General features: G+C 37.7%; 1 protein-coding gene across 1 annotated transcript; it reads left to right on the forward strand.

Annotated features, from left to right (window-relative positions):
• Positions 1 to 3,855: 3,855 nt before the first annotated feature.
• Positions 3,856 to 38,615, forward strand: GC (GC vitamin D binding protein). The gene is made up of 14 exons (XM_042984775.1): positions 3,856 to 3,864; positions 7,431 to 7,611; positions 19,894 to 19,963; positions 20,527 to 20,659; positions 22,923 to 23,134; positions 24,251 to 24,383; positions 24,675 to 24,769; positions 27,866 to 27,995; positions 29,079 to 29,281; positions 30,009 to 30,138; positions 30,589 to 30,686; positions 32,454 to 32,586; positions 36,142 to 36,196; positions 38,446 to 38,615. Exons 1-13 carry the CDS (start codon positions 3,856 to 3,858, stop codon positions 36,169 to 36,171), a joined length of 1,557 nt encoding a protein of 518 aa, XP_042840709.1. The 3' UTR covers positions 36,172 to 36,196; positions 38,446 to 38,615.
• The last annotated feature ends 33,474 nt before the right edge of the window (positions 38,616 to 72,089 follow it).

Genomic DNA, 72,089 nt, shown 5'->3' on the forward strand with positions numbered 1-72,089 from the left:
GGCACATCAATCTGTACTGTTCACAATGGCCATTTGATTATAAATGGGCTAATTTTCCCATTATTTTCTTTCATCTTATTTTTCTCCTCCTGGTCTCATTTTCTCATTATCAACCCCTGCCTCTTCTACACTACCATTCAAAGTTCTCCAGAAAGTAATTGCACAGTTTTAGTAATTAAGCCTGTTTTCACAAATTACTTGGCTCCACTATTGGAAAATAGTTGAGCAGGAAGTCACTGTAAAGTGGTTTCTTCTTTATTAACTGAACCTAGACATCATTTTTTCTTAGGAATTCTTAGCTGGCACTTCACTAGTTAGGACTATCACTGTAGCAGTGGTGACCACAGAAATCCTCATTCCATTGAGCAACAGAGTCAAACAGTTGTAACTCCTTGTCTAAGGTTGAGGCAATCTGCTATGAAACTTGTTCCTGAGACTTTTAAATTCCTTTTTCTTTACTCTTTCAAGCAGAAGACCTTTTTTTTCTTGCTTCTAGTCTGAATAAGCATTTCTCTTAAACATCTGGTGTTCTCTTTAGTGATATTTCATGAACATATTCTTGGGAAAGTTATTATTTGCCAACTTATCATAGAAGACTTCTTAGACTACTTGTAGCCTTAGTAAAACCATGGTAGAATTTATCTCTAATTTCCAAATTTTCCTTTTAAAATAAATGAAGCCATCTTGCTTAATAAACCCGTATATATTTGTGAGATTTTCTAACTCCTTGTACTCTGTTGAATATATTTATATAATAGCCTCTTGTTTAAAATACAGAGGAGTCATTTGCAGATTCACATGAAAGTGCAAGTAAAATTTAAAATGAATTGACTCATTCACATTTTACCTGAATTTCAAGGAGTAAAAACAAATTATAGACTTTTATTGTATTCTTTAATTTTAAACACAGGGTTGACAAACTCACCAGATATTTAAATTCCTCCATTAAACTGATTATTATTGAGGATTTATAACATTGAGTTTCTGTACTAGCTGTTGGGAACACTTAGATGAACAAATCTCAGCTAGAGTAAGAACACTGTGGGTAAAGAGAGCACAGTGCAGAAAGACTCAGTGCAGCCTAGAAATTCGGGTCTCTTCTGTACTCCAGAATAGTATATCCATGTGCCTACTCAGCGTTCCTCCTAACACATCTTCCCCAAACGCTCTCCTTTAGTATGTTCTATAACAGAAAATGGCATTAATAATCACCAACTTGCTTAAACCAGAAACCTGGGGGTTCACCCCTGACTTTTTCTCCCTTTCAACATTGGTCAGTCACCACTGATTCTCTCTCCTAAACAGTCTCCTCATCCCATTGCCAGAACCACAGGCCAAGCTACTGTCAACCCTGGTCTGGACTCCTGAAGCAGCATTCAAACCAGCCTCTCTGCATCTACTCTCATCTCCTCTGCATTCTCTACATACTTACCACTCAGCACTTTGCAATTTTGTTTACATTATCTGCCTTCCTAACTAGATTAGAAGGTCCATGAGGACTATGGAGGTCTGCAGGTAATGGTAATACCACCAAGTTTTCATGATACCTTCCAAAAAGTGGTGTGAATTAAATATATGTATATATAAATATACATGTTTATATGTATATTTATATGTATATGTATATATATATGTACCTGCATATGTATATATGCAGGTAATGGTAATACCAAGTTTTCATGATACCTTCCAAAAAGTGGTGTGAATTAAATATATGTATATATAAATATACATATGTATATTATATGTATATATAATATATATAATATATATATAATATATATATGTATATATAAATAAATATATGAAAAAATAAAAAATTGAAAGTTTCAAGAGCAGACACAAAGGAAAGTAAGGGCTCTTCCAATGAAAACAAAGGGAACAAAGACCTTTGGAGACCCAGCAATGCAATGTGCTCAGTAAACCACAAGCAGTTCAGCTGTACTAAATTTTAATATGCAAGGCAAAGAGTATCTTACAGAGGTGCATAGAATGTAGTCATGAACTTTAAACAGAGGCATTCAACTAAAGGTTATAATTAGGCAATAATATGGTCTCATTTGCTTTTTAGATAAATAATAGCAACAGAGGGAGGATTGATCTAAAGATCAGTTAGAGAGCCTTGAATTGCAGATGACCGGAACTGCAGCTTGAGTCAACTTAAATAAAAAGGGAGATTGGATATTGGAATTTCTCATGGGAGTCAAGAACAGGAAAATTGTTTGGCTATGAAGACTACCCTGTATGAAAAACAGGGCTTTCCCCATAAGGTTAGAAACAGGACCAGGATCACCACTCTTACAACTTTATTCAACATAGTACTGGAAGTCCTAGCCACAGCAATCAGACAACAAAAAGAAAAGGCATCCAAATTGGCAAGGAGGAAATTAAACTCTATTTGTAGAGGACATCATACTATATATAGAAAACCCAGAATAATCCACATACACACACACACACACACACACACACACACACACACACACACACCCCTACTAGAACTGATAAATTTAGTAAAATCGCAAGATACAAAATCAATGTACAGAAATATGTTGTATTCCTATACACCAATAGTGAAGCAGCAGAGATAGAAATTAAGAAAACAATCCCAGGGGTACTAGGGTGACTCGCTTGGTTAAGTGTCAGACTCTTAAATTCAGCTCAAGTCATGATTACAGGGTTGTGGGATTGAGCCTCGTGTCAGGGTCTGCACTGACTTTGGAGCCTGCTAAAGATTCTCTTTCTCTACTGCTCCCCACCATCCCCACTTACAGCGCTCTCAAGGAAAAGAAAAAAAAAAAAAAAAAAAGATCAATCCCACTTACAATTACACTGAAAATATTAAGATACCTAGGAATAAACTTAACCAAAGAGGTGAAAGATCTATACCCTGAAAACTATAAAATACTGATGAAAGAAATTGAAGAGGACACAAGGAAATGGAGACAATCCATACTCATGGATTGGAAGAAAAAAATTGTCAAACTGTATATACTACCCCAGAATACTATACGGTTTTGTAATCCCTATCAAAATACCAGCAGCATTTTTCACAGAGCTAGAAAAATGCTCAAGTTTGTATGGAACCCAAACAGCTAAAGTAACTTTTACAAAGAAAAGCCAAGCTGGTAGTGTCAATTCTAGACTTCAAGTTACATTACAAAGCTGCAGTGATCAACACAGTATGGTGCTGACACATACATAGGCACATAGATCAAAGTAGAAAGAGTAGAAAACCCACAACTAAGTCCACAGTTACTTGGTCAATTAATCTTTGACAAAACAGGAAAGAACGTCCAATGAGGGGAAAAAAAAACCGAAAACAAGCAGTGTCTTCAACAAATGATATTGGGAAAACTGGTCAGCTACATGCAAAAGAATGAAACTGGACCACTTTCTTATACCACACACAAAAATAAACTCAAAAAGGAAGACAGACCTAAATATAAGACCTAAAATCATAAAAATCCTAGAAGAGAGCACAGAAAGAATGGTCTCTGACATCAGCCAGAGCAAAGGGTTTTAGATAGGTCTCCTGAGACAAGGGAAATCAAAGCAAAAATAAACTATTGGGAGTACATCAAAACAAAAAGCTTTTGCACAAAAGAATCAACAAAACTAAAAGGCAACCTGCTGAATGGGAGAAAATATTTGCAAATGACCTATCTGAAAAAGGGTTAGTATACAAAAAACCTACAAAACTCAATTAAAAAATGAGCAGAAGACATGAACAGACATTTCTCCAAAGACAACATACAGATGGCCAATAGATGTATGGAAAGATGCTCAACATCACTCGTCATCAGGGAAAGGCAAATCAAAAGTACCATGAGATGTCACCTCACACCTGTCGGAATGGCTAAAGTAAAAAATACAAGAAGCCACAAGGTTTTGGCAAGGATGTAGACAAAGGGGAACCCTCTTGCACTGTTGGTAGGAATGCAAACTTGTATAACCACTCTGGAGAACAGTACGGAGGTTCCTCAAAAAGTTAAAAACAGAACTACCCTATAATCCAGTAATCGTGCTACTAGATATTTGTCCCCCAAAATGCCAAAACACGAATTCAAAGGAATACATGTATTCCTATGTTTATAGCAGCATTATTTACAACAGATAAATTATGGAAGCAGCCCAGATATCCATCAATAGATAAACGGATAAAGAAGATGTAGTACATGTACACAAAAGGATATTACTCAGACATGGAAAAAAAAAATGAAATCATGCCATTTCCTACAATATGGGTGGAGGTAGAGAATATCATGATAAGCAAAATAAGTTAGAGAAATACAAATACCATATGATTTCACTCATACGTGGAAGTTGAAAAACAAATGAACAAAGGGGGAAAAAAGAGACAAGCCAAGAAACAGACTCTTAACTACAGGGAACAAATTGATGGTTACCAGAAGGGAGGTGGGTGGAGGGATGGGTAAAATAGGTGATGAAGATTAAGGAGTACACTTCTGGTGATGGGCACTGGGTGATATATTGAATTGTTGGATCACTATATTGAACACCTGAAACTACTATAATACTGTATTTATACTGAAATTAAAGAGCTTAATAAAAAAAAAATACCCTGCAATCTAGGTTGTGTTCAATTCCTACTCTGCACATCAACTTTAAGGATAATTACATACTTTATGCTACTAACATCCATCTCATCAGGTCATTCATCAGGGCAAGATACTGATAATGCACTTTATACTATTAAAGAGAATCTAAATGAAAAGAACACTCTGGGAAATGAAATCATTCTGAAGAAGGTCATTTGTACTATCATACTATAATGGGACAATTTCTAAACAGCCTGTAGGATCATAAAAATGTTCAAGATACTGCTCTGGTAAAGAGTATATGGTCTAAGAGTTAGTAAAAGAGCATAATAGGTAAAGAAGCAAAGATGGGCTTTGTTTCACAATTTTGCCTAGAACTATTTTTTTTGTGTGAAAAACCTACATTCCTTCCAAATCCAGTGACAAGATAAAAAAAGAAGTAGTGTTTAAGATTTTAAGTAGTTTCTATACCCAATGTAGGGTTCAAACTTATGACCCTGAAATCAAAAGTCACATGCTCTACCAGCTGAGCCAGTCAAGTGTCCCAACCACTTCTTTATAGGCAAGACAACTACTGTAAAATTCTACTTAAATATTTAATAAATCTGTTTAAAAATATATTTCAATAATAAATTTAAGTGGCCATAACTGCTACTATAATACAGTAGCAGATTTCAGTTGGCTGTTTTCACCTTTTGTCCCCATCTGACTTACTAGTAGTCATTGCGACATGAGACTTCTCATTTAAGCCAATTATGATTATTTCTTCCCAGTTTTAGAATAGTTATAAGCAATGAACACTTGAAAGATTAAAGAGTGATACACAAATAATACTGAGCAAAGGCTCATATATTTAGCTATTAGCAGGTGAGAGCTAATTTTCAGTTAGAAAAAGAAACTCAACCAAGAGAATGCTTTTGGCAGCTTGTGTAGAGATTACTCAAGAGGACTCCTAAATGAGATGTTGCAATTCTTGTTACATGTAGTTTGTCATTAAACAGAAGTGATAGAGGTTATTGCAAAAGCAGAGATAAAGTTATTTTTTAAGTGAAAGAACAGGCTGATCTTAAACTCTGTGGCAAATTTAATAGGAAACAATATAGTCTATCTTTGAATGAATCAAAAGAGGACTGAAATACTGTTAAGTAAACTAAGAACGTATGTTGTGTTATCTTAATGGAACTTATCAGTTATTCTCAAGTCTGGGCTTCTCAGTTATTTTTAAACTCTTTGGCCCTAATTTAGAGTGGATTTCCAAATAATTCACAGTAAGACTAAAACATTTTTTAATTAACTTACAAAATAAACCAGTAGTTTAGCCAAAGGAAAAGTTTAGAAGATTTTGAGGCGGCAGAAAATTCATCTTTCAACACTATAGAGTTGGTTCTTGAAGTGCAAGACTATCTTCCCATATGGTCTCTAGCAAGGTTTGTAGTATCTTTTAATCTCCTTTACCACATAGATGTCCATTGGCCTTACAGCAGTAACTAAACAAGATCAAAGCAGAGATCTTTTTCCAACTAACAGGACTCCATTTTCTGAACCTAAAACCCTACTATTTTCAATATAGATGGTGGATCAGACTAAAAATGTAACTGTTTAGTGCAGTTTACCAAGATTTGGAAGGAATCTGCCCATGTAATTAATCCTTTGCTACTAAATCATTACTGAAATTCTAAATTACTTGTCTGTGATGGTCCTAAAGCCAAGATACAGTGTTGGCTTTAAAATATTCTGCTGAGTTCCAGTGATCTTCTCAGTTTGGAGAGCTCTGCCAGCAAAGAAATTGGACAACAGCTAAAATAAGAGTAATAGCTAATGTAAACAACAGTAATAGAGAACATTAATGTTATTATGGGTTTGATGTCATGGTAAACTCTGTACATGGATTATCTTCATTAAGCTCACAACAATCTTGTGACAAAGGTACTAAGAGTTATCACTACTTTGTATAGGAGAAAAAAATCAGGCTTAAACAAAACTTCCCAAGGCTATAGGGTCAATAGGAGCTGAGGGAGGATTTGATTTCATAGCTTATGTACCCAACCCTTACCTGACTCAGTTTCCTGAAAAGAGGGCTACTCCAAGACCCAGGGACTGACCTGATTCCAACGATGGGATGAATGATAACTATGCCTTTCTGGGTAATTTACAAAACCTATCTGGGGCTTGGTTCCCTCTTCTGCATTCTACAAGGCCACTATGAACTCTCAAGTTATACTATTCCCAAACATATTAATTGTAGAGTGTTTGTAGAAAGAACTTTAAATGAGCTCCAGGGAGTCCAACATTTGCCACTAACTTTTGGGATTTGGGGCATTTACCACCACCACCTCCATCACCCCTAGTTATTTGCCCTTCAAGAGTTATTTTTAATATGTAGGTCAGTGCTTTAAAAAGTGTAATATAGGACATGAAGTACTATCCCACTGTATTCAATAAAATTTTAAAACATTAAAATTATGGAATGGGTGATAAGTTGGCTTCTCATTCTCTCCCTGCCCCCTTAGGACTTAAAAACAACTAGTCTGTGATATTTTAAAGATAATCCTTACTTGTTGTACATTTAAAGAAAGGCAGACCAATAGAGAGAAACCTCCAAGTTTCCATTTATACATGAGAAGGGTAGAGACAGTCCCAAGATGCTTAACTCACAGGGCAGGTGGGAAATGTGCCCATTAATACATTAAGTACATTTTAGTAAAAAGCAGCAGTGGGGGGAAAAATTCTATATATACCCTGACTCTTGCAGTTTGACAAAGTTAATGATTAAAATCTTCTACATTTTCCCCCAGGGTGTCTATTTGTCTTGATTGATATTATTTTATCTCTTATGGTCCAAGGATGACTGCCCTTGCTTCTGTGTAGAGATTAATAATTGATTGGTTCATAGTCAGGAAACTTAGTAAAAGGGAATTGGTTACTTTGGGCTGTCACTTTTACTGGGTGACATACAGGAGACGGGGTGCTGCAGAACTCACCAGCAGAAAAATGAAGAGAATCCTGGTTCTTCTGCTTGCTGTAGCATTTGTGCATGCTCTAGAAAGAGGTAAGACTTCCATTGGTGTGATCATTTATAAAAACTCTTAGTAGTCTGATTTTCCATTACCCTTTTGAAAAGTTATACAAAAATTAGAGAACAGAGAGTTGGTATATAAGAACAGAGTTGGTAAACATGTTGAGAAAGGATAGAATCAAAAAGGCACTAATGTGAGCTCAAATGTGGCATATAGCATTTAATTGGAATAGACAAGAAATCAAGAATCTCAGAAAAGAAAATTGAGAAGATTATTGTCCTTCTTTGATTTTTTTGAGAGCCAAGATTTGGAGAGAATCGCTTGAAATTAGAAATTCAGTTGTTAGAAGATAATGCAAATGGAAGCTGTGGTCAATCAATGAGCACTTTTCCCCCTAGACTTCAAAGATTGATGGTCTTTGAGAGCATAATACATTCTATCAATGATGCGTGAAGTCAGCAAAGATCCTAGATCCTCTTTAAGGAATTCTGTGTATGTTTAATATTTGAAAGTGCATTATAGTTTCTAAAACATCCACATGAAAGAATATAGCTTAATTATCTTGATAACCATGTTTTAGATTTTTCATTAATATTCTTTAAATGGGAGAGGCACCTAGATGGCTCAGTCAGTTAAACGTCTGACTCTTGGTATAGGCAAGGGTCATGATTCATGATTTGTGAGATCCAGGCCTGCATTGGGCTCTGCACAGAGATTCTCCCTCTCTCCCACTCTCTCTCTCTGCCCCTCCCCCAATTGCTGGCTCACTCTCAAAATAAACGTTAAAAATTTTTTTAAATATTCTCCAAATGGCATCTCGTCTTTGAGCAACGTTTAAAAATGTTTTTAAATGATAGAAGCTGAAATAGAAGCATGCGACTTCATGAAAAGTTTCCAAGCTTCAAATTCATAATCCTTTCCAATTTCCTTCTCTGGTTGATTCTTTAGTGCTTCTAAGGAAATCTGCATTCATCTTGGAGAAGTGAAACTTACATTTAGTGCTATCTGTGAGCAGCCTCACTCAAGTCATGTGGTAGTATTCATATTAACAACATATCTAACCAATAGAACAAGATGTATAACCCAGAAATTACCAGTTACTGTGACATGAATAACTTTATTCCTCTTCTCTGTACATTCACTTTTGCTTGATCTTTTATCCAAGTTATTTTACATTTTAAGTTCTATATATATATATATATATTTTTTTTTTTTTGATGTTTATTTTTGAGAGTGGGATAGGAGCAAAGAGAGAGAGGGAAACACAGAATCTGAAACAGGCTCCAGGATCTGAGCTGTCAGCATAGAGCCCCACGTGGGACTTGAACCCACAAGCCATGGGATCATGACCTGAGCTGAAGTTGGATGCTTAACCAACTGAGCCACCCAGGCACACCTCATTTATAGATTTTTAAGTAAGCTACAGATCCTATGCTCGACTACAAAGTCTGAGATCTCATGGGGTATAAATTGTGTCCTTTACAAGAGCTCTAAATAGGCCACGTCCCAGGAAACCCTGAAAGCTTACTCCTTTGCCTATGGTTTCCCTGGGGCATATACGAACCTGAGAAATCCTACTGAAATACGTTCACATCAAGATCTTCAAAACACAGAAGATCTAGTAATGGCTAGGTCCTGGGATTGTATGTGGATGCCCAGCATAGGGCAGGGGTCATCATTTTTGGACTGCTGACTCTGTAAGTGCATATTGGCTTCCCAAAGGATCACAAACGTCCCCTGGAAAACAGTATTCTGCAACCTCTATTTTGACATTCAGCACTCCCTCAGGCTCTAATGAAATGGATCCTGAGAACTTCAATTAAGTTCAGACCTTAAAGGAAGCTTAACAATGAACTTCAGATTACTTAGATTCCAAAGGTCAGATGATAATCCCCAAGACATAAAATACATTTATAAGTAATAAATGTCCAATATTTGGAAATAGTACTCCTGACCCACCAGTCCTGAGCATGACCCAAATGACGAAGTCAATGATTTATTAGGGAGCTAGGTAGGCTCTCTTCTAGCAGAAAGTTACTATATTTTATATATATATATATATATATATATATATATATATATATATATATATATATACACACACACACACGTATATATATGTATGTATATAAAATAAATGGAGTTGAGAGGAGGCTTGGATGGTAGACAATAGGTATGTGTTGCAGTTCGATTATAGTTCTAGAGAGCTGATCAACAATCCACAAAATGTATCTAGAAGACCTTTTTCCAAAGTATATTTCATTCAAGACTCATGTTAGGAAAAGTTTTATGGCCAAACACATATAAGAAATAAGCCATACATTAGTCTCTCTTGGTTGGTTTACAATCCATGTCTTTGTTAAGGTTCCAAGAAGTCATACAAGAAAGAAACCTTACTTCACCCAGTTTCCCAAACACACGGGCTCTTTCCTGAAGTGTCCAGACACCATGGAAGTATTCTTTGGGAAACCTCAGGTTTAAGATGGATACTGCTGCAGCTCAACATGAATAGCGGCTCCAGTCAGGCCAATCCTGTCCTATCAAATGGCCCTGGAGACTTAGTGCACAAGCCCTTGGGTACATCTTGGGAGAAAAGGGCTTACCAAGTATGCCAAATCCGGATGGAGTCATAAAAATACCTCCACATTAGCTACCCCATGAGAGGCAAGAAGTCTGTGTATGCCAATCACCTCTCCACTCAAGTTTCTTTCCTCAGGACTGAAATCTAAAATCTATCTCTCCCTCTCCCCAAGAAAGCAGCAGGAAGGCTGACACAGCTACACAATTACTAAGGAAATAATGCTACGGGAAATAAGCCTCTGCATTTTATAGGAGCTGTTGGCAAGAGCAGGATCGATTATTACAAACATTTTCCTTTTTGCTTGAAGTATCTCATTCTCAACATATGTACTGTTACTAGATGGGGTATCAAATAGCAAGAAGAAAGTAAGGAAGAAAGTAAGTTCTTTGAGTTGTGGGGGAGCTGCAGTTATCCTTCTCCCGCTTGCCTGTCAGAACAGCCCTAGACAATGTGGGTTATCCCAATCTCCCAAATCACCACTGAATCACCACTTCTCTTTTCCACAAGCTCCACCTTCATCAGCAGCCATGTTAAAAATAAGTTGCTCTAAGCTTGATTCAAGAGGATCGCTGCGCAGAATGTCAGAGAAGTAATTTAGGATACGTAGAGATCTTCTCTGTTTTCTTAGATAGGTCTTTGTATCCTCTCTCCAAAACCTACATAAATGGTTATTGAGGGGGTGACCCAGGATAGGAGGTCTACATGATGAAAAGGAGACAGCCATGAAAAGATCTAGAAGTGTGTTTCAAGGTGAAGGAACAGAGGTATAAAAGTCTTAGAACAAGTATGGCCTGAATCAAGTTCACAAAGCAGCCAGAGAAAAGGCACAAAAGAGGCTTAGCTCCTTTTGAGGGAAAAGGAGGAGCAGCTGAAGTCAGAGAGGTAGCTAACTTTATCACAAAGGCACTGTTAACTTCCCTGGAAATTAATAGCAAAGTTACACTCCACTGTTAGGTAACAAAGCCAGGTACACACTTACCACCATATGGCTAGTATAGGGAGAAGTATGTATGCTTTAAGCAGACATGAGGTTAACCTAGGAGGAAGAGATGAAGATTTTTTTTTTAATGTTTACTCATTTTTGAGAGAGAAAGCATGAGCAAGGTAGGGACACCAGATGGCAGAGGGGGATGGTGGCAGAGGATCCAAAGTGGTCTCTGAGAGGGCACCAGCGAGCCCAATGAGGGGCTTGAACTCACGAACCTAACCATGAGATCATGACCTTGGCCAAATTTGGACGCTCAGCCAATTGAGCCACTCAGGTGCCCCAAGAGATGAACAATCCTTAATAGGTGTCTATTACCCTTCTCCCTAGGTGTCTATGGCCACTTAACCTGTTTTTTTCTGCCCACCACTACCCTGCTCTGTCCCCTCCCCACTTCCAGTTCACTCTGCTAAAGTCACACTGACCTCCACACTATCCCACACACTATGTGCTCTGCACCTAAGGAGCTTGTGCTAGCTCCCCCCGTCCTCTTAGAACACTGATCCACCTGATATCCACATGGCTCCCCTCCTCACCTCCTTTCAAGTGTCTGCTCCAAGTTCATATACATAAGAGGCTTCCCTGACCAACCTATCTCAAATAGCACTGACTATTCCATTTTTCCTTATCCCTTTAACCTTGATTTTTCTTTTTAGTACTCCTCACCTTATCTGATCACCAGCTGTGTATTATAATAAATATAAAATGTAGAATACAACCTCCAGGAAATCAAGGAGTTTATTTTTGTTCCTTGCTTAATTCCAAGTTTTAGAAGACTACTTGACATGTAATATGTGTTCAACAGATTTTTTGCGTAAAATCAGAAAGTTAGGATTGTTAGGTAGTTTTGATTATTTAAGGAAAATTAAACATCAACTAGGACATATAATAGATATCCTGGAAGTAGTATACTCTAAAATTATAAAATAAGATTTATAAAGTATCCAATGTGAAACATTAGAGTCTATGCACTAACTATAGCCAATATTCATAATGTGTCAGCATGTTCAAAATCTTTTGAATAAATTTCATCTTTACAACACCCTGATCAACTCAGTACTATTATCCCCACTTTGAAAGTGAGAGAAATTATCCAAGGAAAATAAGCTAATAAGTGGCAGAATCAGAATTTTACCTAGATTAGTTAGGTTTACAAAGATAATGCTTGAAATCATGGTTTTGCCGCCTCTCATGGGACAGATATCTGAACAATCTCTCACTAACCTAAGGACAAAAGAGAAAAACAGTTCATTAGCACCTGTTTAGGGGAATTAAGTCAAGTTCACTCTGCCTACTATGGTCATCCAGAACTGATCCAAACTCTAGTTCATACTCCATAGGACTGGCTCTGTCTTCTAACTTCCCTGTTTTCCCAGTACCATAACCTTGGAATTGCTTGATGTCCAATCCTGCAGAGACTTCCTGAGTTTTGTTGTTTTCATTTTTGTTATCTATATTCAATCATGTCCATATTCTACCGATTTCAGCCCTGAAGTAAATCAGCCTTATACAGAGCATTCCACTATAGGAACCTCCTCCGTATTCCCTTTTGCCTCTCTCCTTTACCTCCTATGTGTATTTAAGCTCAAACCCTGTGAACACTACCTCTCATATCTACATTTCCATATACGGTCTTTGTCCAGGCCCTTGTTCCCCCTTTGCATGGTTATTGTAATGGCTTCCGACCAAATCCCTACCTCTTATCTCTTCCCCACTTGGTTCATATTAGAATACAATACACAACCTGACAATCTGGTAACTGGAGTCCAAAAGATGAATTACATAAAAGTCAGGATCACTACTGAGAGATTAATGAAATGATCAATTTGAGCTTGTACAGCCAGCTGGTAGGATTTCAGGGATCAGGCTATCTAATACAAATCCACCCCAATTCTAGTCTGTTTAAAGCCACCTAATGGTAAGTACAACTTCAGGCTGAAATAGGAATGAGCAAATGGTAGGCAGAATGGAGCCCTCTAAAAATGTCTAGATCCTAAGGTCCAGAACCTGTGAGTAAATAGGTAGGTTACATCACAAAAGGGAATTAAGGTTGCAGATGGAAAAAAGATTGCTAATCAGCTGACCTTCAAATAGAAAAATAATGCTGGATTACCCGGTGGGGTCAATGCAATCACAAGGTGCTTATGGTGGAAGAAAAGCAGAAGAGTCAGAGGAAGGGGTGACTAAGGAAAAAAGATGCAAAATTCTAGCTTTGAAGATGGAGAGGATGGCCTGGTCCCAAGAAATGTTTACTGCCTCTAGAAGCTGGAATAGAAAAGGAAACAGATGATCTCCTTAAACCTCCAGGAAGAACATAGTCCTATTGGCACTTTGATTTTAGCCCAAGGAGACCTTGGCCAGACTACCCAACAGAACTATAAGGCAGTAAGTTTGTGTTGATTAAACCACTAAATTTGTGGTAATTTGTTACAGTAGCAATAGAAGTCTCATACAGTAGGTTTCTGGGCCCTGTGACAAGTTGAGACTTCCCAGAGAAAAGGAGAAGTGAGGCAAGGCATCTCACGGTTGATGAGCTACCATTTTATTTGTCAGATCCAGTGAAAGCTGGCCAGGAGATGACTGGGGTGCACATTGACTCATTTCGCTGATTTCTTAGAGTTTCTATTTTTATCTTCTCTTTCATATTCCTCTTACCAGAAAGTAACTTAACCTATCTCCTGCAAGGAGGACTGGAACAAATCACAGAATATCTATATCACCAGAGTAGAGAATATCTGATAATATATACCATAATTGGATTTTGCTATGAAAAGTTGAATTTTGCTATAAAAAGTTTTTAACACATTAGGCAGGAGAGGTGTTAAGCATTTTTACATAGATTAATGTAGAAGAACCTTATGAAAAAGATACTATTGATTACCTTAAGCCCAAGATTACTCTTTCTTGAATTCCCCTACAGGAATAGATTTCAATGGATACCCCATACCTTAAAATTAAAACTTTGACTATTAAGTCTGTGTTTAAGTCTCATACTTCAGTTCTCTTATTGGACTATTCATTTTCCAAGTAGGATTTATGATTTTCTAACTTAAGACAGCTCTTCAAGTTGTACCCTCCACACAAATACTTCTCCCAATTCATTTACTCCTGTTAAAATCCTGCCTATTATTCATGATTCACTTCAGGTAATAGTTCCTTTCTTGAGGGTTTCTAAAAGCTCTCCCTTCCATTCTGAAGTTTCATAATGCTTTGTTTCAATCTCTTCTTGGGCAATGATCACTACTGGTATGACATGCTTATCTCTACCACCAGACTTCAGTTCCTTAAGTATCGGGGTCTTCTGAGTTTTGGCATAGCACCTTTTTATTCCTGTAGGCTATACAATGCATTCCAAATTTCCACATCAAGATGTAGAACATATCGCCCTCAAGTATCCCAAAAGTGGGAATATGAAACTTGCTCCCTGATCTTCACCCCTGCAAAAGCATTTGTAGATGACAAGTTACCCAACTTATAAAGGGAAGGGGCAGTGCAAGAAGATGTAGAAAGAATGCCCTCCTTTGAGACTTTGGTGAGACCACTACAGTAGACCCACGGACGTTGAATTTGAGTGAAGTCCACGAGGCCACTCTCTACCACAACTGTCGTTTCTAGAGAACTGACTCACTGACCCCGTATCTCCTACCGTTTAATTTTCAAAATATAAAATGAAGCTTTATTTGTTCTTCTGATGGCATCCTAAGAAGGACATTTCATTTCCTCTAAATTGTTTAATCTATAGAGGTCATGTAGAGTTCTAGGTTTAGTATTAGAAGGATTGAATTTCTTTCTATGGACTCAAACCCAGAAAACTGCACACTGGCCTATAATCATTATCAATGTGAAAGACCAGATCAGTGTTTTACTATTAAAAAAAAAAAACAATAGAAATGAGAACCAAAAGAGCCTGAAAAAATGAAATCAAGTTTTAATTCGCCACTGCTTCATTAACAGGGATTCTAGCAATAAATCAGTAGTTTTATCTCCAATAACTAGGGAAGCTTCCTAAACCAGTCCAGCAAGGCTCAATTTCTCAAGTAAAATCACTATTCTGAAATCAATATATAGTCTGCTTAGTTTAAATAAATGCTACAAATCATATTTCTAAGTTCACACTCACACACCTCCCCCCCCAAATATATGGACATTTTCTGACACCAATGAGTCTGTCAGTGCATGATGGAAATGAAAATGCCAAAGGAATAAAATTAAAACAATATATAATGCTCCATGGAGCTCTGAAAACCTATGATTCTCCAAAACAAAAAAGGAAAATAGCAACATTAATACGGTTTCTAGCATCCTACATAAGCATTTATTCAATTCAATGTTATTTAGGGTACAGCCATTGCTCCTGGTATATAAATGGCTTTTATAGGGGACCAGAATTTGTTTTAGATAAATACTGTAGCAGTAGTTCAAGCATTCAAAATACATTTTTTTTAGCAAAGTTTGTACCAGGACAGTAGTACCTTATGGTCTATTTTCAACTAGATTGAAAATTCCATGAGGGCAGAAGGAGTGTTTTGCTCTCCATTGTATATTCACTACTGAATCCAACCACCTAGTACAGAGTAGGTCTTCAAAACCTATCTGTTTCATTTATTAATACTATTAGCTCTGTTGAGAGAGAGGAGGTACATAAAGCAATACCAATTTCCTAAAAATAAATCAAGTTTTCAAAAGTCTAGATAGAATTAGACACAACTTACCAGAATATTTCACAATATAGAAAGAAATGGGACAGGCTATTGCAAAAGCAAAAATTCCATTAATTTGTAAACATTTAGTGCTTAGGGGTCACTTGATGTCAAAGTGATTTCACCAGAGTCACTGAGATTATGCCAATATTTACTGGGGCTGTATCAAAGTCCAGATTGCCTTCTTTATAACCACATGGAACATTCAAGAACAGACTGTGTCATTTATCATTCATTCTAGATAGTATTTAATTACATGAATCAAAGTGGGTTCAACTGGTATGAAAACATTTAGCAGCACTCCCTGGAGTAAGGAATCAATTTGTAATAATCATATTGCAAATTAACTTCAGTATTTGTTTTTTCAACCATTAGATAATGATTAACATCTGCTTAGGCTTATAAGATATAGGTATTCTCTGGATAAATAAGTGAACAATTTTTTTTTTTAATCAGAAACATATTTTGAGTAGTCTATCTGTAAGATACATGGTACAACAGCTTCCTCTACAGGTTATTTGAGAGCTTTTTACCCTTAATTCTAAACTTTCTCAGTTGACTCTTTTGAGCTGCCTTCCTTGCTTCTATCAAGCCCAAGGTTGACTTTCTAGAAAAAATGGTTCCAAAACCATTTTAAATCTTATGTAGTTGATCTAATTTCCCTCCTTTTTGCATCGTTATTTTGAATTTTTTTTAATTTTTAAGTTTTATTCAAATCCAAGTTACTTAACATATAGTGTAGCATTGGTTTCACGAGAATTTAGTGATCCATCACTTGCATATAACACCCAGTGTTCATCCCAACAAGTGTCCTCCTTAATGCCCATCACCGATTTAGCCCATCCCCCACCCAACACTCCTCCAGCAACCTCAGTTTGTTCTCTGTATTTAAGAGTCTCTTATGGTTTGCCTCCCTTTTATTTTTCCTTCCCTTATGCTCATCTGTTTTGTTTCTTAAATTCCTCCTATGAGTGAAATCATATGATATTTATCTTTATTTCACTTAGTACCTAACACCTGTGGATTCTCATGCATTTCAGTACAAACACCAGTTGATTTAATTAAAGCTACTTAACAGGGGCTAATCTGTAGTGTCTGCTTATATCACATGTACTCACATTCCCATAATGCACTGAGTGAAACTTTTTTGGATGAAGTGAGAAATCTGAATCTGGAAGGCCAGAAAAAATATTTCTTTAAATGTTCATCAGAGGTATTCCCTTTGAATATAGGCTCTCACTTTGCATGTTATTGAGTGTTCAGCAATATCAACAAAAATTGACTTCTGTATTTTTATAGGGAACATTAAACAAAATTAGCTCTTATGCATTAAACAGAAAAGTTCTTATTGGAGTTATTTTTTGTGGTTAAAAACACGGTAAGTTCTGGGGGGCAAGGGGAAGATTCCATTTAATTTCTTAATATTTCTAAAAGGAATTATTTTGTAATCCCTTGTATGTGATCTTATTGATATGAGGATATAATCTTGTACTAAATTTAGGAATTTAATACATATGTTTATTTAAATTCCATTTGATTATTTCCAGGAAAAACTCACCTCCTCAAAAAGGTATTCATCATTTCAGTTATTAGTCATGGCTATAATAAAGTTCTCACACATTGAACTAAAACCTACCACCAGTTTTTCTTAGCTCTACCTTAGGAACAACATAAAACAACTGTGGACATCCTAATGTTATATCCTTCATTATAGGAGGGCAGCTCTCCCCTAGATTCTTTCCCCCACGCCCTAGTGGTCAGTCTCATTGAATATCATTAATGATTAATGGAAGCTTTCAGCCCTTTGAAATGGTGACAATATCTGACCTTGCAAACTTGTCAATACATTTCAGAAAATGTACTAAATGTGAAGGTTCTCAGCTGTAACAAGTTCACTGCAAGTGGCTTTTTATACTCCATTGACTGTTAACTTTATCAATCCTACTGTCTTGTCCTGGTTTCCAAGAGGATGTGAGATTTGAACATGTAGTTTCTTTCCCACTCTGATTTTGATGGTATTTGTAATAAGGGGGCAACTCAAAGTACTGCTTAGGAATGTCTGTCCCCCAGTTCTGACTCTTCCCATTGCAGTAATATACTTTGAACAGTCCACCTGAAAGATATAGGGGGCAACAGCTTCTTCTGCAGGAGGTATTTGCCATTAAATCTAAAATCCTAAAGAGAACTTTTCAAAAGAAAAAATTTTCCCTAGTCTACATCCATGCACCACCACCTCCACAGCAAACCATAGAAGACCAATTTCTACCCTGGATTCCTTATGTTCGTGCTTTCAAAGCCCCAACTGAGAGGCAAGGGCATGTGGGAGGGTAAATGCATGACAGAAGTTGCCATTGTATCACCTGAGATGGTTTTCTCAATATTTACAGTCCAGGAGAAGTTGCTAACCCTTAACACACTTAGAAACTCGGCAGTTTATATACTTCCTACATTTCTTTCCAAAAGATGTATCATTAAATGTTGAAGGTTTCCTAGACTTACTTGCATAAATGAGTCAGGGAAGGACACCATGGACCACTTCCACACATCTATCCTATTGTGTTATGTAGTAGGGATGTTGAGCAAGTATGTCTTAATCTGTAAAGAACTCTTCTCCTGTGGGAACGAGCTCTTCCCAGCCACTTGAATGGACCTGAGAGTGGGTTCATTTGATTTTTCTGTTCCCTTAAAGAGGTCCCTCTGATCCTTTTGAACCTCAAAACAATTACCTCATAAAAGTCATGGGAAAGGCTGGTTTGTTTAATGGTCAAATATTTGTAAGTTCTTTTGAAGTTGAAACTACTCCCCCCCAGATCGGGACTGTTTCAGTCCTTTTGCCTGTGGTGGCAACAAGAGACATGTACAGTTTCTTCTCTGCTTATTCTCTTCTCCTTCCTCATGCTCACTTAACTGCTTTTACCTCTTCCAAGGTTAACATAAAAGGGACAAGCTAGCAGGAGAAGCAAGCAGCAGGAACATTAATTCAATGGACAGTTTTGTGAGCTAGTGTTTCCACTAGTTATGGGAAATATTCAAAGTTGACACTTTATGGTTCGTTGGAAAGCTCTTTGCAACATTTCTGGAATCTCTGACATCCAGCTGGCACCTTAAAACTTCCCCTTGGGCCTCTGACTTTCAAGTTGTCGGACTCCACACAGAGATGTCCCACTGTTGGCAGCACACTGCCCTCTCGACAGGCCACCCCTTCCTCCCCCCAAATTAAGACAACTCCAGGTCAGATTGCTCTCCTGCTTGATCTATATAAGGTCCACAGACCACAACACAGCTTCCCACTCAAAGCCCTCACCTTTGCTGCCCCAGGCCACTTCACTAGCCCCTCCCACCCTCTAATATTCTCTAGTCTGAATCAGACACCTGCCATTGTACCCCAAACCCCAGGGGTCACCTATCAAGGTCTGAGTGTTTTCCTTTAAGCCTCTCTCAGTGCTTGAAGCAAGGGAAGTGCTTTCCACCATTTCTCCAAACCCACCTCACAGGCTATTTTTTGGGGGGGAGAAAGTTGCCAAATTTCCATTTTCCCCCCTAAGCTGAATTCCTAGCCTTCCTGATAGAATTTGAAGTGGGTAATGGAGTTATGGTGGCAACACCAAGCCACAAATCTCCTTTAAAGTCCTGCATTAGAGGGGCTAGCTCTTCACTAAGTGTGTATGGGCATATACTCGCCATTTATGTTTTGTTCCTGTTTCTTTCAAGACCGTAGTTTAATGGAGACAAATAAGGGAAGGATTAAAAGTTACATTTTTAGCATTATTATAAAGAAGTGACTTAAGAGACTGCCCTATCAGTAAGTTCTGACATTTGACTTCTCTGCTTTCAGTATTAGGGAGTTTGTTCTGCTGTTCATTACAATGCATAGCAGGCCATAAAATTAATCTGTAGGAACCCAGCTAGAAAGGCACCCCAAAATGAAATTGTATATAGATATTGAGAAAATGCTACCTTCACCATAGATGCATCATGTGGAAGACCTATACATATAACGTTTCATTAGAAAGGAAAAGATACCAATTTTTCTATTTCTGGTTCCTAGGCCGAGATTATGAGAAGGATAAAGTTTGCAAGGAACTTGCCAATCTAGGAAAAGATGACTTCACATCTTTGTAAGTACGAGGTATTCACTCACTCTCTTGGTTACTTGACCTTGAATGAAACCACATGTGAGAGAACTTCAATTCAGCAGGGAGGGCTGAACCACTCTCTGCACATTGTGAGAACCCAAGACCAATGTGGGCACAGGTGTTAGGCCAGTGGAGGACATCCAAAGAATCCAGTTGGATTATTGTTACTAGAGTCTAAGAATTTGTTAGCAGTAAGGTTATTAATAGAGTTAAGAGAACAAGCACAGTTTAAGATAAAATAAAATGCAAAGAGTATATACAAGGGCTGTGGCAAACAAAAACAAGACATAGAACAGGATTACTGGGGAGGCTTGAGAAAGGAAAGAATAGAAGACTTCTTGGATAAAACCCCCAAATCCAACTTCCATTTTACAAGGAACATTTGCCTAGAACAAAAACTATTTTTTAAAAGTGAACCTCAGGTTCTTTTCACTAATCAATGTATGCAATATTCTGGTTAAAGACTGAACAAATTTCATGTTTTAATATGTACAAATGTGAAGTTTCTTAAAATTCTAAATATATCAACCTACTGTTTTCCTCAGATCAATGGTCTCATACAGCAGAAAGTTTCCCAGTAGCACATTTGAACAGATCAGTCACCTTGTGAATGAAGTTGTCTCCTTGACAGAAGCCTGCTGTGCTGAAGGGGCTGACCCGGACTGCTATGACCTCAGGGTAGGTTCATGTGCCTGCCCATGTCCTTACGGAGTCACAGAAAGAAGCCAAGATAGGCCTTTATGCTGATCTTGGGGAAATCTTAGACATCAACTCTACCTACTCCAAGTTTGAGAGAATTACCCCCAGCCCAGACCTATTCTAGTATAATGAATCAGTTTTGCCCATTAGTCCTACAAGGTTCGGATGAAAAGACTGGGATATCTATTAGTTCATGAACCCCTTGAAATAATGCATTCTGTGTACCTTAAAAGCCTACCCATACTTATACATTTATCATGTTAAGACAGGTACAACTGTCCCAGAATAGTTTAGTGTTGGCCTCAAGTTATTTTGGGTTTCAAAAATTGCCTTATATACATACACTAGGTTCTGGGTTTTCTCCCTTTAAGTATAAATGCAGAGGTTAAAATGCTGAACTGACAGGATTCGAAGTGTAGACAGGACCTGAAAAAGGTAAAACTACAGGTGTTTCTAGCAGTTTACTAACACAGTTATCAGGCTTCATGCAAAGGACATTTAGATGCATCTTGATAGAGGCTTCTACCGACCAAGCTCTCTTTGTTCAAGCCTGCAGAAATCATGCTCCAAAGATCTGATTTGAATATATCCTACACAGGGGTGCCTGGGAGGCACAGATGCTTCGTGGGTTCTAGCCCCACATTGGGCTCTATGCTGACAGCTCAGAGCCTGGAGCCTACTTAAGATTCTGGGTCTCTCCTTCGCTCTCCTCTCCCCAACTCATGCTCTGCCTCTCTCCGTTTACTTTCAAAAGTAAACAAACATGAAAAAAAAATTTTTTTTAATCCTACACAATGATTAGTCTTACCTATTAATTGCTTCATCGGGCCCTTGTATATGTTCTAAGAATTTTAAATCATTTTCCCCCCCACCATCAATTCCATAAATACCTATCATTTCAACCAGACCTTCTATACCACTGTAAAATAAACTACCAACCATGATCAATAACAGAACGTGTTTTTATCTTATTTACATTTTATTTCATGCATTAGTTAACTGACCCCTTGACCTGAGATAAGCCCCAGGATTATAGAGACAGATCACATGAAACAGAGATGGCATTGCCTTTGTCAGGGGTGGGAAGCATTTTTAAAACCATGTTGATACTTTCTTTACAAACTTTTTTTGGAAAGAAGAAAAAAAAAAAAAAAAGGACAATTGCCAGGGAAAGAAATGGAAAGGGAAAAAAAAATTCACCAACAAGAGATAAGGATGAAAAGGAGTTTCTAAGAATTCCTAAGTTCTGAGAGTCTGAGGAGGAGATGAGGAGGAGAGGTTTACTTTTGGCTTATGTAATTAATTCATCATGTTGCTTGCCTTCATTTACAGGAAATGATCTTTAGAAGTTTTTAAAAAGATGACCAACATGAATTAAGTGTAGGGATGTCTAGGCAGTTTTCCCTAGTAAATCCCCAGAAAGTTTTTCCCATGGGGACTCTATTTTACATTTATTCCAAGTATCAAATTCTTTCCAAAAAGAACATTTTGCTGCTGCAATTGGTTTAGTGGTGCCCTTACTATGGGCTTAGTCTGCCCACGTTATCAGTGCACAGTGTTGAGGCAGTAAATTAAGTTGCACCAGTGGTGCTCAATCTGTACTGCAGAGGAGAATAAATATTGGGGCTTTAGGAAACAGATCCTCAGGCTGCCTCTTTGAATTAATGAATCAGTTTCTGCCTTGTAAAACCCAGGCATCTGGGCTCTGATCCTGATGCAAAAGCAGGCTCCAGCACCAGCAGGTAAGAGAATGCAAACAAATGCAGAAGACTAAAACAGTCAAGAAGAGTCTGCTCATTTAATAGAAGGATGTGACCCTTCTCCCTGGGGTATTTGCAGCAGAAAGCAGGTGGGAGATCATAGCAGAATCACCAGCGAAGTTTTTCAAATGACCTCACTTACCCCAGAGATATGTTAATATTTACGTATAGAAACATTGCGCTAAAAACAAAAAAAAAACAAAAACAAAAACAAAAAACCCACCTCTAACAGCTGCAAACACAGTCCACTTGTTAATGAAGGTTCTATTTTCATTAATGAGTAATTAACATAAGACCCTGTATTTACCTGTAACTATGTAAATTGTCATGTTGATAAGTCATCCAGTAGAGTTTTTGGCATGGACAGTTTGTTACCGATGAGAATTTTTAGATTTAAAGACTAATATGTCATACTCCATGGAGAATTACAAGCCTCGAAACTTCCATATAGAAATTGACTTGTTTTTCTTTTCTCATTCTAGACCTCAGCATTGTCTGCTAAGTCCTGTGAAACTGACTCTCCATTCCCAGTGCACCCGGGAACTGCTGAGTGCTGTACCAAAGAGGGCCTTGAACAGAAACTCTGTATGGCTGCCCTGAAGCACCAGCCACAAGAATTTCCTACCTACGTAGAGCCATCAAATGATGAAATCTGTGAGGCATTCAGGAAAGATCCCAAAGACTTTGCTGAGCAGTAAGCTGCTTTCATAAGTAAAACTTCAGGGCATAAAATCTTCAGAAGTGTGTCAAATCTAACCCCCTAGTCTATATAAACGCCTCTTCTACAGCAACCAGGAAATTTCCATTAAGAACTTGACTCTTCCCTAAGACTTCTCATTTCAGTCAGTGCTGATTATTATAAATGCCTTTCTCAGACAGAGATAAAGTCAACTTTCTAAAACTTCCAAACTTAGTTCTATCACCTGAAGCAGAATCACTTGGATCCCCTGTCTATGTGACATTTTCAAATATTGGACAGCTACCATGATTCCCCTTATGCTAGGGATCCTTGCATACTCAGATAGATTTTTTTCTTTCCATTTATATTAATTTTTGTGATCTTCCAAGACTAATAGAAGAATCAATATATCATCTGGCTCCTCATGAATGTTAATCAAGGAGATCATCAAATTACATGTTCACTTATGTGGTAGAACACATCATGCTCGCAACTGTTTCTAGGGATATGAGAATAAAAAAAAACATGCTTTTCTGAAAATTAAACATTTAAAGTGTACACAGCTATACAATTCTATTTAGGATAATGGCAAAATACATGTCCAAGAGTCAAATGCAACGTGGCTCAGATTGGCCTTAGAATTGAAATTAAGGTCATGATTTTATAAAAATTGGTTGGCTTTCTCATCCCTGTAAATAATGAGGATTTTGCCCAAGATTTCAGAGTCTCATATAGACCCTTATGGCTTATACTCCTAACAATTAAAAAACATTTCAAGAAATAAGCCTACAAATAGCAATTGTGGAGAATAAGTCAACTGGGATAGATGATGAAAGGTAAAGGTGTTTCATTTTAGTTTGTTCAATATTAATAAGCAACTATCATGGGCCATGCACTTAGTAGACACTAAACGATAAAGAGACAAATGGCCCCTCCTCTCAATCCACTTGGAAATTTAAGAAACTACTAAAAATACTGATTAAAAGGGACTAGTATCCTATCTCTAAGTCCTTAGTGAGCCTTAGATATTGAAATTGAACTAATGTAACACATCCTTTTTCCACCAAACTAATGAAAAAGTAGATTCTGCTTCCCACAAATGTTGACCAATACTATTTTCCCCTCCCACAGATTTATGTATGAATATTCCATTAATTATGGACAAGCTCCTCTACCACTCTTAGTCGGTTATACTAAGAGTTATCTCTCTATGGTAGGGTCCTGCTGTACCTCACCAAGCCCAACAGTATGCTTTTTGAAAGAGGTAGGTATCATTTTATTATGTAGTTATGTTCTATTTTTTTCCTCTATTAATGTCATTCAATTCAATTAATAGTAGTTCAGATTCTGGAAGGAGAAACTTTCTAAAATGGCTCCTTTGCATTTCATTCATTGGAAAAAATATAACCACCTCTAGGAAAGAAATATCAGTAAGTTCCTTTGGTCAGAATTCAGTTTTATAGTCATAAAAGATAGCAGTTTCTTTTTGCCATTTCTGAAAACTGCTTTCAATGGATCTTGACCATCTAATAAGGTTCTCTCACTTATTTCCTAGAGACTCCAGATGAAACATTTATCACTTCTTACCACTATGTCAAACAGAGTCTGTTCACAATACGCTGCTTATGGGAAGGAGAAATCAAGGCTCAGGTAAAGATTAAGCACTAACAGTATGTTTAGCTGTTTGTGTCTACACGATCTAGAATATTAGAATTCTCTAAGAAAATATTTGTGATAGAATATATAGACTATAGTCTTATGTTCCTGTAATTCTCAAAATATAGTCCGGTTCTTTTTCTCTACATGAAATATGAATCAAGAACAAGTATACATTGTCAAATATGACATTTACTTTTAATCAACCTTTTCCATATACTTATGGGAAAACTGGTAGACCACTAGAAATGGTTTCTTCAGTATTCATATTAGCATATATTAAAAACACAAAAACTCTTTACTCATCACCTGTTATTTCCTTGACCTATTTTTTTCTTGGGATGAGACTTCCTGAATTCTTATTATATGAAGCTTTGTCCTATATATCATGCATATCTCTTAAGCTTAATGAATATATTCTAATTAGTTAGCTACTTTATTTATAACCTTCACTTTGATTTTTGTGTGGCTACTGTTAACACTATATTTTAATTCTGACAGTTTCTAGGTTAACACTTTTCTCATCTCCCCAGACTTCTGGACTTTGCTGGTTTATCTTTTCAGTATTTACAGTCTATAATTCACAAGACTTTTTTCTCTAATGGTAATGAAAAAGCCTATTTTGTGTTGGCATCAGATCCTAAGGTTCTCTAATGGTAATAGAAACTACTTTCATGAGTCCTTTAAAAAGAATCTTCCAATAGAAATACTCAAATACTAAATGGCATTTTCTCTACACCTTCCCTTTAGTTTTCCTTTTGCATTAAGGTAATATATTTAGGAAGTAGAACATAAGGATTTATAATATAAAACCACCTATAGTATATATTATATATATAATATATATGTATTAGATCTTAATCATTAGTTTATACTTGCATTTGTGTCTAGAATTTATCCCACAGAAATAGCACTGAACATGAACAAAGATTTAGTAGATATGTTGCTGCAACATTTCTTTTTAAATATGAATAGATTAGAAGCTTCCAAAATTTCCCTAAAATAGAGAATACTTATATCAATTGTGGTATATCCATAGAAGAATGCCATAGTTTGGATTAAATATCTTATTACAATATAATTAAAACAAACTATAGATTACTAGTAAAAGATATTGAAGATACAAATAAATAGAAAGATATTCCATGATCATTAATGTAAGAATATGGTTAAAATGCTCATACTATTCAAAACAATCTACAGATATAATGCAATCCCTATCGATACCCCAGTGACATTTTTGACAGCAGCAGAAAAAAAAAAGGCATCCTAAAATTCATAATTCATATAGAATGCCAAGGGACTCTGTACAGGCCTAACAATCTTAAAGAAAAACAAAGTTGGAGGCCTCACACTTTATAATTTCAAAACACACTAATAGCAATAATGATCAGGATGCCATGGTACTGGCATAAATACATATATATAAATGTATAAATATATAAATTTATAAATGTATAAATTTATATATATGTAGGTAGATCAATGGAACAGATCCAAATTGGCCAAATTGTTTTCAACAAAGGTGCTGGGACTACACAATGGGGAAAGGATGCTCTCAAATAGTGCTGAAAATATTGGATATCCACATGCTAAGGAATTAAATTGAACTCTTACAACAGATTTGAATATTCAATATGGATTAAACATAAGGCCTAAGACTATAAAACTCTTAGAAGACAAAAGGAAAAGCTTCAGAACACTGAATTTGACAAGGATTTTTTGGAAATGACCAAGAATAGAAAACAAAAGCAAAAATAGATAAATGGAACTACAAACTTAAGCTTCTGTTTAACTATTTAACTATTTAACTCAACAATAACAAAGTATTCAATTCTGTCTAATCAAGTTATTTAAACAGTTCTCCAAGAGATATAGAAATGGCCAACAAGCACATGAAGAGATTTTCAATATCACTAATCAGAAGAGAAATGCAAACCAAAACCACAATAAGAGATCATCTCATACCCTTTAGGATGGCCACTTTCTAAATGAGTGTTGGCAAGAATGTGGAGAAATTGAAATCCTTGTGCACTATTAATGGGAATGCAAAATGGTGTAGCCATTATGAAATACAATATGGAGTTCTCAAAAATTTTAAATTAGAATCGTATGATCCAGCAATCCCACTTTCGCATTCAAAGTAGAATCTCAAGGAGATATTTGCACACCCACGTTCATTGCAGTATTCACAATTGCCAAGAGGTAGAAGAAACCTAAATGTCTTATGCTAAGCAAAATAATCAGTCACAAGAGGACAAATACTGTGTGATTCCACTTTGTAGTATCTAAAGCAGTGAAAAATCATAGAAACAAAAGGAAAAATGTGGTTGCCACAAGATTGGCGTGGAGGCAATTTTCAATGGGTACAGAGCTTCAATTTAGCAAGGTGAAAAGATTCTGAGGTCTGCTGTATTTACAGATATTTACTTACAGTAAATATACTTAACATTACTGAATTATATGCTCAAATAGTTAAGATGCAAATGCTATTATGTGTTTTTGCCAAAATTTTAAAAGAATACTTGTCAATCAGGAATGTTTTCTGTATCATTAAGTGAAAAAGGCAAATATATAAATAGTGTAGCAGAGCAGAATCCTTTATGAAATACTTGGTAAACCTGATGAAATGCTTCAGGGTTATATACCAAAATACCAGCATTTGTTAATTCTGTGATCTAGGGCTATAAGTCTTCATATTCCTTTTATCTGTAGTTTCTAAGAGAATTTATAAACCATCTTTAAAAGTACAATGAGGGGCCACAAAAATAGGCTATTGGTCTTATGAATAGGGACTTAGTGCTTTATTGCTGTCGTAGATCTAACATTTTAAAGGCGTGCTTCGAGTAGGTGGATGGGACAAGAAGAAAAGCTGTGTATCAGTACTAAAAATACAAAATGATTTATTTAGGATGACTGAATTTTGAGTAGCGGCTCTAGCACATAGGAAGCATTGCATAGCAGATGTGTTCCACGCAGCTATCAAGGACAAAGGGTTGAAACTATGGTAATTTTCCTCCAGACTGTATGGTCATAGGGAAAAAGAGAACAGAATATGGGTAACCTAACAATCCATTTTTAACCATTTAGCCATCTCGTAAAATTAGCCCAGAAAGTGCCTACTGCTGATCTGGAGGATGTTTTGCCACTAGCTGAAGAGATCACCACAATCCTCTCCAAGTGCTGTGAGTCTACCTCTGAGGACTGTATGGCCAAGGAGGTAAGAGAATCATCATCATGTACCATGTACTGTGAGGCAGGCACTCTAAATTGCTGGTTACATACATCAACTCAGTGAATCCTCATGAAATTTAAGTGTGTCATTAACTCCGTTTTACAGATGAGTAATGATTAACAGGGATGAATAACTTGAAGTCTTGCAAATAGTAAATGGCAAAGTCCACACACAAGGACAAGATTATCTAATTCCTAAGAATTCCTTACTCTTCCTGCACAACCCAATGCAGTTTAATTATCATTAAACTTCACTTATTTAACTTAATTTTAATGTCTTAAATAATATTTAGACTTGAGTTCAATACACTAGCCACATAAGAAAAAACATTTTTTTAACAAAGTTTACTTAATCTATATACCCAACATGGGGCTCCAACTCATGACCCTGAGATCAAGAGCCACATACTCTACTGAGCCAACCAGGCACCCTACTAGCCACATTTTAAATGTACAATAGCATAAGACAGCATAGATACAGATCATTTCATCAAAGTTCTACTGAACAATACTGCAACAATTATTCAAAGCTGCTCATGTTTATACCTGTTATAACTTGATGGTCAATTTTTTTCCATCATTTTTCATTTACATAATCCTTTAGATAGGAATTTGAACTGGTGCTTTAGATAAGGGTTACTCCAAGTCTGGACAGCTTTAGAAATAATAGTGGGGAAAAAAAACAGATGATAACAACCTAAGAAAACAGGTCTCCGTTAATAGGTGTTTTTCTATAACCTGACTTATAACTTTTCATCTATACCATGCCAAGGTTTGTAAGCCTACATAAGACTTCCTCTTTTTTTTTTTTTAATATTTGTTTTTGAAAGAGAGACAGACAGAGCATAAGCAGGGGAGGGGCAGAGAAAGAGGGAGATCTAGAATCTGATGCAGGCTCCAGGCTCTGAGCTATCAGCACCGAGCCCAACACAGGACTTGAACTTGTGAACTGCGACATCATGACCTGAACCAAAGTCCGACTGAGCCACCCAGGCACCCAAGCCTTCCTTGTTTTTAATTAGGCCAACCAAGAAACTAACAATGCACAAACTCACAATTGCTTTTGCAGCTGCCTGAATACACAGTAAAGATCTGTGACAACTTAGCCACAAAGAATTCTAAGTTTAAGGACTGTTGTCAAGAAAAAACGCCCATGGACGTTTTCATGTGCGCTTACTTCATGCCTGCTGCCCCAACACCAGAGCTGCCAGCTGTTGAGCTGCCCACAGGTCAAGACGTATGTGATAAAGGAAACACCAAAGCCATAGATCAGTGAGTTAACTGGAGTAACTTTCTTTCTTGACAGTATGGATATTCACTAGCATTAAGTGACAAAGAAATTAAATGGAAGAAAGGGTAAACCTTTATCTGTTTTGATCCAACAAAAACTAAAAATACACCCTTGCTGCATATACCCTAAGTTGCATAAGCTACAAGTATATGCATATTCATTGCATAGAAATATTTCACAAATAGGTTGTATTAACAGGTCAGAAAGTTATCAATATTAGAGAGCAGAATGGAGACTAACTTTAGGCTGGAAGTCTGTATTTGTCCAAGTACGATTTTTATAAATGCATAGATAACAATGGAATAAAACAATGGAAGAATTTATAGAAATCTGTTTTCATAGAAAAGCCAATTAAGGCTTTTACTTGATGCTTTATGTGAGATTCATGGTGTTATAGCTGCACAAAAGCTAGTTCCATGTTATTTTGAAATAGATAGGTTTCTATAGAACATATACATATGCATATATAGTACACACAGCTTTAATTCATTATGAACTAGTCAGAATAGTTACAAAGCAACTGCTAATAATTTGCATTTCAATGAGAATATTAATCCAAAATCTGTCAATTTGGAGTCACATTTACTTAAATCTTTTATTTTTAGTTAAGATGCAGAAGTCAGGTGATCTGCCTTTTTATAATACAGAGAACATTTACACAAATCTACACATGTTAAAGAACATTCTCTCCTTTCTCTCTCATACCAGATATATATTTGAACTAAGTAGGAGAACTCCTCTTCCAGAAGTATTCCTCAGTAAAATCCTTGAGCCAACCCTGAAAAGCCTTGCTGAATGTTGTGAGTCTGAGGACTCTGCTGCCTGCATTAATACACAGGTACTATATGCTCTATTTTCTTCAGCAACCTTGGTTTAGGTCGAGTTGGAAAACTGTAGCTCATGGGCCAAATCTGACCCCATATCTGTGTTCACATGACCCATGAGCCAAGAACGGTCTTCTAATTTTTTTAATTTTATGACACATTAAAATGTGAAACTCAAAATTCAGGATTCATAGTGTTTCATTAGAACACAGCCTCACTCCTTGTTTACATATTGTTTATAGCTGCTTTTGTGTTCTATTGGCAGAGTTGAATAATTATAAAAGAGACTATATGGTTTACAAAACCTAAAATATCTACTATCTGGTTTTATGTAGAAAATGTTTGCCAATGTCTGGTGTAGATAATAAACACACATAATAACACATTACACGGAATTCTGATTAATGCCTCATAGAACAGTGCTTCAAGACAAATAATTTTGTTATGTAATTGTTTTCTTACAGGGCCCTCAACTGAAAAAGGAATTATCTTCTTTCATTGACAAGGGACAAAAACTATGTGCAGATTATTCAGAAAACACTTTCACAGAGTTTAAGAAGAAGTAAGGAAATTTTCGGTTTCCTCCACATTTATCAAAAATATTAGCATGGTATGATTTGAAAGTATAGTTGAAGACTTGAGACTTTAAAAAGTAGAATCTGATATTTATATGGAGTTCTATCTAAATGGAGTTCTTTTTGGAGGGGAAAAATGGTCATGTGTATCAGGTGAGATATCAATTAGAACACAGCCACAAAAGTATATTTATAAGACCTATAGGAACTTCATAAAAAAAACAAAAACAGATTAGCCCACAGTTCATCAACATTCTTGCCCTAAAGCCACATGTAGATATTGCTATCAATAACTGAGGAACTGTAAAACTACTGAAGTTATCTAACTTCATGGCAGATGGTCTGACAAACAACCCAAACTTTCAATCAAGTGTAGTACCACCCATGACCAGCATGTATTCTCTATAAATTGAAGATACAAACGTTAATTAATCATCAATAATGTTGTACAATAGTCAGTAGTCCTATTTCTCAAGAACGGCCATAAAAGTGAAAGAAATTTTGCTGGGTTCCTAAAGACCCATTGCATTCCTAGTTTCATTAAGTAGATTGCTCACATCCATTTCAAATCATCTTGCTCAACATAGGCCTAAAGCAAGCACAAATAGAACTCCACAAAAAGACCAAAGAATCCCCAAAAGTAGCACCCCAATGAAGTCTACTTTAGCAAAGTTCTAAAATGAAAAACTGTGAAAGCCTGAAGTTCAAAATATTCCCCAATTATAAAAAAATAGTATAGAATAACATTAAACAGATAATCCAAGTTTTGTACTCCAGGGTCGCATGGGACAATTACTGATATTTTTAACATACTGAGATTATAGAAATTATCAATGTAGTGGAATTGACATGTAGGGTTATAAAATCACAAGACAGACTAGAGTCTAGGTATTTGAAACACTGCACCAGGGTACGCGCACACACACACTTTCTCCATCCTCTGAGTTCCTCCTGGTCTGACTTGCCTCCCCTTCCAGCTGGGACCAACTCATTTCAGTAATGCTTTTATAAGCAAACCAGCCCCCCTCATCCTCCTGTGCTTTCCCAGGATCCACCTTACCCCAACTAGATAAATTCGGGTTTCTACTACCTCCCATTGCCCACAACTGGGCTGGCAAACAGTTCCTGGAGGTCAGAAAACCAGACTGAATTGCCCATTATAACAATAGAGAGATACCAAGATTATAGACCATTCAAATTGGGAGAGAATCTAGAGAACTCAAGTCCTAGCACCATCTTGAAAGTGAGGTGGAGACATAATGGATAGTAGAGCTAAAAACAAGAGCCCGTTTCTGACCTTCTTTGTGTTTTCCAACATAGCCAGTTGGAAAGTAGGCGCGCTGAGGGGGAAGTTGTATAAAGTGAGTAAAGAGAAAAAAGATTAAGGTGGCATAAAGTCCTGACAGGGAAAGGCTTTTTAAGGAACTTGAAATGTAGTACAGGAGAGAAGATAGAACATCAGCAAGAATAGGAGAGGAAGTCTTCTATGTTGATATAATGGAGCAAATGAAGGGGGAAGCCTGGAGTTCAAATCTAGCAGCAATTTGTAAATTTACTTTTAGGATCTGAGAAGAGCTGGAGATTTCATTTTCTAACCTCAAATTGAGTCGCTAAGAATCACTCCACAGACCCGTAATTTAAGAACAACTATTTCCATCTTTGTATTGTAAAAGACCAGAAGTGGGTTATCATTTTGTATGAGAAAGATTTATAAAATACAAGTATGGAAACCTTACATAAATATGGTTTTTCAGACTAGCAGAACGATTAAGAGCAAAATTGCCTGACGTCAGTGCCCTGGAACTCCAAGGGCTGATTGACAAGCGTTCAGACTTTGCCTCCAAGTGCTGTTCCATAAACTCACCTCCTCTCTACTGTGATTTAGAGGTAAGAAAATTTAACCCCCTCCTTATCACCCAACAGCATTTTAAGAACTTGTGTACTCAGATTTACTCATTCCTTTGTTATTGAAATGCCCGTATGTGGCAGACTTTTCCTGATATTTTCATTGTAAAGACAAAAGTTGTTTCCTGATTATGCCAATTTAAAAGCAAATGAGGCAGTTAAACTTTTTTAACAAAAGGTTTGTGAATACAACAAAGTACAGGGCAGGGTTTTTCCCAACTGTAGGTAGTAACATATTAACAGCTTTTTAATGTTTATTTTTGAGAGGGAGAGGGGGAGGGGGGGGGGGTGCTGGTGATACAACAGCTGCATTAGGTTGCCTTATCCCAGGAAAATAAAGTTACCTTACCTAGGAGTTGTTATCAGATTTTGCTCTGACAGTCTCATTCAATTTTAAGAAATATTTTTCTTTTACATTCTGTCAAAAAATAGCAATTCTACAACCCTTTCCTAGTCCCTTTTATCTGCTTATCCAATTACACTTTCCTTTTTGACATCATCAAAAGACAAACTGAACTGCACACAACACAGGCTTCCTTCAAGTCTCTTGCTTTTCATTTGACTTGCTTTTCCATTACTTTCTATAACATATTGCCATTTAAAACCTTTGTATTTTCAATTACAATGATGAAAAGGCAGGTTCGTAACTATTTTCTTGCTTTATAACCAGTAAGTGTGGAGCAGTGCTGCTGAGCAACCAGTCTTTCAGTAATTGCTAGCAAAGAGGGAGATAAATGGAGTTGAGGCACTTGCGCATATTTGATGGTCTGGAGCACTCAGAAGAGACCTCTGCTATTTGTATGAGCCTTTTAGATGGTCTTTCCACACTCATCTCACAGCTGGGTAACCAAGCTGCCTCTGCTTTCTGACTTCAGCTTACAACAGCATGTTCTTTGATTCTCAATGCTTGGTATGCATATTTGTCCTGTGACTCTGTAATATTTGGGGTATAATTTATTAAATCCCCTTGTCCTATATTTGACAAATTTTTTCCTGAAAATTAATGCCTATCTACTACACTGACTCCAAAGTCATTTATATCCAGGGATCTGCCTCTATCTGCCATTCTAAATATACTTGGCACAGCCACTAGAAGAACGGCCAAGGGGCTTCTGAACCAGACTAAATTAACATTAGGAGTTGACCTATCCCTACCCCTCACCCTGATCTTGAAATGACCAGCAAATAGCCACCAGTGTAATTTTCTTTTAGCTTCACCATGGTACCCTCAGAACTAGTTCTATTATATTATTATTATTATCCCATAGAAGCTCATTAGCTGCAGAAACAGTTGTAAAATTAGACTGTAATTTTTTTCCTCTCCACCCATCATTCAGTCCAGGCACTACCATGGATTCTTCTGCGAACTCATTACTATGCTCCTCTAAGATCCCAACAGAGTGCTAGGGGCATTAAATATGGTTTCAGAAAGTTTCAGAAAGTCTCTGTTACATGCTGGAGTTGGTCATTACAATTTTGACAACAAAGACAACCACAAATGGCCAAGTGGGAGCCAGGCAAGGAGGAGACAGACTCTCTCCTCCCCCTTTCTTTCACCCATACTACAGGGGAGACTGGCATATCCACTACAGCTTATCCTAGCTCTTAGAAGTAGCTTTTATGATCCTCAACATCATAGCCAGCATTTATTAAGCCATTATTAAATGTGAAGGATAATAGCCTTACGTGCATGTATTTATAAAATTATCTAAAACCTTTCTAAGTGAAAGGTACGATTTTTAATTTCCCTTTTACAGATGGGTCTAAGGAAATATGCAAAGATTACCAGATGTTAGGAAAATCATGTTTATTCCTTTGCAGTCCATTACTCTCACTCCAGGCATGGTCATAGACTTCAGCCCCAACTTAGCTAATGATGATAAAAAAATCAAAGTATAGATACCAAAAGACTTAATTATTGACTGAAATCCAAAATTATTTCTGAAGTTGAACAAAAATTGTGCTGGGTCAGCTTTGTCCATCTGAATGCCACCCATCCCACTACCTTGCTCTTCTTCCATTAGTTATACTTATTTTGCTTCAACAATCCTTTTTTACTGGCTTCATCCAATTTAAAGTTACTTCTCTCCTGACCTTGAATAAGACATTCTAGACACTACTCCCTCATTATTTTTCTTTTCTCCTCCCCTTACAGCCAAGATTTTTGAAATAGTATGTTCTCTTTCCTCACACCTGTTAATTCTTTAGTTCTTCACAGAACTTCTGATGGTACCATAACAATAACATTACACTGACCATCTCCTTCTTGCTAAATCTAACCAACGTTTTTCAGTCCTTTTCTTACCAGCCTTCTCTGCAAAAACACTTGACACCCACAACTATTCCTTCCTTCTTGAAACAATTTCTTTGGCCTCTGTATCATCATTTTCTACCTTTTGTCCTTCTAGTTTTCCCTTCTCATGCTGTTTTATACGGTCCTCTTCTAGCCATCCTTTACCTCCTTTCCAGAGTTTTCTTCCTTGATCTTTATAGTACATTTTCCTTGAGCATTCTCATCCAAAGACATGCCTTTAATATCCAAATCCCTACCTTCAGGCCAAGATCTCTTCCTTCAGCACTGAGCATTTTATCCAACTTTATGGGGCTCTCTTGTTCCAGAAGAAATTCAAATTCAACGTGACCCAAATCTTCCCCTTAAAAACCTCCTCTTGTATTTCCTAAACTTATGAATATCACAATTCACCCACTGTCTAAGATAACAAATACTCCTGTATTTCACCTGTTTTGCATATTCGTCCAAATTCCAAATCCTACTGATTCTAGGATTCTAACACCTCAGTATCTTGGTCTCCCTATCTACTTCTAAGTTACTGGTACTTAAATTGAGGCAATCCTTTGCCTGGATTACAACATCCCGATTGGTTGTATCCCCCCCCTTCCTTTTCTTACACCTAACCTCATCTCTATACAGAGATCAGAATAATCTTTGTAAACTACCAAATAGTTAATACATTCCTATAATTGCTCTCCATTGCATCTAAAGTTTTGTTTTGTTTTTAAATAGAGTTTGGACCTTTGCCCCTTCAGTCAGATCTACCATTACTTCTTGTTCTTCCTCCTTTGACTCTCCTGAACTATTTGCAAGTTTTCAATTACCTTAAGCTTGCTCTTACCTCAAGGATTTTGCACATTATGACTCATCCCCTATTGCCTAATCCTTCTACTTCATCCTGACTAAATTTTTCAAGTTTCAGGATACAATTTGAACCTCACCTCCTCTGGGAGTCCTTCCCTGACACTCAAGCTCTTCTGTTTTCTCTTTGTCCTCTGTGCACACCCAATAATTAGATCTTATTAACTATTGACTTTTTTTCTGGTCTGTTTTTCCTGGGACACTGTAAATTTAAGAGCAGAGACAGTATAAAACCCAATGTGAATGATGGCCAATAAATAATTTAATATGAAACGACATTTTGACAAGAATCTTTTCCCCAAGCAAGTTTCACATTTTTGTATACCATCTGCAACAGTCTACAAAATACTTTATGACTTAGAAGACTTTTTTTTTCATTGCAGATTGAGGCTGAAATGAAAAATACCCTATAGTCCTGATGCATGTGTATTGTCTTAGGTAAGTATAGTTTTTGAAGGCAGCAAAGAATGTAGATTTATACAATGTATTTTAAACATCAGCATTTGAATAGTCTCCTTTCTGTTAGCTATTCAAACTGATTTTACAGATGAAAATATTAAGTATGTGAAAAAGTTAAAGAGCTTATACAAGCATACACAACCAACTTCTGACCTGTCTAGGACTAGAAAACAGGTCTCCAGCTTGATATGTACCTATTACAACCTCACATCTAAGGTAATGACAGCACAGAGATCATTTCAGGGATTTTGATGAATTAAAAGTTTAAAGATTTAAAGACCGAGTCCATCAAGTCTTAAAGACCACAGGGCTCTTAGGAGGAGAAAGGCATTTTTCAAATTAAAGCATGTTTGAAATATTCTCACTCGCTTATTTTAAGTATTACATTTTTACCCATTAAAAAATACATGAAGAGGCTAAGAACAGAAGCTAGAACCCCATACTTTAAACTGAAGGTGACCTCAACTCTGCAAATTAACAAAATTATTCTCTCCAGATTTAATTATATTCATTTTAAAGAGATTACTTCTGAGATTTAAAGTGATGAAAACAATCATTTGGGTTTATCTCAGACCTTACTTGAACTGAGGCTTTTCACCACTGTAAGATTTTTATTTTGCTAATTTACTGACAACATTCCTAAGAATGATGTGGAAGCAAAAACCATTGACTAAGGAAATTAAATTCTTCTACCACATTCAGCCTTTCAATATAAACTATTTGCATCTGAAACAGTAAAAAAGAAAATTAACACTCAGAGGCAGTACAATGGAGGGGGTGGTGGTCACAGAAATTTGGGGAATTGCCCAGTCTACATTAGAATCTCCACTCCAACTATCCATCTCTATGAGCAAGTTATCTATACCCCCTAAAGCTCGGTTACCTTTTTTGTAAAAAGAAAATTACAACTGCTCCTCCCAGCATGGTTGTAACGATGAAGGTGAGGTGACGTGTATAAAATGCCAAGAAATACTATTAGCAAAGTTGCTACAGTTGCTTCTATTACAGATGTAAATCTAAACTAAAACAAGTTTCCCCCAGAGAGTCTTTTCAGATTTTAAATTGCTCTAGAATAGATCCATTTTCTTTTGATTTTTCTCTTACTAGAACACATCAGCTCTCCAATGACAGAAGTGGCACATATTTTTTAGTAGGAAGCAGTTCCTACAACTGTTAAACCAACTGGCTAGCACTGCCTGCCTTCTCAGTGAAAGCCTTCATCTCGTCAGAGATTTGGCCTTGGAGAAGCAGAAGCCTTTGTCTCAAGGTGTTCTCATCCTCAAGGACACCTATGATTCAGGTCTTCCAGTCACCAGTGTGATGCTATTTGATTAACTAAAACCATTGTAAACCTGAGTTGTCATCTGGACAGTTACTGGTCCCCTTGATCATTTTCTTTCTTCAAGCCCCAAAATTGATGGATTGTGGCCACATTTGTAGGTCTCACTGGAGAATTATGGTCTCTTAATAAATCCCATAAATCTAGTTATCTTTTTTCTTCAGCTTTGGAAATAGTGTTCCCCGAGTTGTCAACAGATAAAGGATTTGGTCCACATTGAAGATTCAAGTTGGGTAGAAAGCACTACCAGAATTACACTCAGCAGGTGCTTACATGAGAGAAACCTAAGAACTCAGCATAGCCAGGTGCTTACACTTTGAAAGAAACAAGTGAGGAAAACACGGGTGTGTCTGTCTCATCCTCAGACATAACCTCACACAGGACAATGAAAGGTAGAATTTCTTGCACGGTGCAAATAGAACTATGGTATAACTGCTGTAGTATCTTGGGGGGGGTGGGAATCAAAACGGAGACACATTTGGCTCATTACAATGTAGAAGGGGATTTGATAAGAACTTACACTAAGTGTTTTACTAAAATAAAAAAGTATCATCTCAATCCCATGACTAAGAAGCCTCATGGTTGCTGTGTTTTTTGCTATGGCAGAGAACATTCTCAGAGCACAAAGCTACATACATCCTTAGTTCAAAGAAGAAAAGCTATGATATACCTTGGCATAACAACAGTGATGGCCTTAGGTACAGGTTTTGGGAATTTCTTACATTTTTATTCTGGACCCATCAGGTGGGTCACAGTGGATATATGGGTCATGCTAGACAGGTTTCTCTTAAAACATAAAAATAACCTGATCTTATAAACTTCTGCTGAGCAATATTATGATTGTGCCCATTAGCTGTTTGTCTAACATTTATTTGCCTTGTTCTCCTAGATCTAGTGCTGGAACCACCCTGGGAACAACATCTGATGGCCTTACCCAAGCAAAACCAGAGCTCCTGGGGAGACCAGTAGAATACTTCCTGCTTTTTATTAACTACAGTATCTTTATACAATGAGAAGTATGATAATTTGCTATAAAATAAAAACAATGCAGATCATAAATGTCACCAAGGATGTCACCACGTTGATCTTCAGCGCTGTCCCTGTGATTTTCACAAAAATGCTGAGATAGGCAGCCCCCACCTTACAAGCACCTGTTTTCTATCTATTTCTAGAAGATTCACAACGTTAAGTATCCACTTTCAAATTCCCAGTACACGAAGTTCCATTCCTTAATTGCTCCTCAGGCCTAATAGGTACCATTAAGGAAAAGTTAGCCAGGCTTCTATCATAAATAGCCTGGGATTACTCACTTCCTTAAGAACCATCACCACCACCTTCTGGAGAAAACCTTGCTCCCAGGTGCAGGTTGTATGGGATTAAGTAACATCTACCTTGCAAAAAGAAAATCTCTGTGGCCTGAACAAGTTTTTGTTAAAGATGACTCCTCAGAGCAATTTATTGGGTCAAAATTCTAAAAACCTGATTTCAGCTTAATCCAATTTATCATGTGTACACTGCAGAGAATATTTCTATGTGCTTTCTCTGCTCAGGGAAAGTGAAGGTGTTCTAACTCAACATATTTAGTTTTGAAAAAAAGATCATACCTTTCAAATAAATACATCTCAAACCAATACAAGCCAAGGAAAACTTCTATATTTATAATTAATTACCTGAAGGACTTTACATTTATCTCATGGTAGATATAGAGTTCTATGGTAGAGATATAGATTTTATAGCAAATGTAACTGGAGTCACATTAACCAAAGTCATCCCTGGTCACTCCTCAAGATTCTAAGTCCCAGTAGGGAGAATTTCATTAACTAAGTCAAGGTCAAATGCTCAAGACTTTAGCTGCCAGTATCTGGGAAGTAAAATGCCTGTCCCTTTGCAGTGTCGGTAGAAGGTTGAGTCCTACCTTACACAAATATTCCCTAATGTTAGGAAATTAACCTCAAATGAGTTCTTCAGATACAATGAAGAAAAAAAAAAAAGAGGCAACCAACTATACGCTACATACTTAGGCAGTATTTTAGATTTCTTAAAGTTCTTTATCATTTCTGAAAGTACCTTGCTGAAGTTTCAATTCTGATATGTAAACATCACGGATAAAAATGAGAGAATGAAACTTCAAAAGGCAAATGAATGGCCCAATGCAACAATAAAGAAGAAGAGACTTCGTTTTCAAGGTCCAGTATGCCATGCAAGATTAATGGGCATACTTGAAGAATGTATTCCTTAACTAAACTACTTCTGGAAACAATCTAGGTTAGCTCCCTTGGAGAGTCACAATTTACTGTGTACAATTCAGTTTTCCCTAAATTTAACCACAGACCCCCTTTTTCTTTGGATGTCACCCAGAATTATCTCTCTGTAAATTTAATCTTGGAAAATTCTACTGTTCTTATTTGAGAAATTACATTCACAAAATGTTCATTAATCACTACAAACAAGTCAATTTTCGTCAAGCATTTTTATGCCTGACCAAGCAGCACCGGGTGTTTTTTTACCACTAAGTATTCAGTAAGTATTACATGATGGGCTGAAGTAGTGTTTTCAGGGCTCCTGTGGATAGATTTTCCAGCCAATTCCGAACACCTTTCATTATTTTTTTATATTAAGCATATCTGACCCAAATACACCATCGTTCTAATGCAAGAATTTTAATTTTAGACTTTATATGCATAATTATGCCTGTATTTGTTCCACTTTATGGGAAGCAGAGGTCTTTTGAGAAGATATTGCCAAAACTTACACTTACTTCCTAAGTGCTTCTCATCGTTAAAGACATGCTTTTGAATTTCCATATACTGTCAACCATAGCTGAATTTACTTGTGTCTATTAAATAATCCTCAGTTTTTTATGCATTGCCTATCACCTTCTTCCAGAAACCAAATACTCACCATGATAAAACAAATAAAACTGTGTATTTCTAAAAATGGCACTTACACACTATATCGATAAGGGTTCTCCAAGAAAATAGAACTAAGAGGAGATAGAGAAATAAAGAGATTTTATAGAATTGGCTTACATAGTCATGGAGCCAGCAAGCCTGAAGTCCACAAGGCAGGCCAACAGTGTGGAAACCACAAAGGATTTGTTTCCGTGCTGCAGCTTTGAGGTAAAAGTCTCCTCTGGAAAGTCTCAGTTTTTCCCTTTAAAGCCTTTGACTGATTGGATGAGGCATTTGCATATCATCAAGAGTAATCTCCTTTACTTCATGTCAGCTGATGGTAGATGTCAATCACATCTGCAAAATACATTTACAGAAATGTCTAGACTAACATTTGACTAAACAAATGGCCCCCATAACCTAGCCAAACTGACACAAAAAAGGGTGGCCATCACACAAAACTTCTTTTATTTGCACTGTCCTTTATCAGGCTTACTGTCTTTCAAATTGTAGTACTAACCCCCTGTGCTTTTCTAGATGCCTAAGTCACTTCACAGGTGATTCTCAGAACTGTCACCTGAGAACCATCACCTTAATTGGTCTACGCCATCAATACCTTTTCCCTGAAATCCTTCAACAAAAACAAAGCTCTTTTTTTATGGAGATTTTAATTTAAAAACATAGCAAAGGCATTGTGTCTATGATGTCATTTAATTCAACAGCAATAAACTCTCATGAAACAAGAATTCCATCAACTTGACAGTGTACCCAATTTCCAAATAGCTAAAAATAAATCTGAAGGCTTAGAAGCTTGTGTTTTTATGACTCTGATCTTCCCACCACGAAAGCCTCACCTTCACCCAAATGAGAGACCAACAATTCCCAGAGACACAGATTTAACTAGTCTTTTTTTTTCTTTTCTTTTCAAATTTTTATTTAAATTCTAGTTAGTTAACACATAGTGTAATATTGGTTTCAGGAGTAGAATTCAGTGATTCATCAAAAAGACAAATACCATATGATTTCACTCATGTGGAATTTAAGAAACAAAACAGATGAACCTAAGGAGGATTGGTGGCGGGAGAGAGCAAGGAAAATAAGCCACAGGACTCTTAAAGATAGAGAACAAACTGGGGATTGATGGAGGGAGGTGGGTGGGAGAGGGGCTAGATGGGTAATCAGTCTTGAGTGGAACCTGAAGTGCAAAAGCCTCCAAATCACTGCCTTAGAAGCTTGACACCCTCACCCACATTAGGAAAAGGGAGACATCTGAAATTAACTAGTTAAGGACCTTTAGGCTAAGGGTAAATTTATTTGTTTTTTAAGTTTATTTTAGAGAGAGAGAGAGAGCAGCGGAGGGGCAGAGAGAGAGGGAGAGAGAGAGAATCCCAGCCAGGCTCAGCACTGTGACTATAGAGCCCTACTCGGGGCTTGAACTCACTAACTGTGAAATCATGACCTGAGCCGAAATCAAGAGTCAGATGCTTAGCCAACTGAGCCACCCAGGTACCTGGGGCAAGGGTAAATTTCTAACATCATTTTCTCTCGGTCTGCCATTGCATTAGGAAAATATTGTCAATTATACAACGCGGGGCGCCTTAGTGGCTCAGTCTGTTAAGCGGCTGACTTTAACTCAGGTCATGATCTCACTGTTCCCGGGCTTAGGCCCTGCATTGGGCTCAGTGCTGATAGTGGGGACACTGGACCCTGCTTCGGAATCTGTGTCTCCCTCTCTCTCTCTCTGCCCCTTCCCCTGCTCACTCTCTCTCTCTCTTTCTCAAAAGTAAATAAACATTTTTTTTAATTATTCAGTGAAATTTTTGTCTCCCATTAAAGAAACCCAGTCATAGGGGAGGATTCTTGGTTTCTGCTCAGGTCATGATCTCACAGTTCGTGAGTTTGAGCCCTGCGTGGGGCTCGGCACTGTCAGTGCAGATCCTGCTTGGGATTCTCTCTCTATTCCCTCTTTTCTGGCCCCTCACGGTTTGTGCTGTCATGTGTTCTCTCTCTTTCTCAAAATAAATAAATAAACTTGAAAGAAAGAAAGAAAGAAAGAAAGAAAGAAAGAAAGAAAGAAAGAAAGAAACCTAGTCATAGATAATCAAGTCAAAAGATGCCCCTTTCCAGAAGCTATTCCATCCTTATCCATTTCTTCCAGGATCTGAGCTTTTTTTTCCCCTTAGGCCAAGAAAAGTACCTAATTATTCCTTGCACTGCACCCACCACCACAAATCTTCCTGTTGTATAACTAATGCTTTTCAGCAAATTCTAGTTTGCAATTAACAATAGTACCTACTTACCTATCCACAGATGAGCGGTTTAGAAGTCCTGTATTGTTTCTATCCCAGTAAGAAAGTTTCCAACAATGAACTAGTGTCTCTTCCCACGCTTCAATATCAGAAATATGGATCTTTGTCACATTGTGTGCTGCACCATGAAAAGCCTCTGGAAGGCGTGCCTGTTTCAAATAAAAATCTTTGCCTCCACCTTGTGGTTGACAGGCCTAAAGACAGATGGCCGTGCAGAAATCTATTCTGAAATCAGATTTTCATAAAACGGACAGTACTAATCACCTGGAATATGCTTACTTTGTGCTACAGCTCTATTTAGAACAACATGAAAAGCCAAGTTAACAAGATACAGAAGTTTCAACTTTTCTAGGAGATTTTAACAACTGTGTCAATTTGGCAACTTTGTACACAACACAACCGAATGATCAGTCTAATTTTTTCATTTAGTTCCTGAGAATGTTTAAAATTTTGAGAAAAAAAAATTAAGCCATTTTTCTCTCTTTAAATATAGCATAAGTGATGGAGTAAGAATTAGGTAAGAACCTGTAAAAGACTAGGTAAGAACATGTAAAAAAAAAAAAAAAAAAAAAAAACTAGTATGATACTTCACTTTTTACACACTGTATCGTTGTCTATAACTGACCTGTGTGCTTCGGGGCCAAAATATAACTCGAAAACAGAGTTTGGGATAAAGAGGAACAAGAGGTGTATTGCTTAGTGGGGCAAGGAAGCTGAAGCAGGCTAAGGTCTTCAGAAACTGCAAGCCTACCCAGAGGAAGGGGCTTGACGATGCGGTGGGGTGGGTAGGGAAATACAGGACCTAGTCGGTTTCTACACGAATTGTGTGTGTGTGCCAGCCTCCTTAGTGGTTTTTCAGGCTGTGTGGTTCCTGAAACAAAAGACCAAAAGAGGAGGAGAGGTTTGGGGAAGAGAGGAAAAAGGTTACTTTAAAATCAAGCTCCTCTGAAGAATAGTGCAGCCATCTTGATTTTTGTTCAACTTCATGCTTTTAAGCAGTTTTGATGTTACTTTTTCGGAAACTTTCCTCTATGATCTCAACTAATCTTCACATTTACATGAAGCAGATAATCCAGATCCTAACACATTTAATTTACAGGTAACATGGGTTCGGTGAGATGAACACAAGCTAACAGCGAAGACTGATCTAGCAATACTGAACATGCACTAAGCACTTCCCGTAAGTCAGGTACAGCATGTACTACTTGGTAAGTGTGCCACTTACTATGGCTTAGTCAAAAGCCACCCTGACAGAGCAGCTGAAGACAATTGCAATCATTAAAAGTTTGCTCATGTCTATCCGAGTTGACTGAGCTCAGGGTCTCTCTCGTGCAGTTGCAGTCAGGCAGCAGTGGGGCCCATCCTGAAGGTGGTTCCATTCACATAAGCTGGACTTGGCCAGAAAGGAACCAGAGGGCGGGCTCCAGGTAGTCTGGTCAGGTGGTCTTGTCAGGCAGCCTCAGGACAGCCAGACCTTTCTTAGGTGGCTACAGATTCCTGAGTTTCCCAAGACATAATGGTGGCAGCTGTCCTTTCTTTCTTTTTTTTTTTTTTTTTAAATGTTTTTATTTATTTTTGAGAGAGAGAGCTGGGGAGGGGCAGAGAGAGAGGGAGACACAGAATCTGAAGCAGGCTCCAGTCTCTGAGCTGTCAGCAGAGTCCCATGCGGGGCTCCAACTCGTGAACTGAGATCATGACCTGGATTGAAGTTGGACTGAGCCACCCAGGTGTCCCTGGAAACTGCCCTTTCTAATCAACCCTTCGATGTCAGGCAGCATCCTTCCCACTGCATTTTTTTTTTTACTTATTTTTTTTTTTATTTATATTGATAACATACGGTATAGTCTTGGCTTCAGGAGTACAACCCAGTGATTTGTCACTTACATATAACACCCAGTGCTCATCCCAGCAAGTGTCCTCCTTAATGCCCATTACCCATTTAGCCCATGTCTCCACCCAACAGCCCTCCAGCAACCCTCAGTCTGTTCCCTGTATTTAAGAGTCTCTTATGGTTTGCCTCCCTCTCTGTTTTTCTTATTTGTCCTTCCTTTCCCCTGTGTTCACCTGTTGAGTTTCTCTTTCCACTGCATTCTATTTTAACAGGCAGTGCTTCAAGACAAGATGAGATAGACTGCATTTGTTGTTGAATGAAGTATCAAATAATTTGCAAACATTTTAAAACCACCCTCCAGATAAAATCTGTAGATCAACCTATTTGTCATTGGCAATGGCTATGCAGAATATGACAAAGCACTCCTAAGCTTGGAGAAATCATGTAAATAGGAGTCTAAGCCAAATATAGATTTGCTGAACAGAAAGAAAATCACCATTTTTAAAAAATTACTTTCTAGATCAGTAATCTGAGAAGTAGTGCATAGAATAAATTTAGATATTATAAAATTAATCAGATGAAAATAAGAAACTAATATAAACTCAGAATAAGGTCAAAACTACTACAAACTTACCATTGAAAAAAGTGAATTAGTCTACAATGAGTTTTTCTCATCCAGTGTATCATATTTGGCTTATTGTCATTCATATGTTCCCAATTATGATGTCTAATATATTCAAGTCAAGCTGACAAATACACTCAGCTATTAATCTAACTTCTAATAGAATGTCTCTATGTAAAAAGCACAGAATTATATAGTGAAGCATCATCAGTTATTAACTCAAAAGACTGCAATGATGAAATCTGTGATTAATTTTGGTTCAAATAAAATCAATGTTGTCACCAATTGGCAATTATAGTCGATTATATAATTTTTAATTAGCACAACTGTATTTCAAAATGGTTGCTCTAAGCACTTCCATGGCTATATAACGCAAACATTGAGTAAAATTTTCTGACACGTTAAAAATTTTAGAACCGCATCATTCTTGCCGTAAATTTAGACCAGATCATTGTTTGTGAAAATAGACCTCCCAGATCTTTCTTCTATTTCTTAGCTGTTCGTGGAAAACAACCACGAAGGCAGGATGTACTGTGGTTTAATACATAACTAAAAAGAAGACACTTCCCTCAGGAGCACCTGTCTATGAAACTGGTCACTGCCTCCACTCCACTGCTTACATTTCTGAGCCGTATGCAGAAAACATGAAAGGACTGGACTTCTACCCAGAAACTCAGGTTATCAGAGCACACCAGCGGCACGACCTAGACCCACCCATCCCTTGTGCTGCAAGTGCGATGAGGCCATCACTATTTATCATTCATCTACTTCACGAAGATTTGAGACACAACAGGGACCGGAAGTAGCCAGCCGTTTAAACTCCACTGTCTCTCTGACTTGTGTACCTATGAGATTTGCACCTTTTCTGCTACTTTATGCAAAATACAGTACTGTTCACCCCTCCCAAGCAGAGATTGATTCATGACTCTGCCAGTCCAGAACACAGTCCTTACAAAAGAGGAACAAAGATTGCATCTTGTCCTCTTCACCCTCCCCTCCTTAATAAAGGACTGTTTTATCCCATTAAATAAAATGCTAAGAACATCAGTGATGTGGACTTTTCAGGATTGAGCCCTTTTTTTCTATGCACAGATAATTAAGGAAACACATTATTTGATTTTAATCCTAACCATAACACAACTTCAAAACAACTATATGATCCATCCTTGGTGAAGTCTCATTAAAAGCAAGCTTGCTGGGGCACCTAGGTGGCTCAGTCAGTTAAGCATCTGACTTTGGCTCAGGTCATGATCTCACAGTTTTTGAGTTCGAGCCCCCCATGGGGCTCTGTGCTGACAGCTCAGAGCCTAGAGCCTGCTTCGGATTCTGTGTCTCCCTCTCTCTCTATCCCTCCCCTGCTCATGCTCTGCCTGTCTCCCTCTGTCTCTCGAAAATAATAAATAAAACATTAAAATATTTTTAAAAAATAAAATAAAAAATAAATAAAAGAGGGCTTGCTTTCCCGAGTCACCATCCACACTTCCCAGCCTCTGTTTTAAGTCAGTCCATGCTCTTTTAGGAGCCAGGCTAAGAGCAAACTTGTGATTCATATCTACATTCTGCAGGTAGAACAGGAAGAAAAGCAATTTGGGAGGAGATGTCTTTCTTCTCATAATCCATAGTTCATTTTACCCCCAAAACAGAAAGTTCTCCCCTACAGCAGGTTAGGCAACAACTACACCTCTTCAGAACTGAAATGGAATGGATGATATTTCTTCAAAGCCTAAGCCTAAAAAAAGCAACAGTACTTGACCACTACCTCCCTTAGACCTAGGCACACAGAACTCCAGCTCTGGGCACCACACTTTAGGGTACCTTGTTCTTGCCTTTGCCTAGCCAGGACTCTCCCATGGCACCATGGAGCCAGACATCCATGGAGCCAAAGGAATATGCCAACCCTAGAATCTGCTCTTCCTCCTTCCACACCTCATTCTAGTACCCAGGATGCCAGAATTCCATTCCATTGCAGCACTTGCACAGCTCTCCTCACTAGAAAGACCACACTGGTGGCCCAAGAGGCAGTTGTCTCTAGAGGATGTGGACAGGGGTTAGCTTTGTGGACCAAGGTCTGCATAAGCATATGTGTGAGATCGCCACGGAGGTGGACAGAGACAGGCCACTGGGTAGACGCTGGCTTTTTGCATTTTGCCAAGTTCTGTTACAGAATTCAGAGGAATCTAAGGATTTTAAGCTTAAACCTGGATTTTCAGGTTGTTATAAAAGTATGTTTGCCAAACGAGGAGGATACAACATGTTTTCTTTATTTAACAGTTTGTCAGATTGCTTTCAAACCTTCAAATATTTAGACATATGCTATGTGGGCCTCCATTTGTGCTCCTCCACACGGGCCTGCAGTTTTTCAGGTCAGGTCTGTATTATACAGGTACCGAAATGGATCAAGTAAGAGACTTCTTCCCTCCGCCCCTCCCCTCCCCCCACACACAAAAGCAATACACAGCCTTATTCAGGCCCCTTTAACAACAAATTGCACCAGGCTTATCAGGATGGTGACTTAAAGCAAGCTGCTGACTCTTTCCTCCAAACCTGAACAACTATAAATGTGAAAGGAAACTAAAATGATTTGAAGAACTAACCGCCATGATAACAATAATTATGAGAACGTTTGGAGAGTCTGAAGGCTGGAGAATTCTCTAAAGGCTGTCTTGAGCTTGGGAACATAGTAGGGGAAGAAGGTTGAATTGTAGTGGATTCAACCTCAGGCAAAGTATGCAGAAGAAAGCTTCTAAACTCTGCTCATGTATTCAGAAAAGTTTAAAAGTCTGATAAAATCATTAAAGGTGGGCTGAATAAGTGAAAAGACAGTCCATGCTCTTGAAGTGAATGACTGTCATAAAAATATAAATTTTCTTCAAATTTATCTATAAATTAAATGCAATACCCCATTAAAATTCCAGGTGAATTTTTTTAAAGAATCATTCAAAATCCTTGTTGGAAAATATATGTAGAAATTTTAAAACATCGATAACAAAGAAGCCTAAAGAAAGAAGAGTAATGTCTGGGAATGTGCATAAGCAGATATTAATACATAATACAAAGCCATACAAATAATAAACAATATAATAACATACAAATAGTTAAGCAGAGTAGAATACAAATCCAGGCATATATGGGAACTTAAAACTATAGTAATGGCATCATAAATCAATGTGAAAACATTGGATTATTTTGTACATGGTGTGGAATTTTTCTTCGATGTGTAGAAAAATTAAATCTGAATCCTATCAAACAACATATGTAAAGATACAAATGGACTAAAGTCTTTAAGATAAAATTATAAAACTCTGAAGTTGATAGAGAAAAATGAAAGCAAACATATTCATAACATGATATCAAGAACAGCCTATTTTAAAAAATATTCAAAAAGGACAAATCATAGGCAAAATAGTGATGGATTTTATTACATAAAGGTTAAAGAATTCTGTTCAACAAAGTATACCCTGAGTAAACTTCACAGACACATGCAGACAAAATGCATAAATGAAAAAATAAATATCTGTCGATCAAATGACTAGGGGAACCACAGGGCATTTTTAGGGTAGTGAAGCTCTTCTGTATGATTCTGTAATAGTGGATAAATGACATTATGCATTTATCAAAATCCACAGAACTGTACAACCCAAATGGTGAACCTTAAAGTGTGCAACTTTAAAAACATCATTTATGAGGTCAAGGACCACAGGAAAGAATCCAGACTACGACAAGAGAAGAAACAACTTCACCAACAGAGTTAGGGGGAAAGGTGTCAACTTAGATAACTTTAGAAACAAAGTCTGGGGGCACCTGGATGGCTCAGTCTGTTAAGTGTCTGACTTTGGCTCAGGTCATGATCTCACTATTCGTGAGTTAGAGTCCCATGTTGGGTCTGTGCTGATACCTCAGAGCCTGGAGCCTGCTTCAGATTCCGTGTCTCCCTCTCTCTCTGCCCTTCCCCAGCTTGCGCTCTTTCTCTCTGTCTCAAAAATAAGTAGAATTTTTTTTTTTTAATTTAGAAACAAAGTCTGTAAAACTAAGGGCAAAAGGAATTGCACATAAGCCCTGTGTTCCAGTTGATAAAGTTACTTCCCATGAGGATACTTGTTAACAATTCTGATACTGCTATAGGTGTATACTAGAATTGAATAATTAAGTAAGTGGATGGAAGATAGTAGGAGCCAGGTTTCTCACTGTTGGGATGGACATTTACAAATAAGTGAGGGAAGGAGGCTGAAATGATCCATGTGGCAATGGAGTAGAGTTGGAAACATCAATAAGAACTCATGTTTAGCTTAAAATGGACGCAGACTGTTACACATAGAAATATTTATGAATATATATATGTATGTGTGTGTGTATATATATATATATATATATATGTGTGTGTGTGTGTGTGTGCTTGTTCTGCCAGCTGAGAAGGCCTAAAAGAAACCATAACCCAGAAGCAATGAAAATACCTAGCACTCTGATCTTAGTTTCTAATACCATCCTCCAATAAAAGGAGCTAGGCACCCTTGGAGAAATGGCTATCCCATAACCAAGGGAGAAAATATTCAAAGTGAGAAAATCTCCAGAAAGAATGGAAGTGCTAAAAAAAAAAAAGTATGGTGGGGTGGACCATGAACATTGGGATAAGTTAAAAGGACACAGGAGTCAATGTAAGGAGTTTCTAGTGGTCAAAACTAGAACAAAATAGATACAGTAGTATTGGATTATAGCTCAAAGTATAAATAAATGTCGATAAGTTAGTCCATACCAATATAAATAAATGATTGTATAAATTAGTAAATGAGGAGAGACAAAACTTCCTTGCAAAAGCATTACAATGAATTCTGTAAATATTCTCACCCTAAAAGAGGGGAAGCATAACTTCCCACTCCTTCTGTATGGACTTTGAATAGTGACTTTCTTCCAAAGAGTATACTATGTAAAAAGGGGGGAAAAAAAGAGACTTTACAGGGAAGAAACCTAAAAAACACTGCTTCAGCCAAGTAATAAAAATCAACATCAATAATCATAAGTCATGTAGATAGAATGTACTCTTGATAATGTTGGAATGAAAATGAAACTTTCCATCAGTGGTCTTTCTCCTAAAAATCCATAAACTCAGTTTATTAATGAGAAAAACATCAGAAAAATTCCAATAGAAAGACATTCTACAAAATACCTGGGCCAGTACTCCTCAAAATTCTCAAGGTCATCAAAACCAAGAAAAGTCTGAGAAGCTGTCACAGCCAAGAGGGGCCCAAGGATACATCAAAATTAATACAATGGGGTATCCTGGTTGGCATCCTGAACCAAGAAAGTGTACTAGGTAAAAACTAAAGAAATCTAAATCAACTGTGGTTCATTAATTGTAACCAATGTATCATACAAATGTAACGTGTGAAGAGGGGAAACAATATGGGAGTTGGGGAGGAAGTATGAGAACTGTACTATTGGCTCAGTTTTTCTCTAAATCTGAAACTGCTCTAAAAGATAAAGCCTAGTAATAAAAAAAAATTTAAACCTATTAATAAAAAATTAAATAAACAAAATACAGATGAGGAAACCCAAAAGACTTGTGAGCATATAAAGAGATAATCACACTCATTAATTATCGGAGAAAAGCGATCAATGAGATATTAATGAGATATCACAATGAGATATCACTTTACCTCTGTGAGACTGAAGAAACTTGGAAAGCTGTGTAATGACAAGAGTTGGTGAAGATCTGAGGACAAAGGACCCCTCATCACTGCTGGTTGGAGTGCAGTCTGGTGTATATGTTGTGGGAGGAATATAGAGGCCCTTAGCCAATTACTCATAGACGTAAACTCTGACCCCACATTCTGTACTTGGAGATAAATACATAAACATATAAATACATTTAAAATTATCACGTGGGTCTGAAAAAGAACATGGAGGAAGATGCTTTTGTAGTGCTGTTTGTGGAGGTAGAGAGTCAAACAAAAACTGCCTATCCAGCCCTAGCCTAGAAGAATAAACAAGTAGAATGTAATGGACCCACACCATGGACTATTACACAGACATTAAAAACACCAAACAATGTGCATATAGCAACATGGATGGATCTTAAAATCATAGTGCTCACACAAAAAAGTAAAAAAAAATACAATGACATTTTTTTACACAATACCATCTATTCCAATGAAAAATACATACCTGCAAAACACAATTTTTATATTTCACAAGAACAGAAACATTGTGAAAGTATACATAGGAAGCACATAGAATGATTAGTCATAGGCAGAGGGATATGGGGTTATGGGGATATATTAAACGCTGAGCCTTACATGAACCAAAGATGATAATGTATGTTAACTGAAAAGTATGATTAACATCATTAACTACCTTCTATCCTTGAGATCCAATGAGAAAGCAGAAAGATTCCAACTAAGATATGGAGTTGAGACCTGAAATGTCAAAATGCTATACCAAGACTTCCTCATTCCTATAAGTGAAATATAGTCTAGCTCCATACTATCCATGGCTTTTCCAAGAGCTCTCCCATGGTCTGTGATAATTGTTGAGGGAGATGAGGAAGATATTATGTGGTATCCAAAATATTCTCCAGTGTAAATCATCCAGGGCCTCAATACCCATGACTCCTTGGCACAGGCCCAACATTTCATAAAGATATCACTCTCAGAGATCAGGTGTGTCCATAGTCTCCTGCCCAGGGACCAGTAAGCCAATGAGTAGGGCAAAACTTAGCATCTTCCATGTGCTGTTGAAGAGTAGCCTACATTGTCATTTACTCTTGTAATACCAACCAATTCTGACAACTGCTGAGAAAGAAAAGGGATAATGACTTCCCCAGTTGGAGTCCTGCTGTAGCATCCTAGCCCCCACATTAAGTACAGAGTGGAGCCAGATTCAACACATTCAGAGGAAACTATGATCTTTTCAAGACATTGAAGAACTATTCTCCAAGGAACAGAATTAGTTCGAAGTGGTTAAAATGGAGATTGGTCCAAGAGAAATGTTATCTGATTCATGGTTCCACTGAGTTAAGCCTAGACTTTAATTGCTTCAAGATCTCTGGAGCCATTAATAACAATTATTTTAATAGCTGAAGATTAGTGTTTACTATGTGCAAAGCATTGTTCAAAACACTTTAACTGCACTATCTCATTCCAACACACACACAAAAGCTCTATGAAAAAGCTACAGTAATTATACCAATTTTATAAAGCAGAAAATTGACACATATGAGATTAAGTGACTGGCTAAATGGTACTTTAGTAAATGGTGGTGGAGCTGGGATTCAAAGCTAAGCAGTCTGACCTCAGAGCCCATGTACTCAACTTGTACACCTCATTGTCTGTGTCCACTGGGCATAATGGTTAAGAAAAAAGCAGCTTCTCTAAATTATGCCCAAAGTTATGATAAAAGAAACATTTATGTTTGGCCAGGAAGGCATTTTCTCCAATATATTCTTTTTTTTTTTTAATGTTTATTTATCTTTGAGAAAGAAACAGATTGAGAACAGGGGAGGTGCAGGGTGGGGGGTGGATACACAGAATCCGAAGCAGGATCCAGGCTCTGAGCTGTCAGCACAGAGCCCAACGTGGGGCTCGAACCCATGAACCACAAGATCATGACCTAAGTCAAAGTCAGATGCTTAACCAACTGAGGCTACCCAGTGTATTCTACCTATATATTCTAATAGCCAGGTACATTTTATATATTTTTGTTTGGGTCCGAAGATTTTAGTTTCCTTCCACCATCTCTCCCTTCTTTCTTTCCTCTCCAGTAGTTATAACATTGCTAAAGATATGGTGGAATTTTTTAAATGTGTCAAGCATTTTGCAAAATTGAAGATGATACCAAACAATAAACTTGATGTTGTTTTCCACCTATTGGAGAATTATATCTAGAACATATAGTAAAGAGGTAAAAATCAAGAAAATCTCTAAAATCTCCCCTATGGCCTAAATCATCCAAAAATGACAAGAACTCCTTTTTCCAGATAGAAGTCTGTTTTTCTCTGTCCCAGCTCCCATACAGTTTTTCAAAAACAATATCACCAAATAAACAGTTCTTTCTTCCCCAGATACTCAGTACATTGTTTTAGGTAAAAGAATTGAAACAAATGAGGAAACCTGACAAAGAGAGAAGGAGTCACCATTTTCACTCACTGTCCATTTCATGCATAGATTCAACAATCTAATTCTTAAAGAATATTTAAAGGCTTATTGTGGTAGACCTTGTATGGTACCTGATATGCAAAATGAACTTATCAGAAGTAGAAACAAAAATCTGATTTTGAAATAAGCATCTTTGAAATTTGCTATAAAACTCCTCTACGGCTATGCCTATAATGGCATAAAATATATTTTATTAATTTATACTGTATATTCTATTATGTGTGCTCTATTAACCTTTTTTTAATCTCATTAACTTTTTAGAAAATGCTGACCAGCCATCTAATGCCATCCAGTGTACTTCTAGGTTATCATAGGTAATCAAGTGCCCAAGAAATGGAAATTTATTCTAGTGTTAGCATAAAAAAAAAGATTATAGTTCTAGATAGAGGTAGAGACATAGCCATATATAGAGATATGGAGACTTAGATGTATGTCCATATTACATACACCAGTTTTCTCTTATATATTTCCATATATGTTTCCCACCATATACTTCCCTTATATAACTAAGAACTGATTGCCAAAAGAGAAAGTTGACTGATCTTGCATGTGCTGAAAGCCTCACAGCACTTCAGGCAAATACACGGATTTTGGATTCTGTAAATTGAAAGGAACTTTTGTTTCCCATTAGTGGAGTACCAGAGGAAAAGAGCACTGAACTAAATGAAAGTGAAGAGACCAGGGTTTTACCTCAGTCTCCCCATCACACTGTGCGACCTTGGAAGTTTCATTCAATCCTTCCATACTCTCATCTGCAAAAATGTTCCCAGCACACTAGATAGCCTCTACAACTCCTTCTTCACCTTGTATTTCAGACAACAGTATATACTGTGTGTGTTTGATGCAGCTCAGATCTGAAAACTGTGAAAATATTACTCAGTTGACCCACTAGATGGTAGCAGAATCCTGATTACTGTAAGATTGCAGGCAGCCAAGCCAACTTTCACATCATTCTGAATTCCACTATCAGAAAGCTAATGGAAGGACTTTGGTTGTTGAAAGATTTGAGTTTTACTGTCACCTCTGCTATTTATTAATTGGATGACCTTGGGCAAATGAGCCCATTAAGGTTTCTGATTACCTGCCACAAAATCAAAGGGCACCTTCCAGATCTAACACTATGATTGAATTTTGTTTCCATAGCACAAACATGATACCTTTAAATAGTAATGTTCTCTTATCCTGCTTTAAGCCATTCAAACCATCTCCATTTGGCCTAAAGAAAAATTCCATTTTCTCTATTTAAGTCCTTGGACAATTAACAATATTTTTGTTTCCTCATCTGTAAAGTGAGAAAAATAGTATCTTTAAGGGGTATTGTAATGAGTAAATAGATATGACATAAACATTAGTCATATTTTTTTTATTATTATGGTTTTGTTCCATGGCATCTGGATTTTTGCAGACCATTTCATACTACCCCTTTTTCCTGATATTTGAGGGTATACACCAGTGGTTTTAGCCTGATTCTCACTCACAGGTTCAGAGTCTGCACAGAACAGCACATGCGTCCAGAAATACCTTACAGAATTTTCTCATGTTAGTGTAAGTTGCTACAAAAAGTTCCAGGCCTTGGATCTCTAAGTCCTGAAGGAGTCTAGGTGTTCTGTCTCAGTCAATCCTCACTAAAACTTCTTGAAAGAGTCCTCTAAGGGCCCTCTGATATGGAGTTGTAACCCGTAGTCTCTTGGATTCCTCCTTAAGAAATGCAGTCAACCTGAAGGTCACCAGGCAAGCCCAGTGAGTTTCCAATCTTAGCAAAACACTGCAAAGACTAGTAACTGAAAGATACCTCTAACCTAGATCACAGATGCCAGTGTATCTGGTTCCTCCTTAAACTGGCTCTCTTTATTCACCACAATCATCAATTGCATTACTTCTGTGTTAAAACATTGTGTTATATATTATGTGACAAGAGTTGCCACATTCTCTCAGATATTGGTTTATGGCCTTGAATATATAAAATACTGAGGATGCCAAACGCATCAAGTCATTGAAACTAAATTCCCAACAGTCACTGTGCTTCTTTGACCTCACTGGCTATCATCACTTTGAAAATATTTAATGTAGGGGTGCCTGGGTGGCTCAGTCGGTTAGGCACCCCACTTTGGCTTAGGTCGTGATCTCACGGTTGGGGAGTTTGAGCCCCGTATCAGGCTCTGTGTTGACAGCTCAGAGCCTGGAGCCTGCTTCAAATTCTGTGTCTCCCTCTCTCTCTGCCCCTCTGAGAGAGACACACACACTCTCTCTCTCTGTCTCTCTCTCTCTCTCAAAAATAAAAATAACATTAAAAAATTTTTAAAGAATATATTTAATGTTATAACCTAGCAGAATTAAGGTGGAAAGCAAAGCACAACTAGTTATAGTTACTACCAGGAACCATCCCCTAACTACCTCATCTCTTTTTCCAAAGAACTACACTGTCAAAAATTTCTGGGTTTTTTTTTTCTGTAATTCTGTGTTTAATATACATAATTTATTTATATATATCTCCATATACAGATATATGTTGATAACTTGTTCTGTGTAACAGGGTGAGTCCAGTCAAGATACCAGTGCTAACAGGCAGTGGTGAATTACAGAACATGACCCAGCCACCCAAGATCAGGGTAGGTGATGAGAAAGCAGAACTAGGCATGAGCTGGGTCTAGAACACCCAGAAGGGATGAGGACAAGAACCTAGAGCCTTTGGAGTGTTCTAAGATCTGAAGCTGCTGGGGTATTGGAGAAACCAGAAGAAGAGTGGTTATACTGTCAATGAGGCAGTATTAATAATCTATCTGCTTACACCAATGATGCCAAAGGGCCTTCAAAAAGGCAAGTTAAGACTGAAATAGTTCAGTGCATATCCCACATTTAGAAAGAATAATGAGCACAAAATAGAAGAGAAGGGGAGGGGGAGAAAAGGCCCACCTCCAATTACATATTCTTTAGCTCAGAAAACAATTCTTCTGGTACAGACCATACTACACTGATCTCATTAAGGGCAGAGATCAAACCTAGCCTGCCCTTTTTATCACCAGAGACCAGTCTGGTGCTTTGCACTCATATGCTCTCAATGACTGTTTACTGTTACTTTGTTACTGTTGGAGATGACCGACTGAGTATACACCAAAAGCAAAAGTCTGTGGTGGTGTCCTGCTGAGTGACCAAAGTGTAGAATCATAAACTCTCTGATTTTTAGCCCTCTGCTGTTCTTTAAGCTGAGTGCATATACTAGTATGCAAAAGAATGCAATCGCCCCAAACAAGTGAAATCAGGATATAGGCTTCAAAGGACATAAACTCCCTACATGCCTGTTACAACTGGGGGCCACTGGCACCCTGAACACCATTCCCACTACTGGTGAATTCTTCAGAATTGCTTCATAAACACGATACAATAGGCTGCTAGTCCAAAGACCTATAGCCCACACCTAGTCTTGGCATCCACTAGCTGTGTGACCTGAAGCAAGTCATTTAATTTTTTTTTCATCAGTTAGACTAACAGTCTAATTTCAGCAATAATAGTCCATTTCAGCAATAATATTCTGACTCTAAGCTGATCATGAAGAAGAGAAAATTGGATTCAACAAGGGCCAGCCAGCATTCCTGATTTGTATAAATTCCCACACAGTCTTTTACTCTCCCTAATCCACATACTTTTCAGTGTGTGAACGACTAAACTGCTTACAGGAGATTTACTAGTGACATAAACTCAAGGAGGATTCCAGCAAATTCCATGTAATCATCTTTCTGTGTGCCGAAGAGCAGTGTGAACTCTCACCGCTCCAACATGTCCCTGAACTGGTTAACCAACAGGCTGGGGGCACAAAACATAAAACAGTTTAAAGTGAAGCTATAAAAATATAAGGATCCTTATACTTGTTCCAAGGTATGTTATATGTAATGGTCTTTAAGTTTACCACAGATGTCACATGAGAATGATGATGAATTGGGCAAATGTTGACAACTGAAATCATCAGAAGACAACGGATGCAGGGAAATAGACCCTTGGAGGGGGAATTCTGGGATGCTCAGTTTTCACTCCTGTGACACAGGGTCTGATGGTAAACAGTGTCCCAGGGCTGAAAGGGACTCCTACCCTTTAAGGTGGGGCCTGCAAGGAGGGGCAGGGATAGGGGATGATGAATTTGGAAGCTGAGGCAGCCTGGGTGAAGTCATGAAGAAAAGCCATTTAACGTTCAGTCATACCTGCCCATCACCACCATCCCATCAGGGCGCGAGTGTCCTCCACCAAATTTACAACTGCAAACGTTCATTGCTTTATAGTGTGCTACCTTCCAGTCTAATAAAAGCTTTCTAGCCAGTCCCAATTTGGAGTATGACAGGATAAACATTCTGTTCTGTTTCTCCCACTGAATGTAGCTAATAACCAAGACAGGATTCATTGAGGGGCTCCTTGAAGAACAGAGCAGGTAAATTAGGAAGAAAGACAAGATTTGGAGTACCACTGAAACAGTAGTGTATTTACCTTTTTTTTACCACTGCTGTCACCACGCCTAACCACCAACCTGCCTAAAACCTAGAAGTAAGCACCTGTGAAGGCAGAAAAGTTTCCAGAAAAAGAGCTCTAGTTTAGGCTTACGTCGTGGTTAAGGAGTCACCTGGCAGTACAGTGCAAGAGGTACAACAGAGGCCTAAAACTCTGAAGGAGAAAACACTTCCTTGCCAGTTGGAAAAGCTGTGGTCCTAAGACCTAAGAGAGTGGGGTGAGAAGGGTAAAATCTTACAGTTGTTTTCCCTATCTTTCAACCACCAAGCCACAAACACTGCTGGAGTCACCAGAAATGTTGGCAGAACAGAGTAAATCAAATTTCAGATTTCTGGCGGCAGGACTGAAAAGAGGGACCTTGGGGAAATGGAAGTAATGGAGAAATTACAGAGAGGGAGGAGCTCAGGGAAGCAATCCTACAGAGTTGGCTGTGCACTGCTGGGCTCACCTCCAAGCTATGCGTGCATGGATCTGACCTCAGGTGGCCTAGGAAAGACTCAAAAGACTCAAAAACTAAAAGTTAGATCATTGCCCAGGTCCCAGACTTGCAAACATGGTAAAGGCACAGGTCAGATCCAAACAGGACTGCAAAGACCTAGAAAATAGGACTGAAAGAGGGGATGTCACTACAGACTCTGTAGACACTGAAAGAAGAATTAGGGGATACCACACAGATGTCTAGGCACACGAAATTGACAACATAGATAAAATAAATTAATTGCTCAAAAACCACATACTATCTGAATTTGTCCAAGATGAAGCCATTCTGGAGGTCAGAAGCCAAAATCATTGGCAGGTCTGTCTTCCTTTCCTAAAGCTCAAGAGGTGAATCCTTTATGTAGCCCCTTCCAGCTTTTAGAGGACACCCACATTCCTTGGCTCATGGCCCTTTTCCTGCATCTTCAAAGCCAGCCCCAACCTTGTATCTCCCTGTGTCTTTGGTCTGTAATTACATTTCCCTCTGACTCTTCTGCTTCCTTGTCAGTTTTTAAGGACCCTTGTGATCACATTGGGCCCACCTAGATAATCCAGGATAATCCCCTATTTTAAATCCCCCTGATTAGCAACTAATTCCATTTGCAACCCTAATTCCCCCTTGCTATGTAATTTAACATATTCACAGGTTCTGGGGATTAGGACATGGACATCTTTGGGGGGCCATAATTGTGTCTGGCATAGCAGACCTTACTAACATGAATTTTAAGAATCTGGAGGGGCTCCTGGGTGGCTCAGTCGGTTAGGCATCCGACTTTGTCTCAGGTCATGATCTCATAGCTAGTGAGTTCAAGCCCTGCATCAGGCTCTGTGCTGACAGCTCAGAGCCTGGAGACTGCTTCAGAGTCTGTCTCCTCTCTCTTTTTCTCTCTCAAATATAAATAAACATTAATTTTTTTTAAAAAAAGAATCTGACATGGAATTGAAAAGATTTTGGGAGAGTTAAGGCAAAGCTGAAGCTAAGGAAGAGTTTCATACAGCCAAAGAAGCTGATTAAAAACTGATTTTTTTTTATGTTGTTCTTATAGATTCTCCATATCTCATTAACATGACCCGAAAGGTCAATAACTATTTTAGGTCAATAACTCCATAAGCATGAGGTTGAATTAAAAGTCCATTTGGTGTTCTGTGTGGTTAGGAAACTGAATGAGTGCATCACATATTCTAAAATATAAGCCTAAACTGAATTTAGAAGTGCAGCTTAACATGATAAGTGTAATCAGAGAACACAAAAAGGCATAACGTATTGATGTACCTGAAGTAAAATGAATATAATTTCATTAGTGGAGGAAAACTCTGAGAAGAAAATAGAATAATGGATAGAAAAATACCATAATTACCAAAATTATTCTTACACAATGTGTGTTTTTGAAGAACAATCATTTGATTAAGCATATAATTATGACCATATAGGATGAATGGAAGCAATGTTTACAAGGACAGTACCCTAGGGTTGAAAATAAAAACATCTTCATCTGGCAATAGCTAATGAGAAATGTAATCTAGGATTCTATTAGATAAAGGACATCTATGTTACTTGTCAATAAACTATATTGACAAGTGACAGTTACTCCATATTAGTAAGTATATTCCTGGGGGGCAGATACACCAATGATTCTCAACCTTTCTTCCACAGAGGTTACTCATGAGACATGACAGCATTCAGACATGAAATGGACGTAAATGAGATTTAAGCTCAATTCCCTGTACATTATTTCTGACGCCACCTCTTTCTTCCACTCCAGGTAATATGGGCAACAATTTGAGAATTAAATTCATGTTATTATAGGCATAACACAGGAGCTCACTACTCTATTGGATTCTCTCTCTTTCCAATATTGTGATAATTACCATCTGGGTCTCCATTATGTGTGACTACCCAAAGTGCCCCTTTAGAAGCTCTGAGAATCCGCAAATGGAGCTTATGTTCTTCTGGTTTGGGCTATGCCAGGCTTCCTCACCACTTTTCCCCACCCCCACCATCTAATAACTAGTCTCCATACTAGTGAAGTTGTCTCTGCTCTGCGTTACTCCGAAACTAGAAACTGCCTTCCTTTCTCCAAAACACAGCTGACATGAGACTTTATTCTTCAAATGGCACGACTAAAGGAGTCCTGCTATGATATAAGTTACCCTCATTTGGAGATCTTTGTTTTGTCCATGAGGTATCTCAAACACTTAGAACGTTACCTGACCCATAGTAAATGGTTGTAAAGGCCTGTTGCAAAGTTTATGGAGACTTAAGGCAATTACGGTGCAAAAGAGCAGGAAATGCTACTCCTAAACTCTGTAAGTCACTCCTCAACTCTCAACTGAATTCCTAGGACACATTCATTCTTTCCACTGAGGAAAATGCCACCTTTACTTTGTTCTGGCCACTCAGGAGAAATCAAACCAGTTGACCCCATAATAATCTTACAGAAATGCTCTTATTGACCACAGAAAACAGTCATTGGCGTTGCTTTGTAGAGCAGTTGGGTTTCTTTTATTCCAAATCCAGTGTTCTCAAATAGGATCTTATTATTTTACCTTTGTTTAACTACAGGTTCATGCAAATGTTTGCTCCCCAAACCAAAATGACATCTATCTATATCTACATCTACTTCTACACCTACATCTACCCCTACACCTACACCTACATCTACATCTACGCCTACATCTACATCTATAATTATATCTATATCTATCCCCAAAATGATAAGAAACTTATCTTTAGCAACACAAAGTACCAATGAGAACTTTGAAGTTCCAGGATTTTTTTCCTTTAACACTGCAAAGAATCCAGATGAGTTCTCTGCCTTCCCCAGCCCCACCCCTACACACACACAGCAGCCTTGCCAGTGGAAAATGTTTCCCAACTCATTGTTAAGAGAAGGGAAAGAGATAATTTGTCTGTTTCTGGAATCACAGCGGTCATGCTTCTCCCCAGCCCCTGACCTACCACATACATGCAAAAATAATTTTGAATATCCTCTAATTCTTTTTATTTTTAAAAATAAGTTGTACACAAACTGTCATATGAGACTGTTATTAGCAACCTATTCACCACTGATCTTCCCCCAAAACCAATGGTCCATCCAGTGTGTTATGACATTTCAGCTGAAAGCACAAGGCAGTCCTTATAACCTAAGATCTTCTCTCTCCTAGCTTTGTTTCCAAACTTAGTCATGCTGTGACAGGAACATTTTCCAAAATATATATAGATTTGGAATAGAAAGCACATACATGTATATAATCAAAGCAATAATAACTGTATATTGTAAATGAATAGAGCTTACACAATATAGCACAGCAATTGGTAGCATAAGTAGTGCTTCATACTATCTAAAATCCCAAGAGTTTTAGTGATGATACAAGGCATAGTTAAGTATACAGATCTTGGAATCAGAAGGATGTGGGTTCAAATCCAAGCTCTACTTCTTATTACTGTGAATATGAGCAAGTTATATGACCTCTCTGAGTCAGCTTTCAGACCTGGAAATAGGCACATTAACACAAGTCTTAGAAGGTTATCGTACAGTGATAGAGATATAGTGGTGCTTCTAGAAAATCAAACCCCAATTCAGTTGGGCCTGAAATGCCATCTTACAGCCTTTTTGGCTCTAGTCAGCTTATTCTCCATCCTCCATAGCTACTACTCCATACCTTTTCCCTCTCCTCGAACCTGTGCCTGCACCTCACCTCCAATGCTACTAAGGAAAAAAGAAGCCAACCTAAGTAGGATGACTATATAATTTTTCATCCAAAGTGAAACAATTTTGAGAGTAAGCAGGAAACTCTTATAATTACACCAGGACAATAGGTATCAACCAAGATTTTCCAAAACTAAGACACACAGTTACTTTAATTATAAAGACAGTCCCTCAATTTCCAATCACCAAGCTGAACTAATGCCCACCTATATCTGCACCCATCTCTTTTTTCTTGGCTTCTGTTAGGGTGAAAAACGTATTGCCTCTTCTATTAATGGCACATCCCTCTGCTTATGCTCTTGACCCATCTCCTCTCACCTTGTCAACTTTTCAGTCCTTTCTCTCTTGTCTCCAACTTCTCTCTCTACTGGTTCCTTTTCATTGACATTTAGATATTCTTCAATCTCTTCTCATTAAAAACAAAAGTCCTTCCTCAATCCCATGTCCTGCTCTGACATTATCCTATTTTTGCCTCTTATTTACAGAAAAATGCATTGGAAGTTTCCCACTTGTTTTCTCAATTTTAGCTACACGTCTACACTCTGCAGTCTGATTTCCACCCCCACCATTCCACTGAGGTGCTTTTGACAAGATCACCAGTGCTCTGAACAAGATCTCAAACACTGTTTCCAATGTATTTTAGTCCTCGTATTTCTTAAATTCTCAACAATGTTTGATAATTTTGAGAGGTAGTGCTCTCTTTCTCCATACTTTCTCCCCTTTTATGATACCACATTGTTTTTTTTTGCAGTTAGCTCCCTAACACACTCTTTTTTTTTAACTTATTTTTTACTTTTTAAAATTTTGCATCCAAATTAGTTAGCATATAGTGAAGCAATGATTTCAGGAGTAGAGTCCTTAATGCCCCTTACCCATTTAGCCCATCCCCCCTCCCACAACCCCTCCAGTAACCCTCAGTTTGTTCTCCATATTTATGAATGTCTTCTGTTTCGTCCCCCTCCCTGTCTCTATATTATTTTTGTTTCCCTTCCCTTATGTTCATCTGTTTTGTCTCTTAAAGTCCTCATATGAGTGAAGTCATATGATTTTTGTCTTTCTCTGACTGACTCATTTCACTTAGCATAATACCCTCCAGTTTCATCTACGTAGTTGCAAATGACAAGATTTCATTCTTTTTGATTGCCGAGTAATACTCCACTGTATATTTATACCACATCTTCTTTATCCATTCATCCATCGATGGACATTTGGGCTCTTTCCATACTTTGGCTATTGTTGATAGTGCTGCTATAAACATGGGGGTACATGTGTCCCTTCGAAACAGCACTCCTGTATACCTTGGATAAATGCCTAGTAGTGCAATTGCTGGGTTGTAGGGTAGTTCTATTTTTAGTTTTTTGAGGAGCCTCCATACTGTTTTCTGAGTGGCTGCACCAGCTTGCATTCCCACCAACAATGCAATAGAGATATGATACCACATTCTAAGTTTCTGGTTATTCTTCCTCCATATTCTTGGTAGGCTTCTCCTCCTTTAACCATCCTTTATTCATAAGTGTTCTTTAAGGCTGTGTATTAAGAATTTTTCTGTTCACACTCTCCTAACCTTTCCTACATAATCTCATCTACTACCATGGCTTCAATTACCATCTTCATGCTGATGGCTTCCAACTAGATGTCTCCAACCCAGATTTCGTTCCTCGTGTTCAGGTCAGAAGACTACCCTTTTTTAAGGTTTTTATTGAAAACTGAACTTCAGTATCTTCCAAACTAAACCTTTCTTCTTCAAAATATTCAGACTATCTTCAGTATTTCTAGTCTCAGCAAATGGCTTACTGGTTTTCCTGGTTGAAAACCTGGAGCCATCCTAGACTTTTCCTTCTTCTTCCTCTGTATCCAATCAGTTCTATTTTCTAAATATTGTTCAAATCAGTTCACTTTTTATCATTCTCATTGATATTAATCCAGTTCAGATCATCATTATCTCTCATCTCTATCACAGCCACCCTAGAAAGAGGCTGCAGTCACTACCTAAGTGTATGTCAGAAGTATAGTGTAGGGCTACTGTTTTCCTTCCTTGCTGCCCTTTTAGGGTAGCCTACCTAAAAATAAAGCTGTCACAAAGAAAGCAGAACACAAAAGTGAAGAGCAAGCAGATACCTCTCGTAGTACACAAACCTCTTAGTAAACCCTACCTAAAGCCACATTTCTCAAACTTTCCAGCTACCTGAGCCAACGCATTTTTTCTTTTTGATTAAGAAAGTTTATTGTATTTCCATCACCTACGATCGAAAATTTATGACTTAAAAAAATCACGTGACCAGGTCATAATCTATCTTTAATCCTCAGTTTCTAGCGCAGTGCCTGGCCAGGTGGTTAACATGTTGAGTAGATAATGTATGCAAAGTGCTCTACATTCATCTTTACCTCCTTACCAACAAAGAGCAATGTGTCGTCACTCGTTCAGCAAGTATTTATTGAACATATTCTATGGATCACTGTTCTAGATACTGGGAACACAGCTCTGAGTAAAACATACAAAGCCTTGCTCTAATGAAATTTATATATAGTATATTCAAAAATAAGGAGTAAGAAATTAAAGTGTGCTGTTTTGTGTAGGTTATTTACTATTCTTGTCCATAGATCTTAGAAAAGCCCCCTGGATTTTGTATAGCAAGATATCATGTCTGAATCAAAGAAATTCTTCAGTGTCTATTGGCATAAGATATTTACACACAAATGAAGTTAGGACATGGCATCCATTAAAAATTAGGTCCAAACAAATGTCTGGGCTTAAAATTTCATCAGAAACAAATTATTTCTATAGAGCACTAAAGATCCTGGTTACAGAAACTCAAGCTCACTAATCCTTTAGTTCAGTATTCAAGACACCATGGAAAAAAAATAGAATACTTAGAGTAGGAAGTCCTAGAGTTGAATCCTAGATTTAAATAAAAGCCAGGTCTTCTTCCTATGCACTATTTCCTCATGTACGGAAAAAGGATTATAACATCTATTTCATTAGGCCTTTTCATTTCACTTAGAAAGTTAGTCACTGATTTTTACATGTTAGTTGAATGAATGAATGCTAATACACATATTAAGTGAGAACATATATTTGAAAACATTTGTAAGCTGTAACGTGCTATATAAATAGTAGTTGCTTTAGGCATTATTATTATTGTTGTTGTTGTTGTTGTTATTATTTCTGTGAGAGCCAAGGTTGTGGAAGAGTTGTGTAGGAGACGGTACTAAAAAGAGGAAGAAGTAGTATAAGAACTGACTTGAAAAGAATTAGATATCTAAGTGTCTAAGAGGAGAGTGAGCAAGGCCTAGAGTAACAAGCAACCTTTCCAAATAGGGGTAGTTTGCTTGCACTGCCTCCAGTCTCTGGGCTCCCTTCCATGGCACATTCACGATTCTATCCATAAAAATTCCTAATCCTGGAATGCTTGGGTGCCTCAGTCTATTGAGCATTCAGCTCTTGATTTCAGCTCAGGTCATAATCCCAGGGACAAGGGATTGAGCCCTGTGTCGGGCCCTGTGCTAACAGCATGGAACCTGCTTGGGATTTCCTTTCTCCCTCTCTTTCTGCCCCTCCCCTATTCACACTCCCTTGCTCTCTCAAAATAAATAAACATTTTTTAAAAATTAAAATTAAAAAAATGTATCCTTATAGAAAAAAAGATTCTTAATTCTATACTCTGTCTGCCTACCAAAATTACCTCTTTACTCATCGACACTTCCATATTTAAGGGCTGGTTTTAGGAAAGCAATCTGATTGAATGGTTGTTGACAGTGTTGTAAAAATGCTATTTTTGTGCCCTGCATCTTTACTGCATCTTTATTTCCCAATGACATGTCACCTCCTTCTTCAGTTCTTAAGATTAAAATTCCCCACAACAGTAGTACTCTGTGCATGACATTTTCCTTTTTGTTTTTGTATTTTCTAATTTTTAATGATAATTTGAAATTACAATCAAAATGAAAACATTACTTTTAAAAATAGACTTAAATTTGGCTATTGTTGAAAGTGCTGCTATAAACATTGGGATATAAGTGCCCCTATGCATCAGCACTCCTGTATCCCTTGGGTAATTCCTAGCAGTGCTATTGCTGAGTCATAAGGTAGATCTATTTTTAATTTTTTGAGGAACCCCCACACTGTTTTCCAGAGCAACTGTACCAGTTTGCATTCCCACCAACAGTGCAAGAGGGTTCCCGTTTCTCCACATCCTTTCCAGCATCTATAGTCTCCTGACTTGTTCATTTTAGCCACTCTGACTGGCATGAGATGGTATCTGAGTGTGGTTTTGATTTGTATTTCCCTGATGAGGAGTGATGTTGAGCATCTTTTCATGTGCCTGTTGGCCATCTGGATGTCTTCTTTAGAGAAGTGTCCATTCATGTTTTCTGCCCATTTCTTCACTGGGTTATTTGTTTTTTGGGTGTGGAGTTTGGTGAGCTCTTTATAGATTTTGGATACTAGCCCTTTGTCCAATATGTCATTTGCAAATATCTTTTCCCATTCCATTGGTTGCCTTTTAGTTTTGTTGATTGTTTCCTTTGCAGTACAGAAGCTTTTTTATCTTCATGAGGTCCCAATAGTTCATTTTTTCTTTCAATTCCCTTGCCTTTGGGTATGTGTCAAGTAAGAAATTGCTGCAGCTGAGGTCAGATTATGGAAAGAGGCTAAATGTCCATAAACTGATGAATAGATAAAGAAATTGTGGTTTATATATACAATGGAATACTACTTGGCAATGAGAAAGAATGAAATATTGCCTCTTGTAGCAACGTGGTTGGAACTGGAGAGTGTTATGCTAAGTGAAATAAGTCATACAGAGAAAGACAGATACCATATGTTTTCACTCTTATGTGGATCCTGAGAAACTTAACAGAAGACCATGGGGGAGGGAAAGGGAAAAAAAAAGTTAGAGAGGGAGAGAACCAAACCATAAGAGACTCTTAAAAACTGAGAATAAACTGAGGGTTGATGGAGGGTGGGAGGGAGGGGAAAGTGGGCGATGGACATTGAGGAGGACACTTGTTGGGATGAGCCCTGGGTGTTGTATGGAAACCAATTTGACAATAAATTTCAGGAAAAGAAAAAAAAGGAAAAAAAATCAAAATAAAAATAGACTGAAAAAAAAACAGGGGTGCCTGGGTGGCTCAGCTGGTTAAACATTGACTTTAGTTCAGGTCATGATCTCGCAGTTTGTGAGTTTGAGCCCCTGTGCTGACAGCTCAGAGCCTGGATCCTGCTCCAGATTCTGTGTCTCCCCCCCCCTCTCTCTCTCTATCCCTCCCCTGCTCATGCTCTGTCTCTCTCTCTCTCGAAAATAAAATAAACATTAAAAAATTTAAAAAAATACTACAATAGACATGATTTCTTTTCCTTCTTTATTATCATCTGCCAACTCAGCTTTCTAACCATCTGAATGAGTTTCTCTAAGGAGACAATTCTCCTTTTGTTTCTTGGAAAACCAAACTGAGCATAGCTTAAATTTTTAATTCTTGGCTGACTTGTTTACCTACCCTAGCTTATAGAAATCTAGAACAGGTAGATAATGATTTCTTGTCTTGTCCTGGGAGTTTTCAAAGTAAATGCTTGAGTAAGGGCACAAACTGTCTTAAAATAATACCTTGGGATTTGGGGAAGAAGAAATTGATCAAAACAAGAGAAAACTAAAGTAACAGACTTGTATTCTCCCATCTCTGAACCACTTTCTAGACTATCATATTTACCTTAGCTGTATAGAAATATTACTATTTTCATTTGAATAAATAGTTTACTATTAAAATGTTATTCCTAGCCCAATAAACACCATGCATGTAATTAAATGAATTATATATACATAATTAAATTGAATTAATGTGTTTCGATTTTGTTGTTATGCTTTTGCTGGAATGAGCAATATTATTGTATATTCCTTGAATTCTTGAAATTTCTTTTTTTTAAGTTTATTTAATTAATTTGAGAGAGAGAGAGAGAGGGTGCACAAGCAGGGGAGGGGCACAAAGAGAGGAAGAGAGAATCCCCAGCAGGCCTCATGCATGAGATCGCGAGCTGAGCTGAAATCAAGAGTTGGACGCTTAACCAACTGAGCCACCTAGGCGTTCCTTTCGATATTTCTGACATGGCATAGGTGCTTGCTCATAGCCTTTTAAAGAAGAAATGATATTGATCATGGACATGAGATCACTAGGATAGCTGAGACAAGGCTAAGGACCTAGGATGGTGTATTGAATTGGGTCAGACTCAGGAAGGGGTCCAGAGCATATAAGTTAAGGTGTTCTGAAACCCTATGAACCATGGGCAGTGGAAGGATGCACTTATTCTACTAGATAAAGGGGTCAAGAATCAGTTCAGAGCAAACAGGAAAGTCTATGAAGCAGAGGTTGATAACATGGCTAGTCTGTGAGTGCAGTTCCTGGGTACCAGTAACAAGCAGAAGTTTTCCATTTTGCCAGCTTCCTGTCTCACCTCTTGGGTTTTTATGTGGTTCCTACTTAAACAGAGACAAACAATCATGATGTGTCTAGGTCTGAATAAGGGAGTATGTAATAGAAATATATAAGTGAGAAAAGAGAGGGTAGAAAATTATCGGTTTGTTTGGAGGTGGGGCAAGGAAGTTACAGAACAAAGTTCTCTTAAATAAAAAAGAACCAATATAAGAAAAATAAAATTTCAAATGTTTGAATTTAGGAATAAAATAATCCAAGCATTATTTTGAGTACCTGCATTCTCACTCCCCTCTTTGTACATTATTCTTAGAGTTGGCAAGACTTGATAAACAAATTTAGGAAATTTAAGAAAAGGACAAGAAAAACTAGCTTTACTATATCTAAAGAAAACAACTTCATTACTAACGTGTGTTCTCCTAAGGGCCTTCCAAAGTCTTAATATTTAGTCACAAACACATCTTGAATAGTTGTATAAGGGGATATGTAGTATTAAAGCATCTTCATCACAGAAAAATAACAACCGCAGGCTTTCTCCAGTGTGTAACTGAGACAGATATCATCTCTGGAGCTAAAATGTTGCTATGCTGTAAAGAGGAAGCAATCTTGCCCAGAACTGATCAAGAGAAAACAGAAACTGAAATCTTATTACCTGACAAAGCCCAAGAGAATCTGAAGCACCACCTTTAGACACAGATTTTTTTAACATTAGTCAGAAACTCCCTCAAAGGCAGTATGATTCTAAGAACCAAACAGGGATAAATTAGATCTTTTTGAAAAGTATTACTTACAATACTGATATTAACAACATAATGAAACATAGTTCTTTGTCTCCACACTCACAAAATCTCATACCCGATACTTGCCTATTCAGTTTGCTTGATCCATGTTTCCCTCAGTGACGTGGTGGAGAAGAGATCTATGCAAGTAGGAATTGAGGGTTTCTATTAATAGAAATAGAGTGATCACATTCTATGTCAGGTTACCCATACTTTGTTTATCTGAACAAATGGTGTGATAATATCAGAATGAAAGACAATATGTGAAAATGCTAACTAGTGTCATCAAGGACAGACTTCCTCAGAAAGCTAGATTTTAATTTGAAAATGTGTAAAAGAAGCAAGATGGGTCAATATGAATTTAGGGTTGAGAGCAGCACAATGGTATGGAGAAAACTATCCTAAAGCAAGTAAAGAAAAGCTTACCATTATCTTTCTATTCTGACAAACAACTCAGTACATTGAAAGACCTTTCAGACCAATCCTTAAAATTAATTAATTCCTGGGGCGCCTGGGTGGCTCAGTCAGTTAAGTGTCTGACTTCGGCTCAAGTCATGATCTCACAATTCGTGAGTTGGAGTCCCACGTCAGGCTCTGTGCTGACAGCTCAGAGCCTGGAACCTACTTCAGATTCTGGGCCTCCCTCTCTTTCTGCCCCTCCCTCACTCACGCTCTGTCTCTCTCTCAAAAATAAATAAACATTAAAATGTTTTTTAATTAATTCCTATAAATCCCTGAAAATCAAATGACAAACTCCTGACCTTTGTCCACCATTTTAAAAAAAATATCAGCAACATGAATGCAAGGGGACAAGGGCCAATTCCCAGGGACTTTTAGTCAAGTTTGGCCCCTACTGAGAGTCTGGAAATCTAAGTTTCAATAGCCATGGGACTTTTGCCTCATCACTTCCCCTCTCTGGATCTTAATTCCCCTATCATAGGATGAAAAGTGCAGTGTAAACCATTAATTCCCCCAGAATTCTTTTTAGTAATAACCCCCCCCCATGTTTTATTTAGGCACAGAGGTGCCCAGTGAGACCCTGTTTTAGCTAGGAGTGGTCATGAATACCAAAATCGTTATATCATTTCTTCAAAGATGAAGCCACTTGACCTGTACTCTTCCTGCTCCCACTGGTTGGGAAATGACAACTGCAATCACTACCTTAGACCCAGCTTGGGAACCACAGGATGGGGATAGTGGAGCCTCCCCACCAGCCTGGGCTCTTGACGGACATCACTGAACATCGAAGTCCAACCACTTGCATCATGAACATCACTGAACATCAAAGTCCAACAACTTACATCACTTACTTCTGGACCTACATCACAACCTATGGGAGAGAAAAGAAAAAGCACCTCTCTGCTTGGGTTCTCTTTGTTAAGTTAGCTTATAACATGACCCCTGTCTAACACAGAAGGTCCTGAACAAATAACTGCTCAATATGTTCCAGTTCTGAATGTCAACGCATGTAACAGAAGAAACAGAGAAGTTTTGTTTTAGGAACAAAACAAAAAGAGTAAAGCATGTATCCTGACAGTGATGATCACAGAAGCACATGTTAAGGTTTCAAATCAATTTTTAAATAATAGTTCTTTCTTCTGTCTTAGCAATTTAGACTCACGGACCCCTTCATTATATCTTTTAATTGCTCTGTTAATCACTTTCAATATCCTTCCAATTTACTACCATGCAGTATGACAATAGATTACCTCCACTACAAAGGCTATCTTTAAATTCCCACGGGCATTTAGTGAAGTTTTATTATCCCCAGGCATAATCCTATGAGAAGATTAGATCACTAAAAGTAGTTTTCTGCCTATCAGCATAAAGTACCCACGAGGGCTTGCAGATGATGTGGGGTTTGAAACCAGAAATCCTGCAGCTTACATGGGGCAGCCAGAAGGAGCTCTGGGAAAGTCACCTGAATCAGACTTGCTTTTTGCTTATGCAAGGCATTGACCAAAAAGGAACTCATGGAACCTTCCCATAGCTTTGTAAAAGCCCAGACTTAAATACTTGATTTTATATGAATTTAATCACCACACACAAATTGTCTTTTTATTAATTGTGAAATACTTTTATTAGCAATATGTTCATCAGAGCTTCAATGTGAAGTATCAGTGATCTCAAAAGATCAAGAGTTAATTAAATTATTTGTGCCAAGCTAAACTTTGTAATACAGATCAAGTCAGTAACATAGAAAGTTTCCCACACAGCATTTCCCACAAGGAAGAGATTTGGGCACCCCAAAGACCAGGTAAATGGCATTCATGGCATCAGGGTAGGGAGAAGTAGATCTAAGGGAAGAACTAAAGGGATGCCAAAGGAGAGAAGTGGAGGGATGTGATATAATTAGTGTCTCACCTACCTACTAATCGGTCTCCCACCCTGAAGCCAGAGCAATCCTTTAAAAACACAAATCTGATAGTTTTCATTTCCCTACTTAAAACTAACTGATAGGGGCGCCAGGGTGGCTCTGTTGGTTGAGGGTCTGACTTCGGTTCAGGTCATCATCTCCCAGTTTGTGGGTTCTAGCCCTCACCAGCTCTGTGCTGACAGCTCAGAGCCTGAAGTCTGCTTTGGATTCTGAGTCTCCCTCTCTCTCTGTGCCCCTCCATTGCTCACACTCTGTCTCTCTCTCTCTCTCTCAAAAATCAGTAAACATTAAAAACATTTTTTTTAATTTTAAAAACTAATTGATAAATGGCTTACCATGGCCCTTAGAAAAATGTACAAAATCTTAACCTGACCTAAAAACGCATTATGTGCCCGGACCCTAATTATCTTTCTGATACCACATCAAAACACAATCCTTGTTCCTCTCCCCAGACTAGGCCTGCTGGGCATTAT

The sequence above is a fragment of the Panthera tigris genome, chromosome B1 (genome assembly GCF_018350195.1).
Source record: "Panthera tigris isolate Pti1 chromosome B1, P.tigris_Pti1_mat1.1, whole genome shotgun sequence".
NCBI classification, from domain to species: domain Eukaryota; kingdom Metazoa; phylum Chordata; class Mammalia; order Carnivora; family Felidae; genus Panthera; species Panthera tigris.

Coding starts and splice junctions, on each gene's coding strand:
- GC (XM_042984775.1), top strand. Junction 7,612..19,893: donor TGTGCATGCTCTAGAAAGAG/GTAAGACTTCCA, acceptor TCTGGTTCCTAG/GCCGAGATTATGAGAAGGAT. Junction 32,587..36,141: donor CTCTCTACTGTGATTTAGAG/GTAAGAAAATTT, acceptor TTTTCATTGCAG/ATTGAGGCTGAAATGAAAAA.